General features: G+C 37.5%; 4 protein-coding genes across 5 annotated transcripts; 2 read left to right on the forward strand and 2 right to left on the reverse strand.

Annotated features, from left to right (window-relative positions):
* Positions 1 to 2,393: 2,393 nt before the first annotated feature.
* LOC311095989 (uncharacterized protein) lies at positions 2,394 to 10,345 on the reverse strand. The gene is made up of 7 exons (XM_084134892.1): positions 9,978 to 10,345; positions 7,030 to 7,180; positions 6,567 to 6,698; positions 5,594 to 5,689; positions 5,456 to 5,488; positions 5,160 to 5,301; positions 2,394 to 4,079 (listed from the first exon to the last, which is right to left on the reverse strand). Exons 2-7 carry the CDS (start codon positions 7,166 to 7,168, stop codon positions 3,971 to 3,973), a joined length of 651 nt encoding a protein of 216 aa, XP_083991018.1. The 5' UTR covers positions 7,169 to 7,180; positions 9,978 to 10,345; the 3' UTR covers positions 2,394 to 3,970.
* An 11,162-nt stretch (positions 10,346 to 21,507) lies between these two features.
* On the reverse strand, positions 21,508 to 33,057 carry ubald1a (UBA-like domain containing 1a). Its single transcript, XM_084134680.1, has 3 exons — positions 32,817 to 33,057; positions 32,236 to 32,295; positions 21,508 to 23,161 (listed from the first exon to the last, which is right to left on the reverse strand). The coding sequence occupies exons 1-3, from the start codon at positions 32,922 to 32,924 to the stop codon at positions 22,862 to 22,864; spliced, it is 468 nt and encodes a 155-aa protein (XP_083990806.1). The 5' UTR covers positions 32,925 to 33,057; the 3' UTR covers positions 21,508 to 22,861.
* Positions 33,058 to 34,006: 949 nt separating this feature from the next.
* mgrn1a (mahogunin, ring finger 1a) lies at positions 34,007 to 47,162 on the forward strand. Of its 2 annotated transcripts, XM_084134682.1 has the most exons (17): positions 34,007 to 34,405; positions 34,729 to 34,847; positions 34,936 to 35,024; positions 35,139 to 35,285; positions 35,835 to 35,952; positions 36,113 to 36,179; positions 36,272 to 36,315; positions 37,104 to 37,151; positions 37,477 to 37,545; positions 37,692 to 37,851; positions 38,541 to 38,653; positions 40,599 to 40,810; positions 40,891 to 41,005; positions 41,585 to 41,630; positions 41,830 to 41,946; positions 45,364 to 45,406; positions 46,342 to 47,162. In XM_084134682.1, the coding sequence occupies exons 1-16, from the start codon at positions 34,318 to 34,320 to the stop codon at positions 45,399 to 45,401; spliced, it is 1,590 nt and encodes a 529-aa protein (XP_083990808.1). In that variant the 5' UTR covers positions 34,007 to 34,317; the 3' UTR covers positions 45,402 to 45,406; positions 46,342 to 47,162. The 2 variants fall into 2 exon arrangements, with proteins under 2 accessions (XP_083990808.1, XP_083990807.1); XM_084134681.1 differs by lacking the exon at positions 45,364 to 45,406.
* Positions 47,163 to 48,375: 1,213 nt separating this feature from the next.
* On the forward strand, positions 48,376 to 52,527 carry foxj1b (forkhead box J1b). Its single transcript, XM_084135726.1, has 2 exons — positions 48,376 to 49,048; positions 51,006 to 52,527. Exons 1-2 carry the CDS (start codon positions 48,497 to 48,499, stop codon positions 51,804 to 51,806), a joined length of 1,353 nt encoding a protein of 450 aa, XP_083991852.1. The 5' UTR covers positions 48,376 to 48,496; the 3' UTR covers positions 51,807 to 52,527.
* The last annotated feature ends 15,740 nt before the right edge of the window (positions 52,528 to 68,267 follow it).

The following is a 68,267-nucleotide window of genomic DNA, read 5'->3' on the forward strand; positions in this document are numbered from 1 at the left end:
ATATATATATATATATATATATATATATATATATATATATATATATATATATATACACATCTTTTTGGGATTTAATTTTAAAGACAATCACATTGTTTGAAGGATGATTGACTGCAGACCAGATAAATTGATTCATGATTTATGTAGCTGGAATTGCAGATTTTCCTTGAGCATAAATGGCCAATCTTGGATGAGTTTGCAAAGAGCATTTGGCTTGATATGGATTGAGAATCGCAGTAAGATTAATTTCTTCAGTCCTAGACACATGAAGACTTAATTTGTCATGGATCAGCTCTCAATTTCAGCCAAAAAGAACAAAAAACAACGTCCAATTTTGATTAACAGGCGATGAGTTATATACTGTTATGAAACAGTCTGAAATCAATCAAATTTTATGTAAATAATCTATGAATTATGAACAAATATTTGTATAAAACAAGAAAAGCTGCCACATCTGACTTGTTGGATGTGCAACACCTTATTTGCGTGTATGAATTGTGACGTGTGTCTGTGTGTGATTGTTCGTCACTTCAGTGGAATGTGTGTGTGTTGAACTCAATTGATTTTAGGTGCATCATACTGTAAGGAAGTTCCTGTTTATTTCCCACACTTTTCTCAGTTCGGTTCGCACAGTGGTCACTATGTTTTGCGTTATTTGTTTATTCTTGAAGCCATCGAACAAAGTTCCGTTAGAGAGACTGCTTTTAGAAATGTAAATTAAGCCAACAGAAGTTACATCTGACACTAAATACAATGATCTCACTATTTGTTGTGTATGAACATACTGTTTATTCCTCCTGTACGTGGAGTTTTGAAAATGCAAAGCTCTCTGGGGTTGTTTCACAAGCAAACCAGACAGCTTCAGACTGCATGTTAAATGTCACTGGCAGCTTAATAATTCGTTTGTCGAGGGAGTCTGAGAACGATCCAGATTTGTCTGCTTTCATTGTTCTGAAGTTTTTAGCAGGTTTTGTTTTGTCAGGTTCTTGTAGTAAATATCTGTGTGGTGGGTGCATGTGTTTGTATGCTGGAGTGTCTCTGTCTGTTTTACTGCTTGTTACACTGTTCGAAAATAAGACCATCCAAATGAAATATCTGTGTAAACGAACAACATTATGTATATATGCAAATATCTTGGCAGCATGTGAATAATCAAATTGATTTGATATCTTTCAGAGAAACTTCCTCTTGTTTTTCTTCTGTTTAGCCCTTGTATCTATGCTTTTCTTTGGAAAAAATCTTTTTATTCATATGTATATATCCTGCTCTGACGTGACTCCTTTCCATTCAGCGAGGCAATACGTGTCCACTGGCTTTGAACTCGCCTCTCTCAGATGTGAAGCGAGTTTTTGTTTGATCCAAAGGGGTTTCAGTTATACATGTTATTTGTATATTAGCACTTTCCTGCCGCAGTGATGAACTGCTCAAAAGAAAAAACCTTCAGTTTTACGCGTTGTCTGCTCAGAAGTCGGATGATTATCGATGTCCGTCTGCTTTGTTTTTAAGGCTTTGTACTGTTTGCTCTGCATACTGTCCAAATTGTGGCCTCTCCAGGGACGAAAAAATGCCAAATACTAGTCTCAACTAGTATAATCATTCACTGCTATAGCTATGGGGACAAATGTAGTCCGATAAGGAATAATGCATTTGTCTGACTGTTCGGAGGCGTTTTTGGCATTACTGACTGCTGTTATAATGCAGCCTGATGCAATTTTGATGTACCCTATCATACTATTTTTCTGACAAGCAAGTGAAGGAGAAAGAATAGGATACACTGACCTAGGTTTCCATCATGCGATGCCTCTTGTGTTTTAGAGCTTCTGTGGGATTAAAACTTAACGGTTCGAATGACCAAAGAGGCCAAATATTGTACTATGCCACTTCATGTAGATGAAGTAAGTTTGGGGTCAGTTTTTTTTTATAGAAATGAATACCTTAATTCAGCAAGGATGCATTAAATTGATCAAAAGTTACAGTATAAGACATTTACAATGTTACAAAGTATTTCAAATAAATGCTGTTCTTTTGAACTTTCTGCTCATCAAAGAATCCTGAAAAAATCCTCAAAAATATTCATCAGCACAACTGTTTTTAACTTTGATAATAATGCCAAATCAGCATATTAGATTGATTATCATATCCTGAAGGATCGGTGACAGTGAAGACTTGAGTAATGCCATCATGGGTTATTTAAAGTGATTTAAAATAGTAATATTGTGAAATATTATTACAGTAAAGGCTGATCAAATAAATGCAGCTCCTGTGAGCAGAGGATACCTCTTTGAAAAATCTTACTGATCCCAAACTTTTTTAGGTTATTGTAGGTGGTTTTCTTTTTTTTAATCTGTATTTAATTTAGTTGATTGTAAAAAAGTTAGAGATGAAGTCAATACAAGTGTCCCTTCTTCTGTTTAATAGTGCAGTTGGAGAGTAAAGCAATAACTTGCATTTTATATACAGTGCTGTATTGTATACAGTATATGCAGTAGATGAGATGTCAGAGCATCACTTCAGTTTTACACCATCTATTTGCATGGACGCCTGTTGTGACAGATCTAGTTACCCGTGGCTTGTGTTTTTGCCATTTAGGATGTCAAAGCTCAGCTCCTGTCAAGCTTCATGTAGATTTAGGATTCCTAGTTCCTCATTTTCAACAACGTCTGCTGGACTCATCTAGATGTCATGCTCTTTATCAAATATTAAATGTATATTATGTATCAGTGGTGATGACACTGGGCGATATTTCCCGCCGCCTTTGAACATCCTCCAAAGCGGGAGATCAATCATCATTTGTATGCCATATGTTTTGCACATTGTGTATATATTTTAATGGATGTAATACATATTTTTATACATGTCTGGCGCATCCATGAGCTATATTTTGTGAATCGTTTTAAAGATATGAGTATATACGCCATCACGTGTCAATGAAAATGTATGTATTGTGAAAATACTGTCATAAAGGATGTTTTAGAGTCTCTTAAATATATCAGAGGAATGACATGCAGAAACTGTGTCTGTTATTGTTTATTTGCCACAAGATATGTTTTTCTATTCTGAATATATAGGCTATGACACATCTTTTCAAATTGTAATTGGACTCTTTCAAGGGTCTTCCTTCATGTATTTAGAAAGTTTCATGTACAAAAATAGTGACATTTAATACAATATATTTCCTATAACTGTCCTTATGGCTCATTTAGCTGACTATTACATAAATGAAAACTAGTGATATATTAAGAGAATAACCTGACCATTTCAATTTGAATATAAAAAAAGACATTAGGTTGATAAACATCTAATGTCTCAAGGGCTTGGATTGTTATCCAGATCATTGTTACTGTCCACATTGTTCATGCCTGTATATATTTCAAATATTGGTACTTAGAAGTATTTTCATTTTGGGGAAACTTTTAATGCACTACATTTCAAAAAAATGAAATGAAGAAATAAAGACCCACTCCAAAGCGTGATAGTGATGTTCAGTTGATTAATTAATCTTTTCAACTAGTTAAAGTGATTCACACTAAGTTTAACCCATTCAACTGTATAATAGCAAACAACTCTGTTTCAATCTTTTAGGAATGAGTCTTGAGTGGTTAAAAAAAAACATTGATTTGGTCATACCAGACTCAAAATGAGCCAATATGCTACACGATTTGTGTACTTCTTCCATGACTACTCATGACTGACTATATCACCCTAAAAGCATGTCTATTGGAAGAGGTTAATACAAATGACTGGTGGCCATTAGCACAGTTATTAATTGCTTGACTACGGTTGAATTAATTTGTTTATAGTTTCGCCACATCTCAAAGCCTACATTGACTTCCCAAACAATTCTGTCAATAGAATAGATATAAAAATCCCTTTCTCTGAAAAACAGGCTCAAACAGCCCTGACAGTGTCTTGTGTTCAGGCTCTTCTGATGTCTTTACAGTCTCTGTATCACAGATCAGGAACATAATGCTCAAATCCTATGTACTGCACAGATGTCTTTGTGGCAGGACGGACAAATGTGGGTGACATCTTTGAAGCGATCCATACAGAAGGGGATCAGGCAACATCCGGCCAGACACCTGTGCCAGAAACAAAAAAATGACAATGAAAATGTTGTTTGCTATTCTGGCATTGTAGAAATTTTGTTAAATTGCCTGCTTAGCAGATTCACTAGAGAGGAACTCCTTGAATAATGAAGAACTGTTATTCAATAATGAACAAAACAACATGTACATGTGAGGAATAACAACAAGAGTATTGGTTCTTGAATCATATTCACACAGTTAGTGTTTCGAAGCCAGATCAGTGTTCGGAGCTTGTATCAAACTGCAAAAGTCTAATTACAGTAAACAAGGCTTCCATAGCTTTAGAAACCTCACTATTTTACTTTGTATGACTCTGCTTGTCTGTGTTTGCGTTCCAGACTGACTGTCAGTCTGTCCATCATCAGTGATGGGGATTTTTCATGATTCTTTCTGCTGGTTACATTGATACATAAGTAAGTGGTGACAAATGAGTCTTTGAATCATTCATCAAATCGATTTGTTCAAGAAAAACTGATTCATTCAGCAACAAATTAAAGGGATAGTGAATAAAATGAAAATTCTGTCCTCATTTACTCACCCTCATGTCTTTACAAATCTATTTGAACATCTTCATTCTGTGAAACATTATTCGAAGAAATGTCTGTTTAGTTACCCAGATTTTTAAAAACATTTTTTCTTTTGTTTTCCACAGAAGAAAGTAAGTCACATAGGTTTGAAACAACATGAGGGAATGATGACAGAATTTTCATTTTTGTGTGAAATATTCCAAGTGACTGACTGTCTTTGAGTGAGTCGTTGAATCATCCAATCGATTTGGATGAAAACATTAATTCAGCCTGTTTGTGTTGCTCTGCGTCGACGATGTGATGCACAACGTTTACTTCTGCTGTGTTTTTTTTCCCGTCTAACTATTTCCATTGACGGAGCAAAAATAGACATGAACTGGCAAAACTGAATAAAACGTGAGTTTTTACCCTACATTAAAACTATATTACATTCGCAGTCGTGCTGTTAGTCTGAATATCAACACGACTGTTATTACTTGCTATATTCGGAACAACAGCACTCTTGCTCGGTCAGGGATTGATTCTTCACTGTAGAGTAGATACTCACCCCACCACAGATAAGAGACAGCAAAAGAGGAAGGCATTGCTGCCCACTTTATAGCGAATCTCAGTGGTGACAGTCTTATGGCAAGAAGGGCATTTCACTTTGGCAGGGGACGTGGTGACATCGTCAAGGTTTACTGTGGTCTCTGGGAAGGCGAAACACGTTAATTTTGTTATTTTTTCACCATATGCAAACAAATTCTATGGCCATCTTAATCCAAGACATTTGTCAAGAGGTATTTGCCCTGCAGCGTGTCAGTTGTGAAGATTGTGCAACATAGCCGAAAAGTATTTTCTTACCTGTGTTTTCTTCATTGATAGAGGAAATAGTTTCTGTAGGTGAAATGGTAAGAATGTGGATTGTGGAGCTTTTCCATCTGACATAGTGAGTATATCATACAAAATAATTCATGTTACATTTGCAACATATTATTTTACCTGTTTTTTCCACTTGCAGAGCAATGACAGGAGACATAATTTCTGTTGGAGAAATGGGAAGAATGTAGAGTCCTTGGACTGGAGTCTGAATCGTATCTGTCACAGAGAGTATGCCATACAAGATAACACAAGATAAATAACGTTACATTTGCATACTAATGACTGGAAATGATCCATAAAAGAAATAGTAACATAATGCTTTTTGTGTATCTAGTGTACCTATTTTTTTTTTCTTAAAGGGTTAGTTCACCCAAAACTGAAAATTCTGTCAGTAATTACTCACCCTCATGTTGTTCCAACCCCGTAAGACTTTCGTTCATCTTCGGAACACAAATTAAGATATTTTTGATGAAATCTGAGAGCTGACTCACTCCTCCATAGGCTTCTATGGGATCGAAACTTGCCGGCCCAGAAAAGTTAGTAAAGACATCGTTAAAATAGTCCAAGTGACTACAGTGGCTCAACCATAAGTTTATCAAGTGACGAGAATACTTTTTGTGCGAAAAAAAAAATGTTTATTCAACTATTCGTTTTCTTCTGTGTGGGCCTCAGAGTGAGTTCATGTAGTATAATAGCGCAGCGCTTCTGTGTTGTACGTCAGAACGTAGGCTCACTATTGGCCGACGCTGGTCATGTGTGTGATGCGGGCCAATAGTGAGCCTACGTTCTGACGTACAACAAGTAGCAAGTTTCGATCCCATATCAGCCTATGAAGGAGTGAGCCAAAAATATCTTAATTTGTGTTCTGAAGATGAACGAAAGTCTTACGGGGTTGGAACAACAACATGAGGGTGAGTAATCACTGACAGAATTTTCATTTTTGGGTGAACTAACCCTTTAAAAGCACATTGTTTCATTAAAATGTCCAATGTTCTGAATATGTATATGAATATAAGAAATCATGAGATTTTGCACAAGCCTGTTTCTGCCTTTATGTTTTTAACTTTATTTTGAATCATCTAGAGACACATGCCATTGTCTGTGAACTGTGCTGTGAAACGTTGGCTTTTTTTCCGAACAAGATCCTTCTGTTTTTGCTCCAGTAACTTCAACTCCTCCTCTATTTTGTCCAGTTCTGAAGGGCCCTCTTCGTTTGCAAGGTTTCCTAAAAGCAAAAAAAAAAAAGGTAAAACAACCAAATGATTGTTTTTACTAACTAGTCAAATGTAAGTGAAGATGAATGACAAGGGTGAATTCATTGCAATTTGAATGCTCATTTCCTGGCAAAGGTGTAGCTCCTTTAGTAAGAGAGAACGAGTAATTGCACTCCATTGTTTGCATGTTTTATTGTGCAGGGAAAAAGCCACATGTTGATGTTCCTATTCTGAATACCTCCAGTAATGCTCCCATTGATCAAACTAATCAAGGTCCAATTTATTGTTATTATTTAATGGTCAGTCGTTTCTTCATCATCAGCATTCTTTCTAAAGAGTTACCTTCTATTTTGGAGTTCCTCTTTTGGATCTCCTGTAGAAACTGAAGCCGGTTTTGGAGGTGTTGTCGTCTGAAGAGGATGTTCCACAGGTCTGTGGTTTCTTCATCCTGTTCAGAGCCCTGTGGCAGCACTGTGGTCATATTATTGCCTCCCTGCAGGCCAAATTACATCTGTTTTACAATCTAATTTGTACATTTTTACATAAGAGAACGACCACAGAGTCCAACTGTTCTTCATTTGCAGCCTTCTGTGGATTTGCAGCCGCAATAATAGGTTAGCAAGCCATTTAAAAATGATCTGGATTTCTGCATTGTTTACTCCAAAAAAAAAAAAAAAAAGTGGTCTGATTTTAATTTAAGTCACGCTTGTTGACAAACACAATATGACTATACTATTAACACAATTGTTAAGTAAGTGAACCCTTGAATTTAGGAACTTGAGGATCCTTCTTCAGCAGAAAATCCTCCATCAAACACTTTTTTCCTCTAAAAAAAAGGGTTGTGTATTTTTGCCAAAAAGTTCAGCTTTCATCTCAGAAGTCCAAAGAACATTTTCCCAGAAGCATTATGGAATATCCAGGTGCCAAACTTGAGACACACCTGCTTTAGACTGCAGTGGTTTCCTATGCGTTGTCCTTTCATAAACCATGTTTTGTTCAGTGTTTTTTCTGATGTCGGACACATGAACAATGACTATAGCAGTTTGTAGAGTTTCTGAAGGTCTTTTGCTGTTGTCCTTGGATTCTTTCTCACCTCTTTCAGGATTGTTCATTATGTTCTTAGTGATCTTTTCAGGATTCCCACTCCTGGGGAGAGAAGCAACAGTCCAGAATTTTCCACATTTGTTGACAGGGATTTATGAACTCCCAGGTCTTTAGAAAAGCTTTTGTAGCTTTGTGTTTTAGGGTCCTGTGTTATAGCCAATCTTTCTTGAGAACAGATTTATTAGTAACCTTTTTTTGTGCCTTTATTTAAATGGCAGGGCACCTGCGTGACCAACACTTCCAATCTCATCTCCTTAATTTACTCCAATTTACCTTTTGGAGGTTACTTTTGGTTCACTTATTTTCTCTGAATAATCACCCAATGTCTGTTTGTGTGTATTAGTAAGTCAGATTGCGTTTGTCTTTATGAGTAATTACTAGGGCTGCACGATATTTGAAAAAACTGACATTGCAATTTAGTTTTTCTGCTATATATATATTACGATTTGACCAGATAATTGGAAAAGCTCTATATGGAAAGAATTAATCATTCTAGAATGATTGAGGTGATTTTGTAGGGGAGTGCGTCTGTGTAGAAAATAAAAAAATAAAGTACAACCATGAGATAAATGCAATAGAACAAAGATACAAATGAAATAAACAGTGCTTTAAGTTTTTCAGTAAACAGTCTAACAGTATTCATTGAATAATCAAATGTAAAGACACACTGCATAGTCTTCACTGTATTAATTAAACAATTAATCTTTGTTAACGCAACAAAAGTGATTTTCTCTTTGTATTTTGTTGTTTGATTAACATTAGTGACAGACAGCAGCAGGTTTTTAGGCTGCTGTCACTTTAAGAGCTAAAGCTCTTAATCCATATTGATATGCATCTGTTTTCTTTCTCATTTGTTTACATTCACGTAAGCCATATGTGACTGTGTTTACGAGGATACTTGCTGAGACGGGTATTTTAATGTTATTTTGCGTGTATGCAAGCATAAATAGAGGCGGAAGAATACCGAATTCTGAGTTCCGAAATGAGTTTTCTTTCATGTCTTCTTGCGCTCCAATGGTTTTAAATTGCTTGAATGGACCTAAACCATGTGCAAATGATAAACTTTCACACTATGATGGTTAAACTTTGCAATTAACCCAAGAATCGTGCATTTCCAACCGTGGTGCCTTGTCCGTACAGATCAACTATCCCTATACTTGACATCGCACATAGTGATATAAATCGATTGATCGTGCAGCCCTAATAATCAATGCAGAAATCCACACATTTTCAAACTTTAATATTAATATTAATACTAGTCAACAACATTGTACAACAACAACTTGTAAAATGCCTACAAGACTTTGGAATCTAAAGTGATATTTTATTGAGTGAAAATTTGCTTTTGCCAAACAAATATGCCATAAACATTTCCCGGCCAAATTCCATTGAATTCTTTGCGGTTGTGTGATATAGATCATTTCTGAATTATGCAACTCAGGCATTCTCATTCATCATTGCCTTCACTTCACTGCTGCTCAAGAATGTACAGTAAAGGCCAAAAATATGCAATCAACATTTTGATCTTCTGTGTAATACACTGTTGCTATTTTTAGTCAATTGACCTTCTTTTGATCACAATCATGCTTACCAGAAATGTCAATGTCCCTTTAACCTGCAGCAGACAGACTTTTTTTTAATCTTTGAAGAAATTAGAACATTTTGTGATGAAATTTTTACGAAATCTGTTACTTAAATATTATAAATGCACATTTTTAAATTTGCCAGGACTGTGAAAGTGAATATCTATATTGTTTACATGTTGCACTGAATTTTAAACAAACCAAAAGCATAAAAAAAAATTAAAAAAAATTAGATATTGATGTAGATTTTCACTTTTTTTAAATAAAGCAACAAGGTGTTTGGGCATTTGTGTGCGTCATTACATTGTACAAACAGTATGTGTATATGAAGACTTCAGATGCAAATGCTTGTGGATGCTTATGTCCATCATAAACGGTGCCTGATACACTGAAAACTGAACATGAAATATATAAAGACTTAAGATGCAAAAGCCTCTAAGTGCCATCTGAAATTTTTATCAAGCTTGTATATTTATGTTCAGCTATTTCACTTTAATGCCAATGAAAATGACCTATTAATTGTCATTAAAGTGAAATTACTGAAAAACATTGATCATAAAATGAAAACGGTTTAATATCTAAATGTTGGGCACATCACATTACCTGTAGGCAATAGGATATTGTGTTTGTTTGGCGAGTCAGAGTCCAGCTCCAGTCCTGGAAATGTTGAAGCCGGGTTTTTTTTATTCCTCTCTCAGTCCTTCTTCAGCAGTTCTCCTGATGCTGGAGCATTTTGCAGTCTTTGAATATTTCCCCATAACTCCTTATGCCTTAATCCTCATATTGGTGTGAATGTCAGTGATAATATCAGATGACATAAATAACAAAAATAAAATGAATAATCATAAAATATTGCAGAAAGCTTCACAGTAAATGACATCCAATCGCTCAGATAATATTCACCTATCCTTCACCGTTTCTGTTGTGAGAGCTAAACAAAGAAACGATGCGATTTTCATATTGGTTTGAATGAATTTTCATAATCAAATATGCAGTAAGGGGTGACGTTCTGACTGTAAACTGGTTTGTATGTGTATGGTAAATGGTTACTTGCTTGTAACATGAATAAGCTCTTCCTTGTTTGACTGTATCTGGTTTAAAAGCATTTTTAATTGATGAGGAAACACATGAAAAAGCACGAGCGCATCATTTATTCTTAGGTCATAACATAAATTATTGTTTCATTTCGACAATTTATTTCAGGTGTTTTTTAAGCGACATCTTGTTACCTTTAATTAGGACACACTTCATTGAAAAGTGTTCCAAAAGAAGTTGACTAAAATAAAGAGTTGATTCATTCTTTCCTGTCGGTCACCTGTAGAGGTCAGACTTTCACAGCGACAGAGTAAACGCTGTGGTGAGAGAGCTGTTCTGGACTGCTGATTTCATTTGAATTTGCAAATTTGGTTTTGAATGTGAACTTGAATTATAATTAAAATAAGTGAAATCCATATACAAATAAAATCTGCTTTAGTGGCTATTGATTGTTTTGACAGATTCACTAGACTATCTTAGTTTAGAAAAATGCGTCTAAAGCAGTGTTATTTTTGTCAAGTCAAGTCACCTTTATTTTTATAGTGCTTTTTACAATACAGATTGTTTACAGTGATAACAGGAAAATAACACAACAAAGTTTGTTTCGGCTACAGAAGCTCTAGAAGAAAATAGTGTCATTGTCCAGCTGAAGTCAGTTCAGTGTTGATTCATTTCCATTGTAAAAATCATTAGTTATTAATTTAGTTCATTTATCTGTACATCAACTCTGAAAAATACAATGCTGTCATCGTCCAGCTCAGTTCAGTTCAGTTCTCATACAATGGTGTCAATGCAGTCAGATTAATAATATTATATTAAGTGAATATTATTATTATGATTAGTATCATTGATATACTATTAGTTTTTGTTAATATTTTGGATTTTATTTTTTATATTTTCTGTTTTCATTTTAGTTAAAATTTTACGTAAAGTTTAGATTTATTTAGTTATTTTAGGCCTACTTCAACTTTAAACATGTAAGAAATGTTGCCTGAAATACACAAATACATATTGTTTGTTTGCTTTCTGTACGTTTATTTTATTCCATAATGAAAATGTGTTTGTTTGTGGGGTTTTTTTTGTTTTTTTTTGTATGGTTTTAGTGGTAGTTTTAATAGTTTTAACAATAGTAACCCTGTTGAGGATCTAAACAAAAGTGTTGAGGATATTTCTAGTATAGGCGAATCGATCTGAATTGAAAGGTAGTAATTGATTAAATTCTGTATTCCCAATGTTGGAGTCATTGTGAGCTCTGTTCAGACGGTCGATATATGATGTGTGTCTGTGTGTGTCCAAACATATGTCCATTGGTGCTCATTGAGCATGTCTGTGAAACATCGATATCCACTTCCTGTTTAAGAGGAAGCAGCTGGAGTTGAGCCGTGAGTGGGCATTGGGAATGAAAGACCTGACACATGAGACGGCACTGCAAACCCCTGTATAACCCTTCCTTCTCCCTCCATTATTAACAGTCCAAACCTCCTCCCCACTTCCACCGTTTCTCTTCCTTTTGCTCTATTATCCTCGGATCTATCGTATTATTTCAACTCTCTTTCTCTGTTCTATCTATAGAATTGCATAATATGTCACAGACAGACCCCTGCTGCAGGCACATGTGCTAAACGTGATCTAGGATGATGACATCACCAGGGGTGGGTATGGGGGGTGGTGCTTGAACAGGCAATGGGATGAACTGGGGTGGGAGGGGCAAGGGGGACTAAATCAGTGTGCAAAGGAACAGAAAGAAATGATGCAAATATTGTTGCACTGCTCAAAGTTGCTGCAGTCTTTATTCTGTCTGGCTTCACAAACAGGATTTAGATTAAAGGGTTAGTTCACCCAAAAATGAAAATTCTTTCAGTAATTACTCACCCTCATGTTGTTCCAACCGCGTAAGACCTTCGTTCATCTTCGGAACACAAATTAAGATATTTTTGATGAAATCTGAGAGCTGATCACTTCTCCATAGGCTGCTAGGTGACCGAAACTTGCTGGCCCAGAAAAGTTATTAAAGAGATCGTTAATATAGTCCAAGTGACTACAGTGGCTCAATCTTAAGTATATCAAGCGACGAGAATACTTTTTGTGCGCAAAAACAAACAAAAATAACGACTTTATTCCACTATTCATTTCCTTCTCTCTGGGCCTCGTAGTGTTTTTGCGCTGCGCGTCTGTGTTGCACGTCAACACGCATCACACACATGACCAGCGTCGGCCAATTGTGAGCCTACGTGGTGACGTGTAACAGACGCGCTGCGCAAAAACACTACGTGAACCAACTAGAGGCCCAGAGAGAAGGAAATGAATAGTGGAATAAAGTCGTTATTTTTGTTTGTTTTTGCGCACAAAAAGTATTCTCGTCGCTTGATATACTTAAGATTGAGCCACTGTAGTCACTTGGACTATATTAACGATCTCTTTAATAACTTTTCTGGGCCAGCAAGTTTCGGTCACCTAGCAGCCTATGGAGAAGTGATCAGCTCTCAGATTTCATCAAAAATATCTTAATTTGTGTTCCAAAGATGAACGAAGGTCTTACGCGGTTGGAACAACATGAGGGTGAGTAATTACTGACAGAATTTTCATTTTTGGGTGAACTAACCCTTTAAGGCAGGAGTAGCCCTTAGTTAAAATGAATCTTGAGACAAAACATTGGCACTGACATGTTTTAAGATATGACAGCGAAAGCTGCTTTCAGTTAAAACAGCTACAAAATGCATTTTATTCTGGGATTAGACTTAAAGTTCACTCAGAAATGAAAATTCTTTCAGTAATTACTCACCCTCAAGTCAGTGCAAACCCGTAAGACTTTTGTTCATCTTCAGAACACAAATGAAGATCTTTGATGAAGTTTGAGAGCTTTCTGTCCCTCCGTTGACAGCTACACAACTACCACTTTGATGCTTCAAAAATTCATAAAGAGATCGATTGTAAAACGAATTCATATGAATTGAGTGGTTTAGTCCAAAATTTTCTGAAGAGACACGATCGCTTTATATGATGAACAGACTGAATTTAGGAATTTACTAAATCAAGTACCGCCCTATTTTTTTCTTGTTCGAGAAGCCGTTTCGCCCAATTCGCTGCTGGTCCCTTTGCGCTTTTCCTTTGGAGTTTTATTTATTTATTTATTTGTAAAATAAAGCCTGTGGTAAACATAACTTGACTATACTTTGACGTTTTGTTCTACAATGTAAATTACACAGACCCATAGTGAAAACGTTAATTTTGATGCAGATATGTTCATTTTTGAAAACGTAGCCTAAGACAGCTTGGGGTGTGAGTGTGTGCATTGTACGTTGTAGAACAAAACGTCAAAGTATCGTCAAGCTATGTTTACTAGAGGCTTTATTTCACTTTATTAAACCATAAATTTAGTTTTTCCTCTTTGTCGCCATCTCTGTTCGAAATCTGCAATTGCAGTTATTCACGGAATTATCAACTTTACGTGGGTTGTGCCTCCGCACGGAACAGTGCGGATGAATGAATGTTTTGAGGAGAATGTGCGGCTGTCAGTCACCGCGTCAGTGTGGATAGGCCTACTGTCATTCGCAATCACAGATTCTACTTTTTGGAAGTAAGACCAACATAAGAATTTTGACCGGAAAATGTCATCTGAACAAGTTAGTAACATCCACTTTTGTTCTGACCAACTAAGGGGAAAAAAGCATTGCAGTAAATCGCGCTGATCTAACGATCGCTTATCATATCACGTCAAAACGTGCAAATTATACTTCTCAAATTGTTAATGTTAACAACATCAGCTTTGAGTGACAACATTTAATGTGTATTAGGGCTACCTGTAGTTCAGTTTCCATTTCTGTGCAGTCTAATTTCTAATAGTCATAGCAACAAATAAATGTTCCCGGTTTCTCTTTGAAATACAAACATGCATATCCGTAATCAGATGCATATTTAAAACTGAAATATAATCTAATTTTTACCTTTCAAAAGCCCTTCCGATATGTTTCCTTGTTTTCCAATGGGCCTGTAGCCACTCCGAAGTCCGAAGTCTTTTGCATTTTACAACGGGTGAATCTCCAGTTGTCAAATTGATTGTCCACTCATTTGAACCTTTCTTCGCCATCAAATTGATAAGTTTAATTATATCAAGTGCTGCGAGAAAAGGCTATAAATCTCCACCTCCAACATCCTCACACGCAATATAGCCTACTAGCCGAGACACCTTCTTTATGTGTACAGATGTGACGTAATGACGCAAAGACATGCTCGAATTTCCCGCGGAAATCCACCAGTACCACTGGAATTAAAAACATTATTACAAACTTACCGTTTTGAACACTGGCTGGTTATGTACTTGCTCAAAAATTTATTTTGGATAATTTTGAACCCAAAAAAAGTTACGGACTGCAGCTTTAACTTGTTTTAGTTTCTGTCCTCCATAAAAAAAGCATAATTCTCTAATTATTTGTGAACTCAGTCATTCAAATTTGCATATGATTACAAAACAGCTCATTGGAATGCAATTGATTGGAGTTGAATAGTCTTTGCAGCCTGACGGATGGTAGACAGAATCACTGCAGACAGTGCTGTGAGCGCGTGCTGGTCAGGCAGCTGTGCTCATTTGTCTGTGACATTGTTCTAATCTGCTGCGAGCGAGTGAGTCGGCGCAAACCCTCAGAAGCCAGGAGGGCAGGAGGGAATGGATGTGTGCGTATGAACATGGGGGAGGAAGAGAGCGGACAAATCAGAGACAATAGATCATTACACACATCTGACCAAACACAAACTCATTTGTAGCCTACGCTCAGACGTAGGCTACTGTAAACCGACTGTGTGTTAAGCAAGCAGATGCTCTCTTGAGATTTAATATTATTTTTCCTGTGGCTAAAACAGAGTGGCGCTAGCAAGGTCAGGGTCATGGGTTTGATTTGTGAAAATTGATGAATCACAGGAATACATCATGTTTTGAAATATATGAAAACAGCAAATTGTTACTTTCAGTTGTAAGTATATGTCACAATTTTACTGTTTTTATTGCATTTTGATTAAATAAATGCAGCTTTGGCACGCATAAAGAGACTTCTTTCAAAAGCATTTAAAAATCTCACCGACCCCAAACTTTTTAAAGAGGTATAGTGTAAATTATTTCCAAATGTTCTCTTAAAAATTCTTTCATAAAGCAAATATTCTTGCAAATATATAAAATTGTATCATTCTTTGTGGTGGGCCATGTTTAATGCATGAATTGATTAAAAACAATGTAGGCCTTGAATGCCATGTCAGTTGCTTTGCATTAAAGCTTTTCTGCATAAATGTAATGTAATACTAATTATTATTAATATGTTTTGCATAATGAGAGCGTATACTGCAGATGTTTGTTCTCTTTCAGTCTTTTTCAGCTCTGTCTGACTTTGAGTAGTTAACATGATCCAGTTAGCCGCTGATGGTAGATCAGATGTATTGTGACCACCTTTAAAGGTGCTCTAAGCGATGTCACGCATTTTTTAGGCCAAAACATTTTTTGTCACATCCAGCAAACATCTCCTCACTATCCGCTAGCTGCCTGTCCTCTGAACACACTGTAAAAAAACGCTGTCTCTGTAGACAGCCTAGGCTCCACAAACGGCAAGAAAAACAAACTGGCCCAGCCTGGACCACGAAACATAACAAACAGTGTTCCAGCCAATAACCAACAAGAATAATTTGGGGGTGGGGGGGTTGGGGGGTTAGTGCGCGTGCACATGAAGGGGGGTGTGTGGAGTGGAGGAGAGAGAAGCATGAAGAGGGAAGTTAGCTAGAGGAGAGATGTCCTAACAACGACTAACGTTAAAATTGTATATTCTTGAGAATTTTGATATGGCCGACACACGACCAAAGAGACGACGTTCTGATGAACAAATAACAAAGAATAGGGAAAAGGAGAAGGAAGTCCTGAATTTACATCAGAAAAGCTATCAAAAGGTGGCGAGAACTCCGCCGGCAGAAGGGCTTCCAATCCGACATTCAGGGTGGCTCTGGACAGGTGTGTAAATCCAGTTTGTTTTTTCTAAATGGTTCATGACTATTTCAGGAAGCACGGAAGGGAGGGGGGTGGGTGGTGGGATAAGGAGGAGGAGGGAGGGTCGAGCTATAGCCTCCGTTTTGTTTGACAATACTTTGAGAGTCAACAAGATGTGACGTCACCCAACATCGCTTAGAGCACCTTTAATAAGGATGAGAAATATCACTTGTCAGAATTGTTTACTTGCTCTTTCGGCCCACTTCTGTGTTTACAGTGTCCTTGTTCCATTTAGTTACTGTAGTAATAACATTACCAAACCAAACCTCAATCCTAACCCTAACCCTGTAGACCTCATTCAGAGCAGCGCCATGACTGGTATGAAAGTGAGGCTGTGAGGGATAGACTTAGTGTTTTCAATGGCATCCTCTGTAAAAAGCTGTATAAAGCTCCTAGATCACTTATAGTTTTCCACTGCTCATGATGTCTGGAGTTCTATGTGTACTGAAGTTTTTGGAAAGATATTTTAGCAGTGTTTCGTCAGCAGAACAATCCAAAAGAGATGTATGTCTATCCCTCACAGCCTCGCTTTCATTCCCGTTAAAAATCAAAGATGGCGCTGCTGTGCATAAGGTCGATAAGTACATGTAGTTAATTATTATTACACAGTACCTAAATGCATAATTACACTGTTACACAGACACCTTAAAATAAAGTGTAACCATTTGTACTTGTATTGATCTTTTATTGATCAAATGTTTGGGTGTATTTTCAACATTGGTGTTGCAAATTCAGCAATTTTTTAACCTGCTAAATGTTATGATGTTATCTAGTTTGGCTGACACAGATGAAGTTTAGTTGAAACTGGCTTTATGTGCAGTATGTGTTGTCACATAGAATTCCGGCTCAGGAGTTTGGCTTAAAGGGTAACTCTCGCCAAATTGCAACCTAGGGTATTTTTGTTAATCTACCCGAGACGTTTAAAAGCATAATTAGAATGGAAACTCCACTTTTAAGTTTGACCATATTTTCGTTTTCAGTCAAATTGCCTTTTGAATGGGTGTGCTAGGGGCACGATATGATAGCATCAAAATCGCTATTTTTAAAACACTAAGAAGGCTCGACACAACGTAAAACTGTGCTTGAAGTATCACCAGGGGCTCTACACATGAACTCGAACATCGAGAACATTGTTTGTGTACACAGAGTTTACTAAAAAGAAAGGTTTTGAACAACTGTTGTTGTTTTCAGTCGCCGGGCATTTTGACAGTCAAAAATAGTCGATCTTTGAATGCGAATGAACTGACTCTGAATTTTAGTATTGTTTCTTATATGAGCATCCTTTTTCAAATACAAGGTCAATATTGATTTTCACTAACGACAAAACAACAAATTATCCGTGAATTTATATGGAACTAAGCTTTAGGAGCTTACCATCTTTACTCTCCTCCCTGTTACGTTGCATTCGGAGATCGACTATTTTTGACTGACAAAATGCCGGCGGACGGAAACACTAACTGATAAAGTGAGTCGTACAAAACCTTTCTTTGTAGTAAACTTTGTGTACACAAACAGTGTTCTCAATGCTCGTGTTTATGTGTAGAGCCCCTGGTGATACTTCAAGCACAGTTTCATGTTGTGTCGAGCCTTCTTATTGTTTTAAAAATAGCGATTTTGATGCTATCACTGAAGTGCCCCTAGCACTCCCATTCAAAAGGCATTTTGACCGAAAACGAAAATACAGTCAAACTTAAAAGTGCCGTTTCCATTCTAATTATGCTTTTACGTGAATGTTTGACTCGGGCAGATTAACAAAAATAGCCTAGGTTGCAATTTGGCGAGAGTTACCCTTTAAAAACAAAAGTGCTCAGAACTGACAGCCGTGAGCAAAGATACCAACATGAAGGTCATGGGAAGGAGACATGCTTCCAGTTTCCAGATGGGCCACTGAGCTTTGAGTGTTGTAGGTGTTAATGCAGCTATCAAATCTTTTACCCATAATATCCTGTGCTGACTCATGCCCACTCATTCATTCCAGCCTAAACTCCTGACAGGAGGCACAGGCTCCTGGAGTGGCAGTGTGAGTCATCTGATATCAAACCTTTTCTGATTCATAAGAAGTCGCTTATGCTCACCAAGAATGCATTTCTTTGACCAAAATACTGTAAAAACAGTATTATTTTGAAGTATTATTATCATTTAAAACAAGTGTTTTCTACTTTAATACATTTTTAAAATGTAATTCATTCCTGTGATGGCGAAGCAGAATTTTCAGCAGTCTTCAGCGTCACATGATCCTTCAGAAATCTGATTTGGTGCTCAAGAGACATTTCTTATTATCAATTTTGAAAACAGTTGTGCTGATTCATATATATTTTTAAAACCCTTGGCACATTTTAGCAGGATTCTTTGATGAATAGAAAGTTCAAAAGAACAGCATTTATAAAGAAATATTTTGTAACATTATAAAATGTTATTACTGTCACATTTAATCGATTTAATTCATCCCTAGCATTAGGTAAAAATTAAGTATTAGAAATTAAGTTAAACATCTTTTTTCTTTTCTAAAACCAGAATGCTAAACCTTTTCTGATTCTTAAAGATGCGACCCCTCCCCTACCTCATCGTAACCTTACCACAAACTCCTTTTCAAAATGCAGCACGATGTTCACACTTAGCAGGAAGACATCTGTGCTTTTCCTCTCCCCTGCTATGAAGAACATTGGGCTTTGAACTTCGAGCTGTGCCAGTGATAACATGGGAACAGAACAGAGAATGGGCGACCATTTCAGAGGCCAAAATAAAGAGTGTTTTAGTCAGTGTGATCGGACTTTACATTTGACTATAGATCAAAATCAAGATGGCTGATGGCTCGAAGTTTGAGGGCCTATGCCAAGGTTCATCTGGCAAACCACAGCACCATGCTCGCTAACGCCGGTTTACTTGGCAACGTTTCGGTTTCCAAGTCACGCCCTGAAAAACACAAACACAGAGAACAGTAGCGCCATGCTCTCTCTCTCTCTGATTCAGAGGTGAAACAAGGACATCCAACTTGAGAACCTGCTGACCTCGCCACACTCCTCAAGTGGCCATGAGTTAAGCAGGCGATATTGTCGAAATACATGCTGTAGCTTTATGCTTGGTATATCATATATTTCCATGTAATCCAAATGGCCATATTAATTTTCGTAAACAGTAATTTTTGCTTTTCTTTTTAAAAATGTAAATTTGTATATTTAAACATTTTAAAAATAAGATATGTTTGCTTGTAATTTATTCCTATGATGGCAAAGCTGAATCATCAGCATCATTATTCCAGTCTTCAGTGTCACATGATCCTTCAGAAATCATTCTAATATGCTGATTTATTGTTTCTTATCAATGTTGAAAACATTTTTGTGGAAATTGTGATACTTTTTTCAGGATTTTTTGATGAATGGAAAGTTCAAAAGAACAGAATTTATTTCAAACAGAAATATTTTAATAAATTATAAGTTATAACGGTCACTTTTGATCAATAATGCATGCTTGCTGGCATTAATTCGAAAATTAAGTGCTAGAAATTAAGTATTAATTTCTTTGACCCTTTTGAAACTGTTTAAAGAATAACTGGAAAACCAGAATATAGAATACAAAATACTGATTAAGAAAATTGCTCAGATCCTAATGATCCTATGTAAAGATTTGTAGCCAGTTCATAATGTTGTGATGATTTGACGACCGTTAGAGTAAAGGGAAAATTTTAAATAAAATATTCTTAAAATCCCCACTTCATTCTCACTTTAAGTAATTTGTATCATCTTGTAAGTAGAAAGAATGAGAATTAAATAATAATAATAACAATAACAACAACTTAATAGACTTAAAGGGCACCCATTATGCCCCTTTTCACAAGATTTGTAAAATAAGTCTCTGATGTCCCCAGAGTGTGTATGTGAAGTTCTAGCTCAAAATACCAAGCAGATAATTTTTTACAGCATGTTTAAATTGTCACTTTTTGGGGCTGAGAAAAACGCGCCGTTTTAGTGTGTATCCCTTTAAATGCAAATGAGCTGCTGCTGCCGGCCCAGAGGGCGGAGCCTCACGAGCTCGCGCTCAGTGTCAGGAATATCTCATCTCAGGGAATGATAATATCAAAGCAGAAACTCTCAGTACCGTGTTCATTTCACCCAGAGTCGGACAATAAAGCCCACAGAGCCAGAGAGTATATGCTATATGGAGATGCAGGTATAGTTTAGTTTAATTACAGTTGTAACTTATTTAACATCTGCTTTTATCCACTATTAATACAAGCCTGCTGTTGCGGACCGGTCCGAATGATGGCCAAAACATACTGATGAGTTTAATGAAATTTTTTATACATCACACAAAAGATGAAGCGTTAGTTTTACACCAGAAAATCACTATAAGAGCTGAATAAACACAGTATAAGAAGTGCGCAATAAAGTCTTATCCATAAACTCTTTCTCTCCCTTTCATTATCATCAACAAACACAGTGAATTACACAAAACACTTGTTACAAATAACAGTAAACAAATATATACACACCTTTTCAGTGGGTGCTTAATAAACTGGTAAACTTTTATGTCCGTAAAAAAAAACTCCTATGAACTGTAATAAAGTGCGCGCTCTCCCTTCCATTACTGCCGTGACCAGTATCACACCGGAGACTATAAGCTGGATCACGAACAGTTGGTACAGATCCATCCTCGAGTAACAACGAAGGTAAATGACGACTGTTATGTTCATTCTTACAACTTATAACAAAACTCCGCAATCATTCTTGTCTACCGCTGCTCCGGGGTCGAAACAATGTCGGACTGTGTACAGCTCACTCAGGGCGGGTCTATGCTCAAACTGCAGTGTCAATCAACAGTCCTGGGAGGGACTTGTGCAAAAGTACATCACATTGCCCAGAATCTGAGAACGGGTTGTTCTGAGACACTGCTTATGATTTATGGGGATTAAAAAAAAAAACAGCACTGGGTGCATTTATGTTCAAACACCTTGTAAAAGTGAATTTTGCATAATAGGTGCCCTTTAAGTAATATTTATATTAAACCTTCTTATAAACTGACCTGTACAATCAGAGTATCACAACAACAAACAATGGACAATCAATCCAGGAACAGAAGTCACACTATAGGACATACAATATTTATTCAGGAACACAAACAATGATAAGTTAATTATCAGGTAGTCCACAAATATTGTGGGAATGGTATCAATACAGTCAAACGGGGGAAAACATACATGGAAAACCATTTGGGAACAAGTGACCCCAAAAGAAAAGTTCTTGCAAAAGTTCTTGAAAAGTTCAGAAATTGGTGCAAATGGAAAATAAAACAAATTTTTAAAATAGGTTACTGACTGCTTCTTGATAATGATTTTTCATCCAATAAGAAATTAAACTTTATTTTAGATGTATAATTTTTACATAAATAGAAATACAAAAGAAGATGGGTCCAGGATTACAACTTGAATAGGAGATACTTTTTCTATAACTGTTAAAGAGAAAGAATTCCCGAAAAGCGTTCATGTAGAATTCCCCCAAAAAGCAAGAAACTACAAAATATGATATACATATGAATGCATCATGCAAAGTGGCAAGTCTGCTTACAAACATGTTGTATAGTAGTCTGTTTTAATGTAGCTTTAGCGGCATGGATTTACTCTCCCCAACTAAGAAACAACACACCTAAACCAGCTAACCAGCTCCCCCAAAAACAGATTTAAATAAAACTGTGAACCATGAGTATAAAATATCCAGATCTTTCAGAATAAATTTTCAGACCAATCTTTACAATCTTTGAGGACATCAATGAGTTACTGCATAATGGACAAAGCAAAGCATCATGGAAAATCCGTTTCGAGTTCGAAAAAAGTGTGTTCAACTAGTGAGATTCCCTGATTGGTTGAGTAGAGTCAGATGACCAGTGAGGTACGAAAAAAGTCCCATTATCCAACGGGGAAAGAGAAAATGTAAGTCCGATACACAATGTTTAAGTGTGTAAGTCTCACACACTGTACACATGAACGCTTGCATTACTAGTTAGTTAAAAACCGCAAAAACAGATCGCTAATCCACATGCAACGTCTTGCATAAAGAACATCAGATAAAAGGATAAAAAGTAAAACGTGAGAAAAGTTGCTGCCTCAGATGCTAGACGTCCATCTTTGAGAAAATACCAGAAATAATCCAAGGGCGCAATGATCATAGTCCCATATATGTTAAACTACTTTTTTATTATATAAAAAAAAAAAATTCAGTTGCTTTCTTTCTTAGTAATACAATGTGCGCTTGTTTCTTTATTTCTCTTATTACCTTTGTGTTGGCTTTCGCTCCTCTTCTGTAAATGTCCATGTTGCTTGGTTATTCTTGGTTGCGCTCTCTTCCCCTCCATGTTTGGTGAGTGAGAGAGAAAAACCAGTGCCCCTGACCCTCCCCTGACCCCCGCTCCCCTCCCGTGGGCCGTGTAGTCCAGGCCCTCATCTCTCGGCCTCCATGGCGACGCTGGCCTTCTGTTCGGTCGCCGCTTGCTGGTTGACAGCCGAGGGCCAGCCTGGGGGCGGGTGGGCCTGTTGCGGGGAAGGCCCCTGAGTCCATAAGCCCTGCTGGTTGGGCACGGGTGGGGTCATGCCCCAGCTGACCGGAGGTGGAGGGGGTGAGGTGGCCATGCTGGGACTGCTGCTGCTGTTGAAGCTTTCTGAGGCTTTGAGTCGCGAGAACATGGTGAGGGCGTCTGGGAAGTTTGGTGGCGTTGCGGGTGTGTTGGCAGGAGTACACATCTGAAAACAAACGGATGAAGAAAGAATCACAGATGTGTTCTTTGATAATGCACATAATTAATGCATAAAACTTACACTATTGTTGTAAAGTTTGGGGTCGGCAAGATTGTACGGTAACATTTTATTTGAATGGTCCCTTTTACACATTCTGTTACCTAGAAGTAACGTTGCACCTACATGTCTACTAACTCTTATTAGAGTGTTAGTAGAGTATTAGTAGACTGGTAGTGTTAGGGTTAGAATAAGTTGAAATACCTGCAAAGAAACTTATAGTCAGTAGAATGTCTGTTGGGGGACAATCAAAATAAACAGTTAGCAGATATTAAGCAGACAGTCTATTAATACTCGAATGACTCTAGTTGACTTATAGTCGACAGAATGTTCAAAGGGGACCATCAAAATAAAGTGTTACAGATTGTACAGTAACAGTTTGAATATATTTGAATATATATTTAAAAATATAATTTATTCCTTTGATGCAAAGCTGAATTTTCAGCATCCATTACTCCAGTCTTCAGTCACATGATTCTTCCGAAATCTGATTTGTTGCTCAAGAAACATTTCTAATTATTATCAATAGGGGTGTAACAATATATCGTGTCACAATATATCGCAGTACAAAAATGCAACAATGTGTATCGTGAATAGTGACAATATGTATCGTGAATAGTTCACCCAAAATAAAAATTACTATGTGAGAAAAAATGTAAGTTTTCAGAGTTTTAGCGTCAGTACTACATTAAAATATTATATATAATGTTGAATATAATGTATAATAATGCAATAGGGGAATATCTGTGTAAAAAAGTGGCCTACATTATTTTAAATGTATCTAGTCAGTGACAGAGAAACATATTTGTCTAAAATAACTATTTTCAGCTTCAGAATCATGAATATTTTTATTCTGGTGTCTCTATTGTCCTGTGCATTGGGTTTCCAGAACCAAGTCCAAGTATATTCATTTATACACACAATGTAATATCAAATTTATCAGTTTAATAAACAGTACATTTTTTGTTAACATTTTATCATATGTCTTGGAGTATCACAATAATATCGTATCGTGAGTTCAGTATTGTGATATGTATCGAATCGTGACATGAGGGTATCGTTACACCCCTAATTATCAATGTTAAAAACATTTGTGCTGCTTAACATTTTTGTGATATATTTTGAGATACAAACCTTTTTCATATATATATATATATATATATATATATATATGTTTTTTTTTTTGTTTTTTTTTTACTTCATACACTTTAATCAAATTAAATCAGTTAACTTAAATAAGTTAAATCTTGCTCCATCTCTAAAATGACTTTCCTTTTTGGCTGATGTCACAAACCCGTCATGTGTATATTGATATCACAAAAAGATCGCTTTCCGTGGTCTAATCAATTCCTGATGGATACAATTAGGTCCCATCTTTTACAGATTACAGAAGTAAATTAAGCTGCGAAAGCATTTCATGTTGAACACATTCTAAACTATCTGACAAGCAGCTAAAATATTTTACAGTGGCAAAATTCAATTCTGCTAAGGTGTCCCAGCAGATCATCCCGACATTCCCTCCCTTCCTTCGCATTCTTGCTGCCTGTGCTGATTGGTGCTCTTCGAACAGTTCTACTTCCTGTTTCTCATCTATGCTCAGGCATCACCCGCTCTGCTCTGTGCGATGTTCGGCTACTCCATTACCCCGATGACCTTCCTCTCTAAACTCGCTGTCCTCTGTCCACAACAAAACTCACATTTACAGAGGTACACAATAGGCCTCATGAGAGCACCCCCGCCATCCTGCAATGTTTTTGGCGGGAGAGCAACATCACCAGAATAAACAACATTTCAAAGGCCGCCACAAATGCGCACATGAGCAGTCTGTGGGTTGAATTATGTGGAGCAAATCTAGAGATTTTTGTGAATGAAAGCTAAATGAATGGACAGCGTTTCATTGGGATACTTCCTGATGTGCCCTTGCACAGGTACCGTATGAGAAACATGCCCATATTGTCTTACTGCAGCGATCAAATCCGTATCTGTGTCCCATCCTGTCAGCAACCTTGAATCCTGCCGTCTGCAGATTTTATTGACCCATCAGTAAGGATATCTCGCCAAAAACCACAATCACCCCATTGTGGCTGGTCAAAAGTCTCAAATGGACTTCAGTGTCCCTAGATGGCTTTAATTCACAAAAGTGTTTACAACAGGAAGTCTGAGGGATAAAAAAAAAAAAGCTGTGAAGCTGTTAAACAGGCTTCAAATGGCACTGAGGGGGCGTTTTTGAGAGTCACACAAAATGGCATCTAATAATGCATCAGCCGTCAGGACAGCTGCTGCAGATGTGGAGAAGGTCAGTGGCTTAACACGGCCGTCAAACCGAGAGCAGATGCATCTGCAGATCCTCCATAATTCAGAAACATCGACAAGTGATGCAGTGTACATAACAAACACGCTCTGGTCAACAGCTGGGTTGCTGTGGAAATATTTTGGTTGTGAGGACAGATCTGTTGATGAGAAATGAGGTCAGAGTTGGCGTAGAAAAACAGAACCTGTGGTGCACAGCCCAGTCCACTTTGTTACACTGCATTTTTTGTTTGTTACACTTCATTTACTTGGAAACCTAGTGAATGTTTAACTGTTTTTGTCTGTTTCGGGACACTGTTAGTGTTAAAGCTGTGTGTTACCAACAGAACTGTAAGAAAAACCAGCTTCTAAACACACCCCTTGTCTTTCACTGGTTGGACAAAAAGACAGGCCAGCCCCAAACTCACGCCATTGGATGAGCCGATGTTGCAGTTAGAATTCCGAGGTTGGAATTCTAAGAATGTTTAGATAGAAATAAGATTATTTTATTTTTTTTACAGGCATTTTAAATTGCGCATTGCATTGTGATTTGTTTTAGGGTTAAAAGAAATGTACGTAAACTTAAAGGATTATGTCCTGGCAGAAAATTACCACTACTTTTTCCGGTTTTCAACATATTTTTTTGTACAGACCCACAAGTTTGAGTGGTTTCTTTTTTAAAACAAGACCAATAGAGTGCAACAGTGCCAGCAAATTGTTTTAGCAACCTTGGTTCTGAAAGTATTTTTCCCATAAAGAGTTATAACCATGAACCAAACCAACCAGCTACATGGTGAATCAAAACAATACAAACTTAAAATCGGTGAAAATGACAAAGGTACAACACTGCTTCAGTGACAGAATTAACTACAATCCCATTAAGCATTGTTAGTAACAACTGAATTAAACACGATAGAAAATTATAATCATTTGCTATATCCAGCAAAGTAAACTATAATTTCTGCAAGCTTTTTTCAAGATATATGTGTCTTTCCAAAAAAGGACAATTGGAGACTCCTAATAAACAAATGATATAAGGAGTCCATATAATTCATACATTTCCGCACATTTAGTATATAAGGAGTCCATATAATTCATACATTTATGCACACCAAAGCGCGCACACACACATATACAAAAAAAAAGACCAAAACTTTTCGGAATTTATTGTACAGTATGTATACAGTTCAGAGCTGGTTTAAAGCTTGTTTACATTTCTAGACATGTCAATTTGCGTTACCAAACAGGACCACATGGATATATACCACAGCATATACCATCGATTAACAAACTCGTAGCTTTAGATTTATAAATTATCGTTAAATGAATGGGATTTTTACCTCCTGAACCCAACTGTTAGACTCTATAAGACATTGACAATGATCCAGGTCAAATGTGGGACTTGGAAAAAAACATTGTTTTGAATCAATAATGTTTTGACTCCAAAATGGACATAATCGTGTTGTGTGCCCATTTCCAACATGAACCAATGCAAAAACATGTGTTAAACATTATTAAACAGTGTGTTTGGTATTCCAAGTGCATCCGTAAACATTGCATGGGCATCAGGAAAAATAAATGAAGAGCATCAATTATGTTTCCCTTTCTATTGTTCAAGTAGCCAGACTGTTCCAATCCAGAAACAAGCAGTGTGGGGGGGGGGGATTGGGGGATTTACGGATTTCACGTGAGCTTGAGAAAAACGCTCCTCCATTCCACTGGAATAGCTGAAAATGTTTAACGTAAAACAAAGGAAAGCTTTCAAATTCCTTTGAACTGAACCAGTGAAACTGAATTCACCGCTCCATGCATACACTGTAGCTCAGAGGTTCTCCTACAACCACTGTTTTACATCCTCACGCATGTATACATGACTGGAATTATGGAAAGTGATAACATTGTTAGCAGATGGAGTATGAAATATAATAATAAGGTTTGTAATGAGATAATTGACGGTTCACTGCAGTGTTCCATTGTAACAGAACTGCACTGATACGCATATCTGTGAGTCTCTGAGAGAAAGAGAGAAGCTGGGAGGTGTGGACAATGCCTTCAGGAGCTGCTTGATTTTTAGAACTGTAATTTGTAATCACATACTGCAGAGATGTAGAGGTTTTTCCTGATCTCTGCACTCTATTATCGTGTGTGTGCGTCTGTTCAAGTGTTTGCACATATGTGAGCAAATGATCTCTCCGTTTGAGGCTTGATTATTAACCTGAGTATTGGCACAGTACAGAGGGATTTCAGAGCAAAAATAAATAAATAGACAAATATTGTTTGAAAATGGATGGTTTTTATGGTGAAAACAAGACTTGACACTTACTGTATGCTCAAATCAAGGACATGACTGGCCAATGCTGGCTGCAGTGTTCTCTGCCAAGTTATGTGCATCGTAAAACAGCTAAAGGTGTTCAATCAGAGCAGTTTAAACGGCGTCCGACTGAAAGACATCATGGAGAGTTATGACATTCTTTTTTCAGCACGATGAACAGAAGTAGCGACTGATCTTTTCTTCCGTATTTGGATGTACATCCGAGCGTTTATCAAACAGCTTATTGAAAAAAAAAAATGTAATGGGACTTGGTTCTATGTTAATTGGATTGTGAGATGTGTGTGTGCATAGGGTAACTGTTTGTCCTGGAGTATGTGAACAGAAATACATGAAACAGAAAGGCATGGATGTTTGTACTATAACTATGACAAAATACTCTATACTTTAATGGCCTGTTCACACCAAGAATGTAAAAATAACTATAATGATAACTCCACGTCCACACCAACAACGATAAATTACAGTTAATTTTAAGCTTGCATGTGATGTTATGTCGTCTGTCGCTTTAAACACACATTATCTTTAAAATCAGGTGGATTCTGATTGGTTGTCAATGTTTTTATCATTCATCAGCTAGAAAAAAATTATTTTGAAATTCATTCCAATGATATTATTCTTCTGTCGCTAATGCTATAGCTGTGGGGGTGGAGTTCCGCAGTGATAAGTTTCAAGAGCATGCTAGCATACAAGAAAAAAGAAAAGAAAGGACAAAAGCTAGCATAGCATGTGTTTTTAGAGGTTTTGATTCAGGGGAATGGAATCCTACACAACAATGGCCTCTACCAGCAGGGGTAATTTGGGCCATGGCTTGCTAACCTTCCAAACCTTGATGTCTTGGTTTGACGTGCATGACAAGTTACTTCTTGTTCGCACATTTGCAATGCATGCTGGGAAACAATGCCTGTAAATGTGGTTTATGTGGTTTACTCTTTCTGGCACCCTAATAACACAAAGCATGAAATGCCATATGCTTCAGTTCAAACAGAATCATTGTCTCAGAGTGAAATACTTTGCATACATTGACTTTTGACATTCCAGCATAAAAAAACAAACTAAAAACTTCTTAAATCTTTTCTTTATACTGTTTCACAAGGTCTGATTATCCCACTTCCCCAATTCACAGCCTCCACAAGAGAGAACATCTGCTCTCTTTTATTGGCAACATGACTGTAAGGTCATCAAGATAAGGAGCTTCGCTCCATGATCATTTTAATCAAACTGTCCGTTAACTGCCATAAACTCGTCATTACTCTAACCTTTACTCAACTCTGTCTACACTGCAGATTGTATCTAAACATTTTAATATTGCCTATTCTTTCTTAGGTCACACCCAGGAACAAACCACAGTTAAAGTTACCAGAACTTGTACCCCTCCCTCTCAGCCCCAATGCCAGGAAAAGAGCCTTTTCTAGTCTTTGTGTGTTAAATCCTGTTTTAATTACTTGAGGTGACTGCATGGTCAAAGCTTCACTAACAAAATTCCTTGGGAAAACGTTATTTGTCAAAATGTGGATTTTTACATCCTTTGGTAATGAACCACACATTCTGCTTATGTTTGATTTCAAATATATTTTACTCGATTATAGAAATCAATAGAACAGATCTATATCTTTGTTTAATAATTGATGACCTAAATTAAATTAGAATCTTCAATTGAAAAAAAACACTAAATATTTGGTTAAGTCGCATCCCCTGCAATGGCACTACTGCCCTGCATGCTGTAATAAGAAAAAAATGTATTTAGCAATATAATATGGTAAAAAAAAGACATACATTACAAGTCACTATTAATCATAAGCAATAAATCCTTTTATTCATACTGTTTTTGTCCTTCTTTCTAATAACAGAGTGAATTTTACTGTGAATTACTTTGTTTGTGTTTCAAAACCCAGATTTCATTCAAATTAAATTCATAATTAAGTTTTTCAGTGTGACATCCAAATGTCTTTTTTGAGTATTGTGCTCAGCGTGTCAGTTATGAGTTAACGTGGTCAGCAATTACTGTAGGACTACAGCCGCAGGGTCACTCTAGGAGACAAACATCTAACATTACATCTGTCCAGAGCATGATCTCAGCCCTTGACGACTTGCCCATTCAACAACAATCACTTCCTAATAATTAACGTTTATTAGTAAAATGAATGAACAGCAATGCATTCAGATGTTAAGCTTCAGGGAGGCATGAACATGTGGTCAACTGTGATGTTGTGCTTTAAAATAAACGCTTGAATGAGTAGTTCATGCAAAAAAAAAAAAAAAAAAAAAAAACCTCACTCTCATGTTGAGTAAATGATTTTATGTTAAGACTACAGTCAACATCAGTGATTAATTTACAACAACCAATTCTGAAATCCTGTTTACTTAGGACCCCTCCAAACAAGACTGCAGGACCAAACCAACATAAAAGAACACTCTGTGACGTAAGCACACAAGTATTTTTTAATACACTTATGACTTCACTTTCAATCAAAATTAGTGTGCCAGCGCAAGGGAAATTGTGGCGCAAACTTGATTAGGAGAGCATAACTAATAACATTAGTAAGTGTTGGTAGCCATGCCACAAAAATCACACCTCTGCTGGATCTATTTAAATTATGAGGCAGTGGACAAATCCCACGTTCAGTCTCAAGCAATGATCCATAGGTACTTTTGTATCCCCCATCCCATTTTCACATCAATAAACCTCAAACAAACATGGGGTCAACTGATATCTGAAATATTGCACAACATTGCGTATGTGCACTGATGTGTAATATGTAACTGAACATCAAAGATTGTCAAATTTAATTACATAATAATAATAATAATAATAATAATTATTATTTTTATGAACCAGCCTGACTGCCATTAAAAATAACTGACCCAAAAGAACGATTCACTCACAATTCGAACATTTCTATGACTTGCAAGCATGTTTTGATCTACACAAGAACATTATTTACTAGATGAAATATTTTACAGCAAAGCATAACTAGAAAAATTTATCTTCACTATAGAAATTTGCATCTCTTTTTAAACATTTATTAAGTTCCAAGACATTTCCCGGTCTGAACAACACCATTTAAAAATGTATATATACACCATTAACACTTTATAATAAGGTTACATTTGTTAACATTAGTTAACTACATTAATTAACATGAACAAACAATAAAAAAATTCAATGCATTTATTAATCTAAGGGTAGGTTTACACAAAAACGTTGTACTAAAAACGGAACAGTTTTTCCCTTGCATTTTTGGCGTAGCCCCTATGGACGACAATGTTGTCTCCCCCAAACGATCCCTGTTCACACAGATCCACAAAAACGACTAAACTCGTTGCATTATACATGCCAAGCCAGTAGTTGGCGATGTCACTCTGTAAAGAAACACTTTGCGCATATAGACTGAACACATAATACACATGCGCATGGTGTCATCGTTTTCACAAATACAAGTATTTGTAGTTTAAATGGAGATGATAATGGTAATGGTGTAGTTTTCAAAAACTAGGCTATCACTTTGAATCACATTTCTGAAAAACATAACTTGGACACAGTCATCTCTGATAACAGAACACTCTAAATTGTAATGTAGACATGCATGTTCTGTAAAGCTGCTTTAAAACAATATGTATTGTGAAAAGCACTATACAAATAAATGTGAATTGAATTGAATTGAATCCCATTTTCAAAAGTTTGTGTTTTCAGGCCCCCAAAACACTGTTGTCATGTAAATGAACGGCCAAAGGGCATAAAAAGTTTTCCGTTTTTAGTTTCGTGTAAGCTGCCCCTAAGTTCAAGTTAATTTCATAATTCACTAAAACATTATTCAAATCAAAAGCTGTATATATTAACATTATTTAATGGACACCAGCTAACATGAACAATGAACAGTAAACTAAACATTTACTAATAGGATCTTGTTGTATTAGTGTATTGGGACCTTAGTGTTAATACCTAATATTTCAAGGTTTTTCAGTGACAGTAGGATATTCCAGAACTCCATCATCATGATGCACATATGATATGTTCCCTTTTAATAAAGGAGTTAAACACTAGCCCTAGGCAAGAAGACACTGATTTTTGCTTGACCGATGAAATCCCACATCCGTGATACTTTAACCTTGCGGCCATTATTTCATTTCAGTTATGCTGCAACAAAGAAATACTGCCTACCTCGGCACACTACAGTAATAACAGTGAACACAGCGCCTGTGTGTGTCAGTGTGTGTGTTTATTTCTGGAAGCCCCGTCTCTCCGCAACATGGCCGACACTATGGCTACAGCTTTACATTGTTATTGTTGCAGCCACGATATAAACCGAGCTCGTATATTAGCATAACAAACACGTGCAACAGAAAAAAGTTAAATTCATTGAAGTAAACGCTTATAAACAGAGATGGCGGCTTTCTTACTCACCATTTGATGATGGTGACCGTAGGGTATATTTGTCTCTTGAAAGAAGGCACTAAGGGCTGTCTGTGAGTGAGAGATCATAACACAACATTACTTCACATGCTGTTTAGTAATATTTAAACATTATTCATATCACGCTATAGCCTACTGGGGACCTGATGGGGTTTCACTTATTTTTAGCGAGCTGAAACGAAAGCTCAACATTGATACACTCTGCTGTAGTGTAATCTGTCAGTGGTCATCTTCATTGCATAATAGCAAGGGAAGCTAGTACACTGTGTCATGGGGAAGGATTATAGTATTTAATCTGGAGTAAACTCTAATTGGATAGTAGTCTATCTTTGTTGAGCTTTTCGCAATTGTTATAGCCTACTAAAGGGGTGTATTTAAGTGCCTTTTTATCTAAAAAAATAAAACACATTAATAGATTTGAAATGCCCAAGGATGAAAATAAAACTGGTTTGGGTCATTGTTAATAGTCATTCCTAGAAATGGCAAATAGACGCGCGACAATGTATACAGTGCATCATATATAAACAATGCACTGGCGTAGGCATGCATAGTGTGCTGTCCGTTGCGCTCACCTCAAACTGCCAATGTGCCGCTTGCAAAAGCTGTTTCGCCTGGTCTGCGGCACATCCAGCTGTCAGGACGAACTGGTTTATCATAACTTGATGCTTGAGTTCATCCATATTCGCTGGTGTTTATTTCCGAGCCACGAACAATAGTGCTTTACCCGGGACAGGATTTTTGAGATTTAGTCTCTCCGCTTTTCTCTTTCAGTCGTCCACCATTACAGCCGGTTGAGCAAACACAAATATTTACTGTAGGAGCGCTGGCGTAACGAGCGCCAGATGATTGACAGCGTGAAGCAGCCAATCAGAGAGGGGCGGAGGTCATGGGAATTGTATGCGTAAGGATTCCACGTTTGTTGTGTTTCTGATGATACTGCATTCGTTTGACGTGTGTGTTGAAGCTCTCGAGATAGATGTTTACGATTTTGATTATACAAAGTTAAATCATTCATTGTTAAACAGAAAAAATGCATATATGAACTACACGACCAGGATAATAGTGCGTGTTTAAGTTGCTCTTTAAACACCAAAACTCCATATCCCGGCATGCAACGCTTTGTTTGTTAAGTTCTAGAAGGCTGAATTTATGAATGACGGTCGCTCCCGTCCAATTCCCATTCGAGCTATGCCACTACTTTCCCAAATATGGTAAATAAATCTTCCAACACCAATTAAATCACTAGCATCTTTATAGAAGACCATCTGATGTATTTGGGCACAGTCCTTTGAACTGTTAATAGTAAGCATATGACCACAACTTTTACATGACGTTGCTTTTACTTTTAATAACAGTGCGTGACCGCTTGACAAAATTATATGACTGAGAAAAAAAAAAAAAAAAAAAAACACGCATCTTCAACACAAATACTGAATAAACTAAATATATACAAATTCAATCGTGCTCGCTCCATCCATGAAATAAGTTTAGGTGTTATAAAATAAGATTTTAGACAAAAGGCGAAATTACCATTTGCAGCACTGGCAATTGAATTAAAAAACTATCACGTGAATCAAAAACATAACTCAGTGTATGTACTTAACAGTAAATTAAAAGGGCATTAGTGTCGAATTAATGTTTCTTTTGTAGCGTGCATATATTCTGTTAAGTCAGCTGAGACCAGCCTGGGACTACGATGGACGGTAGACAGGTAACGTACAACATATCCCAATATCCTTTGCTCTCAGGAAAATCCCATCTCGCGAGAATATGGGTTCTTCTAAAGACAGTTTTTTCCTATAGTCTTGTTTTTGTTTTTATTTTGTTCACCGTTGAAACGTCGATAATTTGACGTCTACTTGCGAGTTAACATATTTTACGCAAGTCAGTCTGATTTATCAGAAGAGCTAGAACGTAATACGGAAGTTGATATCTTTTGTTCGCAGCTCTTTTTATCGCCAGAGATGGGAATGTTTCCATAGCGGAGGGAGCAAACGGTTTCCAGCTAACTGTCCAAAATAAACCTTCTTTTATCTTCATATAGCAGTCTTCAACAGCCATTTACACTTAAACATGGGTTCAATACTGAGTCGAAGGATTGCTGGAGTTGAAGACATCGATATTCAAGCCAATTCAGCGTACAGATATCCCCCAAAATCAGGTAAAATGTCACTTAAGTAAAATGTTAACAGACGTTAGCTTCATTACAAAGTGTAATATGGTTTGTATCTTACTATTCTTGTTGTCACTCATAGACCGTTACCTATTCTTTATGTTAAATTTTGTACTTTTACATCTCCAAAATTTGTTTTGTTTTTTTCTGTATGTCTCATGTTTTCTGCTTTTGAAATCTACTTTGGCAGTGTTTGACTATTATCTAATGTGTGTAACGTTAGAGAAAATATACTAATTTAATTTAATGTCAACTCTTTCTAGTGGCCACATCCATCCTAGATAATAATCTCCTTAATGTCTTTATTGCAGGAAATTATTTCACCAGTCATTTTTTCATGGGTGGAGAAAAGTTTGACACACCCCATCCAGAGGGATATCTTTTTGGGGAAAATATGGATTTGAATTTCCTTGGCAACAGACCTGTGCAGGTGACCAAATGAAACCTCCGCCTCAAATCTTTCAAGAGTCCGACACTTTGTCATCCTCACACATAGGTTTTTGTCCTATTTTCCACAGTTTCCCTATGTGACTCCAGCACCACATGAGCCTGTCAAGACGCTGAGGAGTTTGGTGAACATCAGGAAGGATTCTTTACGTCTTGTCAGGTTTATTGTGAATATAGTCTTGACTTGAAGGGGTTGCTGATGACGTCACAATGTAGACTATTTGCTGAAATAAGAGAGCCGTGACAACAAACCTTTGCTTTTCTAATTTTGCAGGTATAAGGATGATTCTGACAGCACACCAGAGGACACAGGCGATCCCAAGGTCCTTTACAGTGTTGAATTCTGCTTTGATACTGATGCCAGAGTGGCTATTACATTATACTGTCAAGCCTTTGAGGAGTTTGCCAATGGGATGGCAATGTAAGTTTCCACTGAGTAGTACATTGTGTAAAGTTTCTGCAGAATGATGCTAAATCAGCGAGTCTGTTGTGCTCACTTTTGTAGCCAAGTGAATTTCTTACAGGGAAAAAAAATTAGATGATTATGTAGAAACTTGAGTGTCTTGTGATTGATAGCCTCAGTTGCTTTAAAGTCCCATTTAAGCCATTTGATCCCAAATAAACATTGCCTAACCCGTTGGCATCTAGACAGCAGCTTTCTTGAAAACAGTGGCACTTGGTCTAAATTCAAAATCGTTTGATCCTTTGACCAATCTTTTTCTCAAAAATTATCCAAACATTTTGGGAAGTAGTACCATGTGTGAGCAAAGTCAGTACATTTTAATTCAATGCGATAACATTAACATTTTCGGGAAAAATAAAATAATCTCCGGGTCTCTCATCTCTGAAAACAACTTAAGGGTTAAGCGTTTTTACATTGGTCACCATGTTTGAAATGTACATTACTAGTACCTGATACCCTCAGTTATGCTCAGACTTGGTGATAATCACTACAATTTTCTTTTTAAAGATACAGCCCCAAGAGCCCTTCAATGGTGTCTGAGACGGTCCATTATAAGAGAGGGATTAATCAGCAATTTTGTCTGCCATCCTTCAAGATTGATTTCACCAAATGGAAGCCTGAAGAGGTGATTGTTTTTGTAGAGACTCATTTGCATCAGTACCATCTCATCAAGGCCTTTCTGCTGTATTGATTTTAAAAGAACTATGTTTTAAAAAACAAAAACAATTGTGAATAGTTAGGTGTGTCATGAATTTTTAGAATTAAACATTCATATTTATCTGTAGCTGAACTTTGATCTGGACAAAGGCGTTTTCCCTTTGGTGATCCAAGCAATAGTGGATGATGGAGATGGTTGGTGAAAAATGTTGATCATAAAATAAAATCAGTTATAATTATGTAATATCATTACTCACTGTTGTCTCTCATTTTATTTTCTGTTACAGATGTTACCGGGCATGCACATGTTCTTTTGGCAGCTTTTGAAAGGGTGTGTATTTCTTGGGATTTGTTTCCTGCTCAAGAATGTCAGCAGGTCTGAAAGCTCGCAAGCATTCGGTCATGTTTTATAATATTGAGTAAGTCATTAACCAGGCAGACTTTTATGGAGTCAGTTTGAGATTCATGAATCTCAACCCTGGACTCATGGAATTTTAAAATTGTGATTCTTCTTCAGGCCTTGAAAAAGTCATGTAAATGTATAAAATCTTGAAAGTCATGGTCAGAAGTTAATTGATCAAAAGGAGTTGTGGAACCCTGGAAAATGCTTTGTAGCCAATATAGAAAATAAAAGTCTGAATCAGCATAATTTACTTAGATTTATTGCATAGAACTAAAGTTCCCATAGTACATCATACAAAGTTTCAGACATTTTTATTAACACAGCATAGTTAGACTAAAATATGAAGAGCTGTTTAAAAGTAGTGCATTAATCTGTCTTCACAGATTTAAGAACTATAAACTTGTAAGAACTATTAACTTCTTTCGAAGAGATTTGATTCAACTTTGCTTAATTTTAATCACGTTGCTGATGTAAATATGATGTTAAATGTTGTCTAAGGTAATAAAACATTTTTTTTCCGAACAGTACTAATATTATTAATGGAAATATGCACAGATTTCTTAATTAGCATTCGCCCAATAAGATAAGATAAAAGGTTAATTTTGATCTCTCACTCTCTTGGTGCACAACTTTTTTTTTTCTTCTTTTTTTTTTCCTTGCCAGCTTGTTCTGTTGTTTTTATTATACTAATACTATATGTATTCCCTCATTTACAGCATGTTGATGGCAGTTTCTCAGTGAAGCCTTTGAAACAGAAGCAAATCGTAAGTATTTTGGCAGCTCATATTTCTAATTATTAAATGTAAGGGTGTGATATTTGTGCCTTGTAGCAACAGAACAATCTCACTTTCCAATATGTCTGTGTTTGTGGCTGTATGATTGTGGTTTTTAATTGGATCCCTCACTAAGCAGACAGATTGAAAGCTTTAATTCATTTACTCATTCATTCTTATCCACGCCACACTTGTGGAAGCAGTAATCAGGCCATGTCACTTCATGAAAAAGATAATGATCATTTTGATCGGTGATGTGGTGTTTCCCCAGCCAGTAATCTGCATTTCACTTGCATATCGCATGCTCATCTTTTAGGTGGACCGTGTGAGCTATCTGCTGCAGGAGATTTACGGCATTGAAAACCGGAACAATCTGGAGACAAAGGTAAATCATGTCTCTACGCCAGAGAATTTAGGGCAAATGAGGTGATGTGCCTGACTGGTTCCTGGTAATACAATATCCATCCTGCCATTTCCTGTGTCTGATTTCATGTACTATTTTACTATGTTTTCTTTTTTTCCTCTCTTCAGTCCACAGAGGATGAGAACAGTGACAACAGCAGTGAGTGTGTGGTTTGTTTATCAGACCTGCGTGACACACTGATTCTCCCTTGCAGGCACCTGTGTCTGTGCAATGCCTGTGCTGACACACTGCGTTACCAGGCCAACAACTGCCCTATCTGCAGACTGCGTAAGTGCTCATTAATCAATGCCTGAGCTTCCTTTATTGTTCCCCCATTATTATTCAGATTTGTTCCACTAAATGAGTCGAACCTTTAAAGTGGGTATGGCCATAAAGATAAAAGGCTGAGTGATTATTTTTTTAATCTGATATGGACTGATTTACCATTGTGCCTTTATTCCCCTTTTTATTGTTCTTTTTAGAGATGAATAGTCAGTCCCTAGAGCATCATTGATCTCGCATGCAGTGCAGATCATGTGACTGTTGAAGAACAGTGCCATCTGCTGGGGTCATGTAATAATGATTATTAGGTTTAGTATTATGGGGCTTTTCTTATGTGAAGTTATAGAGTGAGGAAAAGTTAAAAATAACACATACCCTTGTTATATAATTTAAGCAGAAACATGCTAATAAGAAACTATATATAACAGGACTGCTATGACTTGGCCAAGCTTTTGTGTACTTGTGTAAAGAATGTTGCTGCTCTATAGAACTTCTGCACTGAGAGAATGTGTACTGATTTTGCTTTAACCGTAAGACCAGCTGTGCAAATATTTACCCCCTTTTTGTAGCCAAATGAATCCGGTAACACTTAAGCATGTCTATGTGAAGATGCAGCACCTGTGTTTGTTTATGCACACTGCATTTGTGTCCTTTTTCCCCCCACATGACCTTCCTTTCTGCTGTCACTGCCCCAGCATTCAGAGCCCTGCTCCAGATCCGAGCCGTGAGGAAGAAAACAGCCGCCGCTCTTTCCCCGGTTTCCTTTAGCCCAGTGCTGTCCCAAAGCTCTGACCATACTGAGCATTCGGTAAAATTCACAATCATATTTCATCCTGTACTTGATGGATCCATTTTAACTGCGTTGCTACAGAAGTATTGATTTTGTGCGGTGGAATTTTGCTTCGCATTTGACTCCAGTACACGTGTTTTAGTTTTCAGTGGCACATAAACCAGTATATTGGACAAATTTGGTTTCCCTTTTCTTGGCATATGGCGACACTTAAACCACCGTTTAATTGTTTGGGGTCGGTAAGATTTTGGGGTTGGTAAGATGTTTTTTAAAAGAAGTCTCTTATGTTCACCAGGGGTCTCATTTATAAACGTGGCGTACGCACAAAACGGGGCTGAAAATGTGCGTACGCCACTTCCGACGCATAAGTTGTGATTTATAAAAACAAACTTGATGGGAAAATTTGCGCACCTGCACGCAAACTCTGACCCATGCGTACAAACGTTTTGGAGATGGAGCAGTTTGGTGACACCGATGGTGAGCTGGAGATAAGTGTCTTTTTGGTCACTTTTAGACAGAAAATCTAAAGAAAATTAAACATATACAGAAAGATAATACAAATATACTTTCACTCACCAAGCCTGTCACTTGAAGCAAATATCCATCCCTTCTTAAATGTCCGCGCCAGCGAGCGCGTTGGGCCGTTTAGTGAAACTAACGCAAATAACAGTTTAAATAAATAAAATAATGATTTAAACTATGTTTTACTTCTGATATAAACATTTAGATTAAATATGCCATTCAAATGAATGGAGTTAAACACTTAAACATTAAATCATTACTGAGAAGTTACAACATTTTTTTTATATTCAAATTCAATCAATAGAAATATTTGTTGTGGATGCGATGTTTTTGAACACTTATCCTCTGGCATGCTGTGTTTTAATGTTTTAACCACAGAGATAATTGCTTATCATGATAATACCAGATTGTCTGAGAAAATAGTTTCGTGCAAATAATGCCCAAGGCCTATCTGTTTCCATTAAAAATATAAATCAATTAAAAATACAATTCGGCCAGTGGAAAAGATTGAGAAAAACTTTCTCTGAAATGTATTTTACACTATTTGATTTATGTATTCAAAAACAAGGCAAGGATAGGCAACTACTTGATTTTTATTAATGTAATGTGTCTTGTACCGTTAAACGTTATCACATGGATGAATAATCATATGCAAATGATATGCAGATGAGGATCTGCATAGTAAAACTAGGCGTTGTAAGCTCCATATATGGTTATTTCGGGGAGGAGACGCATGTGCGCACAATCTTCCACTGACTGGGATTTATAAAGTGAATTCTGCGCAGGTTCTGGCGTACGAACGGTTTTATAAGTCTGAATATTTTTTTGCGTACGCCATTTTTGGCTTTCAGGCGCACGTACACTTTTAGTAAGGTTCCTACGCAGAGTTTTATAAATGAGACCCCAGGTCTGCATTTATTTGATCAGAAATACAGGAAAAACAGTTATATTGTGAAATGTTATTATAATTTAAAATAACTGTTTACTGTTTTAATATATTTTTAAAATGTAATATATTACTGATGGCAACGCTGAATTTTCAGCATAATCACTCCAGTCTTCAGTCACATGATCCTTCAGAAATCATTCTAATATGCTGATTTGCTGCTCAAAAACACTTATCAATGTTGGAAACATTTGTGCTGCTTAATATTTGTGTGCTTTTTCAGGATTCTTTGATTAATAGAAAGTACAACAGCATTAATTTGAAATAAAAATAAAATAAAATAAAATTGTCTTTACTATTGATCAACTTATTTAATGTACAATTTATATAATAAAAGTATTCATTTCTTAAATAAAATAAAAACTTACTGACCCCAAGCTGGTAGGTGAGGTGTATGTGGCCAGACAAACTTCACTCTTAGAAAAATGAAAGCACTAAATCATTTTAATTATGTATGGAAATAAGTCTGAAGTTCACTTTCTTATTGAATCTCAGAATGCCGACAACATCCCTCCCGGCTATGAGCCCATCTCCCTGCTTGAAGCCCTGAATGGGGTGCAACCCATGTCCCCTTCAATCCCATCAGCGCCTCTCTATGAGGAGATCCAGTTTTCGGGGGAGATGGGAGATCCCCTCAACCTGACTGGGCGGCAGCAAAACGCAGATCCCGCATCAATGAAGGGCAAAGGTAGCAAGTCACCAGATGGGTAAGTCACTATTGTGAAAATACTCTCTGAAAATGCTCAAGTAATTTTTTCTAGTGATACTATATGTGTGATGTTTCCAGGTCTACACGTTCTCCCTCGTCCCCCATACAGGAGGAGGAAGATGAGGAGAGAATGTCAGAACTCTCTGATACCCAGCCTCAGTCTGTTCTGCCTTGCAGTCTCAGTCCCACTGAGGTCAGACACTATCACTTCCTTACCTGCATTTGTTAAATGATGCCCTCTGACAAGCCAGTAAATGGTAACACTTTATTTTAAGGTGACGTACAGTAGTTACGCGTTACATGAACTAACGTATAGTAAGCAACTAACCCTAAACCAAGCCCTAACCCTACAGTAAGTACATGTCATGTAGTTAAGTAATATTACTCAGTGCTTTGTAATTACACTATAACAACATCACCTTAAAATAAAGTGTAAGCCATTGAGCTAATGGCTCTTATTCAATAGGAATGGCAAAGATGAACTACTATATTTTACGAACATAGTTTTCATACTCTTGGTATTAAAATGACCTGTCTGAGGGTCTGTGACATAAACACTGTACAATGGTTTCTTCAAAAATGTATTTCCTGCAAACATTTGTTGCGTATGTGTGTGACTTCAATGAGCTGATCATGGATTAGTTTTGCATAGATCTCTTGGTTTTATTTAACTGGTGACATCTGACTTATAAAGAAATGCAAACTAGTGTTGTGTTAGTATATCATTTCCCATAAACTATACAAACTGCTCATTTATTTTATTTCCTAAAAGGCCACAGCAGAGGGTGTGTCCACCAATCCTGGTTTCCCAAATTCAGGTAAGCAAACACCATGTGCAAATCTGTATTAAAATGAAGCATTTCATGTCAGTACTGCAAGCGCTCAAATAACATGGGCAACGGTAATGCGACAATACAAATAAAATATATAATATATACTGTATGATATAAAATATATAATATGAACATTCTGACTGAGGCTTGTCAGGCTTTGGTGTTAATCATGTCATGCTGGCAGGTTCAGACAGCAGATCACTGGGGGTGTCTGTGAGTGAAATTCTACAGGACTGCCACAGTGAGCGCAGCAGCCTGAGCCGGACAGAAAGTGACCCCTCAGCAGATCTGGCTCTGCCTGGTGAGCCAATAACACACACTCCGTACTCCACAATCCTCATTGACACTCTGAGTTAGTCTGCCAAAACTCATATTATAGGAATAGTTCCTTGAGTCCACTTTCATGCTCTGATAAACCCTTGTAGTGTTGACTTTGTGAAAATGCAAAAGAGCAAAGTTGGAGAAGCAGGTTTTTTTAGCATGCTTGGCAGAACTAATGCTGTGCTGTGTGAACCTTCTCTATTATTGCTGCTGCTTTGCCCAGCAATTTTTACCCAGTAAAGCATCTCTTGAAATGCATTTTTACTGTTCTCTTACAGGATCAGTTCATCATATTATCATAATAAACATCATGTACATAATTCACCTGCTATATTGCTTAATCTACCCGATTTTGTCATATTAACAGAAAAATATACCGGGATAACCTGGCTTCTCTTAAGACTCCCCTGCTTCAGAGCGGTCATAGTTAATGATATGCTAAAGCCTTTCCGCACATTGACGTGAGAGGTTACAAGGTAGATTGTGACGTCAGAAACACCAGCGATTTCAAACCGTGTTTTTACAGTGGAGGAAATAATTATTTGATCCCCTGCTGATTTTGTAAGTTCGCCCACTTTCAAAGAAATGAAGGGTCTATAATTTTTATGGTAGGTTTATTTTCATGGATAGAGACAGAATATCAACCAAAAAATCCAGAAAACACATTATATAAAGGTTATAAATTGATTTGAATTTCAGTGAGTGAAATAAGTATTTGATCCCCAAGCAAAACATGCCTTAGTACTTGTGGAGTACCACTCCTCTTTACAGATGCTCTCTAAATCCTTAAGTTTTCTTGGCTGTCTTCCTGTACCCTTAGCAGAGAAACAGCCTCAGAGCATAATGTTTCCACTTCCGTGCTTGACTGTAAGGATGGTGTTCTTGGGGTCATAGTCAGCATTTCTCTTCCTTCAAACATGACGAGTTGAGTTGATGCCATAGAGCTTGTTTTTGGTCTCATCTGACCACAGCACTTTCTCCCAAGCCTTCTCTGAATCATTAGATGTTCATTGGCAAACTTCAGACAGGCTTGTACATGTGCAGGGGGACCAGCATTAACAAGCTCTTCCCGTGTAGTTCTGGGCTGATCTCTCACCTTTCTCATGATAATCCTTACCTCATGAGGTGAGATCTTGCATGGAGCTACAGACGCTATGAGGGCGATTGATTTTTCATTTAGTATTTTCTCCATTTCTGAATAATCACACCAACAAGTCTCCTTCTCTCCAAGCTTCTTGCTTGTCTTGTAGCTCATTCCAGCCTCGTGAAGATCTACAATCTGGTCCCTGATGTCCTTTGACAGCTCTTTGGTGTTGAACATGGTGGTGGAGAGGTTGGAATGGAAGATACAGATTCTGTGGACAGGTGTCCACTGACATTAGGACATTAGGAGTACTTTCTTAAAGTGACGGGGCTAATATGTGTTCCACATGGGTACATAACCAATCTGTGGGAGGCAGAATTCTTGCTGGTTGCTTGGGGATCAAATACTTATTTCACTCAATCAAATGCTAATCAATTTACAACCTTTATATAATGTGTTTGGTTGATTATTCTGTCTCTATCCATTAAAATAAACCTACCATAAAAATTATAGACCCTTAATTTCTTTGTAAGTGGGCGAACTTACAAAATCAGCAAGGGATCAAATAATTATTTCCCCCACTGTAGATCACTGCAGTTTTAAAGAGAAAATACTCCGAATTAAAAACACCACATAGACGTATAAAAAACATTAAAAACTTGATTTTCGCCACAGGGGGATTTTAAGATGTACTCAATATGGTTGTAAATATTTCCTCTGACTATTTGTGATTCTTGATGTAAAATCATGAAATCTGAAATGTTATCAGTTAAATTATTTTTTAATTTAAAATAAATTGTTTAAAAATATGTTTCATACACAAATGTAACTGGAGGGGTAATTAACCACATAATGGAATATTATTTGTAACATAGAACGCAGTGTTTGCATTTTCAATAAGAATGAATCATTTTTGATTATTATTTTAGTATTTGAATTTAATTGTAGTCCTTTAAACCACATTAAGTTAGCTTTGAAATTTTCTTCTTAAAGGGTTAGTTCACCCAAAAATAAAAATTCTGTCAGTAATTACTCACCCTCATGTTGTTCCAACCCCATAAGATTTTCGTTCATCTTCGGAACACAAATTAAGATATTTTTGATGAAATCTGAGAGCTGGCTCACTCCTCCATAGGCTTCTATGTAATTTCATTCTGCCGGCCCAGAAAAGTTAGTAAAGACATTGTTAAAATAGTCCAAGTGACTACGGTGGCTCAACCTTAAGTTTATCAAGTGACGAAAATACTTTTTGTGCGCAAATAACAACTTTATTCAACTATTCATTTTCTTCTGTGTGGGCCTCTGAGTGAGTTCACGAGAGCGCCACGACGCATGCGCGAGAACTGAGAAGATGGCGCTCACGATCATTTGATGGGAAAGTGTGAAAGGTAAGCCATTCATTTTGTGGCACTGGTAAGGCACTTTTACGTTTTCTCGTTGTTTTCTCACGATTCGGACATCCAGGAAATGCACACTTTAGAACCATTTTAAACACTACATTGAGACCCATCTGTGTCATCTACTCAGTTCTCGCGCAAAGTATTCTCGTCGCTTGATAAACTTAAGGTTGAGCCACTGTAGTCACTTGGACTATTTTAACAATGTCTTTACTAACATTTCTGGGATGGCAGATATCAATTACCCAGCAGCCTATGAAGGAGTGAGCCAGCTCTCAGATTTCATCAAAAATATCTTAATTTGTGTTGTGAAGATGAACGAAAGTCTTACGGGGTTGGAACAACATGAGGTTGGGTAATTACTGACAGAATTTTCATGTTTGGGTGAACTAACCCTTTAAGGCATCACTTTTCATGATACCCCTAGTAATTTTACATGTAATGAAGAAGAATATCTCTGGTGCTATGGAAGTCCATTTTTACCACATAAGGAAAAAGCACCTTTAGTAAATCATAACTATAACATAAACAGTCATAATTATGAAATAAAATATCTAAATCATGAAATTCTAAGTCATCATTATGAGAAGTTAAAATTAAGTTATGATATAATGGAAATTATTACTGAAGTTGAAAGGTAAATTGACAGTCAATTATGACAAAAAATTGTCATCGTTGACTTTTTATATCATTAATTTAGACTTTCTATCTCAAAAATCTCACAATTACTTAATATCTCATAATTTAGACTTTTCATGTCATAATTATGATTTACCAAAGCATGATTTCTTTACCCCTTTATGTGGCATAAACGGGCTTCCGTACTTATACTGTGTGTCTGCATGTCTAATGCTGTGCTGTCTCTTAACTCTCTCTCTTTCTTACTCTAACTCGGCTTTGCTCTTAACGCACATAGCGTCTGAGTCATGGTCCACTGCTGTAGAGGAATGTTGACTCTGGTAGGTCATCAATGAATAATTCACTGTTGTTTTCCTTTTTTTTTCTTCTGCCAGTCACTTTGTAAGAGTCAGTTCATAAGCTATTCATAAGTCACATTTAGAAAAGTTTGGACACACCTTTCATACTTTACTTTTGCACATTTTAGAATAATAGTAGACTCAATAAAACCATGAAATAGCACATGGATCTATGTAGACATGGTTTTGTAAGGGTGTGTTTACACTTGCCGCAATTGTTCTGTTAGTGCGGTTCATTTGACCCCTGAAAAGATGGGTCTCAGTCCAGTTTCAAACAAACTCTAGAGCGGTTCGACTGAAATATGAACAGAACACGGACCAAAGACAGAATGCTCGAGCACACACCTGTTTTTTGTCATTATAGTCACAATGTTGCCCATCACAGTTCAGTACAGGCATCAGAACCACGTCTCCTCGCTCCAGATCTTCTTGCAGGAAATCCTACCGCTGGTTTGACCTCTTTATGTTTTCTAAGCTCTTCGTGAGTCCTCAGCTGGTAAAAATACCATCATATGTACGCACATTCATTAACGCACACAGCACACAGCATTGTCTTGGATGTACGTTAAGTTCTGTCGCAAAATATCATAAAGCCATTTTATTTTTGTTCATTTGTTTTGTATCTTAAGGTTCGGTTAGGTTTCTTTTTTGTTCCGGATCAAGAGAACCGAACTACAAGTGTGAACACACCCTAAGTGTCTATCTATTAAACACACTTCTACACAATCTGGCCCAACTCATCCCTTTTAAATCAGTTGTAATTAAAGTTGTAAAGAACTCATTTGTACCTATAAAACTAATTTCAACCGTAAGCACTTTTAAAATCAAAAGGTTTTCATGAGAAAAATAAATGTAATCAAGTGTTTCCAAAAGATGCTCTGCTCATTCTCACGCCTCCTGTCTTCACCCTTCCTCAGGGTCATCAGAGTCCATAGAAAGCCTGAAGAGTCAGAGCACCAGCAGCTCCAGTCAGCCTCTGCTCTGCCTCCCCAGCACCCTCCGCATGGAAGATGAGCGTCTCGCTTCATAAACACCCCTGCTGTGCCAGTTTCATCAACCCGCTGTCTCTATCTCCTCTACGCTATTCAATCTGTTCCCAATCCAACACCAATTCAGACGATTACTTCTTATCACTATCAAAGTCTTATGTTGAAGAGTCCAAGACATTTCTCTGTGAAGTAGAAACATTACACAGGAGTTTAACGCACTAGCTTCTAGAAAACTTTATAAAGAAAAGACGTTTATAGGGCCGTCATAGCTTTTGCTGTGAGAGTACAACACTTTTGAATGGTTCAATTTCCTTTAATGGATACCGAGCTTTCTTGAAGTATGCAGCTTCATGGTGTTTTATGATTGTGTACTTGATACGTTTTTATTGTTTTCTGTAATCAGCAAATGAACACTAAGTGCATCAGATTGCAGTCTGATACTGACGCATAGTATGATCAGTTAACCCAGTTGAAGTAATCATCTATGTCTGTATCTTATATATTTGTTTTGTGCCTTACAGTACTGTGTTGGCTGTCCCTTCGTCCTCCCGTTGAAACATACAAGTGGGCAGCTGTAGCACTTTTTGAAGCTTTAATGAGTAGTTTATAGAGGGATCTGCCATCATTTACAGTGACATATCTGATGCTTTTTAGTGAATTCACTGCTGCTTATCTATGTGAGGCACCTTTAAAAGATATGTATATTTGTATGTAGTCAAATCGTTTTATCATAAAGTGTTGTGCATTAATACGAGTCACTGTGGTTATTTTAAGGTATAAATTATGATTTTTTTCATGATCCTGCTGTTCTGGCACAAACCCTAATTCCAGTAGCTACATCCAAGAAATATTAAAAATGAAGCAAAGCTTAATTACTAATTAGGCAGTTAGATAGATGGATGGATAGATAGATGAATAGCTAAGCTTGTTGTATTGTAGAGACCATGTTTAGCCAGATGATGGCAGTGTATTCACTATTAGTAATACACTCGCTCATTTAATCAGGCGAAACGGCATTTAGTGTAGTTTCTCCTGACACCTAAAGTTTTTTAGGTGTATTTATACCCAAATACAGCGCCCAACTTTGTGTAGGCGTGCTGAGAAAACGGTTCTATGACAATGTGGTATGTAAGCTGGACTTTGTGAAGAGAGGGCAGGTCTCAGGCGGGATGAGTGGCGCGCTCCTTTCGTTGCGCGTCACTGTTTTCATCTGTGCGCCTTTCTACTACTCTTGGCGCGCGCGTATATAATATAACCAACGACTTTTTAACGACTTTAACCCTGGCATGGAGAAATGTTAAGAGGAAAATTGAGTTCGCGATAAAACAAACAGATTAAAAAAAGAATAAAGGCGATAATAGTAGATAGAATGCAAAAACAGTTATAAATGTACCAGTTCAGACTGAGGCTACATTTTAATCGAGAGACATTTAGCAATTCACAAGGTTTAAAATCACAATGATTTAATAAATTATCACCTGTCAAAACAAAAAAAAAAAAAAAAAATCAATAAATGATCACCTGTCACATTTCGCGCGGATCTGTGGTTGAATACACTCCTCGCGCAGGAACAATGACATGTTCAACTCTGGAGGTCTCAGCCAATCAGAGGGCGTCAACATTTAAAGGGCTATTAAGAATCAGGCAAAACGGCGGAGTGCAAAGCCCGCATCTCATTTCTATCGTATTCATTCGCTTACGAGACACTAAATTTGATCCTACATGGCTTTTTCTCAGACAGGATTGAAATGCTGCTTTTCGCAGTAGATATCAGGACATGTAGCAGCTACGATTTTGTGGATGCGTTCGTTTATCTGCTGCACTTGTTGCTCTAAGTCTAAGGCAAACAGGCGGAATCTAACGGACTGAGAGATAGGCTATTCATTCACCGTTACAGACCGACGAAGTCTACGTGTTTTCATTTCGCAGGTAGGCATTTCATTTGAGGGATTTAATTGGCCTAACCCTGTGGTGGATTATACCGTTATAAAAAAATACACTTTTTTCTGTTACATTTTTATCAGCCGTTATTTTTGAATTCTCAAGCAACGTCTTCGAAACACCAAATAAAGTCGCGTCCACTATGCCAGTGTTAATGAGTCCTGAGATGGCGAATAAATTCAAAGAGAGATGGATGATGCTTCATCCGGAGGACCAGGACAATGTCAGCGGCTCTGTTCACTTTGACGACAGTCTCACCAGTCTGCACTGGCTGCAGAACTTCTCCATCCTCAGTGCCAACTTCGAGAGGACTCCCAGCTCCGGCTGCCACCCGCAACACCTCTGCTACCACAAAAACCAGCTGGGGGGCACCGACTCGCCCTCCAGCCCTCCTGCAGGAGATACCGCCGCCACAGGGATGCCTCAAACACCTGGGAATCCCACAACGTCCTGCAGCAGTTTGGCGAATTCATACACGCACCAGCAAGCGGGACACTACATAACGGCGCAAACAAATCCTTCGGAGGAGATCGACTACAAAACAAACCGCCACGTGAAGCCACCTTATTCATATGCCACTCTGATTTGCATGGCAATGCAAGCTAGTAACAAAACCAAAATCACCCTGTCAGCCATTTACAGCTGGATCACTGAGAATTTCTGCTACTACAGATACGCGGAGCCAAGTTGGCAGGTAATTTCACCGATCGTTCATTTATCTTTGAGAATCACTTGATGTTTTTTTTCTGCATTGAAATTCAGTATCTTTAGATTTTCACAGGAGAGATAGAAAATGGTCTCTTTTTTTGTGCAAACAGGTGCACCTCTTACATTCAGGGGGGTGGGGGGGATACTATTGAAGTCAGTGGGGTCCATCAACTCTTTGGTTACTGACATTCTTCAAAATATCTCCCTTTTGTGTTCAGCAGAGGAAAGAAATTCATACAGGTTTGGAACAACTTGAGGCTGAGTAAAGGATGACTGAATTTTCATTTTTGGGTGAACGGTCCCTTTAACGGTCCCATAACGATTATTTTAGTAGCCTATGAGTGCCATTCTTTGTATTAAAATCTGAAATAATCTTTTTCAGACTATTGTTAAATAAGATTTTCAGATTTTAACAGACAACAAATCAGAAAGTAATTGAATAGCTCCTCTTTAAAGAAGTGTTTACTTTTTAAACTTTTTTGGAATCAAACAAAACGGTTCAGTGAGGGAGTCGAATTAATCCACTATAACCGCTCTGACCAATTCATTCAATTTCAAGGTTTTTGATTCATTAAAAAGTAACGACTCATAAGAGTCATTTGTTAGGGAATGAGAATACACTCAGCTCTGTAGCCTATTTTTCTGATTCTCACTAAAAAGAACAAGCTCACAAAAGTCATTCTTTTGGTAATCGTCCCTCACATGCTGTGTCTAATACACCCAAAAGGACCAATTCATAAGAGTCATTCGTTCGAGAATCAAATTAACATTATTAGCTGGTGTCTGTCAACCATAGTCTGTCAATACAGCACTATCAAAACATTAAACCAAATAGCAAATAGCCAGACCTGTGCACTCATCTGAGATGTGTTAAGGAAGGGTGACTAATGATGAAAGCTGAGACCACTGTACCCAAAAGCATAGGTTTCCTGAGGCCTTCTTCCATAATGAGGGATCCTTAAGGGAGCCACTGATCATGTGAATCTAGGCGTGCTGCATTACTAGAGAGCCTTATTCACAGCATTTCTTCTCCTGTACACACAATATTCCCCTCCCCCCTTTGTCTCTGTCACATACACACACACACACACACACACACACACAGTGAGCCAATGAAACAGGACACCTCTACCTGTTGCACAATGGGATTTTATAGGAGCCTTTTTTTACGCGTTGTCTTCTTCTGCCTCTGGAAGTTATTGCATTTATGTTCTACATTCTAATCTAAACCATAATGTTGCTCTATATTCAAACAGCTTAATTTAATTTGCATAAAAATAATGTTTTATAGTGCACATGAAATAATTACCAAAGGATAAACTAAGAATAATTATTTATACGTAGCAAGTCACTTATGTCACGATTCGTTTCAAATCACAGTACTGATCTCACAATGCAATATTCTCTCAAAACTTTTAACAAAAGAGTTAAAACGGTCGTTTTTTAAAATTATTACTTCTGAGATGATAAACAGTTAACAAAAAGCTAAAATTTAATTTGGTATTACATCAGGAATGGACTTGAATAAGTTGGTGCTTGCATTTTTGATGTTCCATTACCAAATCTGATGCTAAATTAAATGTCTAAAATTTATTTTTGGGCGAACATACGCAATTGATATGATTGCCATCCATGATACACATTGGTTATGAAAAAAAAAACATGGTTATTATAGTTAAACTGTGGTAACCACAAATTAACCATGGTTTTGCTGATCTTACCATAGTTTAACCATGGTATTTGTGGTAAAACTGTGGTTATACAAATGGTAATCAATTAGCCAAAAACAAAACAAAACATGGTTACTACTTTTATAATAAAGCCATGATTAATTTTCACAAGGGATTGTTGCAATTCTTTTATTGTGATATATTGTGACGTGATATATTGTTAAACCTATAAATAAATATTAAAAACTTGCTGATTTTTCTCCTTTCTTTCAGAATTCAATCCGCCATAACTTGTCCCTAAACAAGTGCTTCATGAAAGTGCCCAGGCAGAAAGACGAGCCAGGAAAAGGAGGCTTTTGGCAAATCGACCCGCAGTACGCTGACATGTTTGTCAATGGCGTTTTCAAACGGCGGCGAATGCCTGCCACAAACTTCAATACCCAGAGACAGAGCAAAATGTTATCCTCTCCCAGCTCCTCGTACGGCTCTCAGTGCAACCAGACTGGCCAACAAATGGGAATGGGCCACTTCCAAGGACCTGTCCCGGGAAACAAACGCAAGCAAGTCTTCTCCAAACGAGGCAGCAAGCTGGCCAGAGTCTCCAAAAGCCCTCTGTTAACCACCGACATCAAAACCTCAGACATACTGAGAGGAGATTTTGACCTGGCGTCTGTTTTCGACGATGTGCTTAGTGGGAACGACAGCACGTTTGAAGATTTGGATATCAACACAGCGCTGAGCTCTCTGGGGTGCGAGATGGAGCTATCTTCACAGAACCAGCACGGGTCTGTTTACAGCAATGAGGACGAGCAGGCCTGTGCTTACCTAGAGGCGAACGGCATGATGGGATGCAACATGGAGGACTTTCACCAACAGCACCAGCAGCAAGTACAGGTCCATCCGCAATATTACGAGGGAATGTTCTCAGATCAGGTTCACCAGCATCAGCAGCACCCCTGGGAGATTAAAGAGGAAGTCCAAGTCATCCCAATTTCCCTGGATCATGGCTATGGGCTTTGTGAGGGATTCTTCTCTGAGATGCAGCTCTGGGAAAGAGCAGAGTCATATCTGTGAACATGTCTTTGCTGGTCTGAAGACCTACTGACTTTTGTTTTGCTACATTAGCATAATGAAATACCGAGGATGTGGAAGGTTATATGTAATTGTTTCTTTGTACTTCTTTTGCATTTTTAAGAACCTATTCTGATTCATTTATAATTACCCTTGATCTTTGAATTCTTTTTTTTTTTTTTTTTTTTTTTTGATGATTAAATATTGCTGTGGGACAAATAGTTATTTAGGATAGTGGCATTTTGTTCCTGTATTGATTAATCAATCTAATATATTCATTTTAGTTTACTTGATATTTTAGGCAATGTTATGCTTTATATTAGTCTAACAGAAAATACAAATACATATAAATCACATATTTGTGGGAAAAGGGATGCAACCAGCCAAAGTGCTTCGCAAAATCATTTCAAGAGAGGAAAAAAAAGGCACAAGCACTTTGAAACATTAGCTCAGTCTGTTGCCCAGTGACTTAGCCTCATAATTTATTTTCTCTCTTTTATGCTGATATTCTACAAAAGTACAAATTGTCCCACAAAAGCTCTTCAATGTTTCAGAATGTAATGTAATTAGTCTAAGATTTACTATGGATTGTGGGTGGCAATCTCACGAGGCAATGACTGTTCTAGAAGTGTACTTGTATCGATTCTTTGAGAAATGGACTAAAACATGCAACATGAAACAAAATATATTCTGTTCTTGAATAAAAAGATCAATCTGTACAACTTTTTTTCAGGCTATTGCTATTGATTTGTATATGTTGAATTATTCATATACAATTAATAATACATGCACATTGTTTCTTTAGCATTCATGTTTGCATTTTTCAAATTAGAATAACTATTTCATTAAACATTCCATATAGGCTACAAATAAGTTACTGATCAACAGTATAAAGCCATTTATGAAAACAATAAGCATTCTCTATGTTCAAACTTATTTCCAGTCATTGAAAATTCTACCTTAGTATTGATCTATAAATTGATCAATTTCTCAGAATTATTTGATAAATATAACTGCTAAAGTTTTTAGTTTACATTTAGTACTAAAACACACAGTGTTTGTGTTCTCTATGATTTAGCCGATCCATTTCAAAGTAAAGATTTCCTAATGATTTCCCATTGACTTCGCTCGCTGGATATTATTGTAGTCAGACTGTATTTTGATTCTGGTTTTTACTCATATTTTCCTAAAAATGTCTAATTAAAAACTGCTTTCACACCACATACACTTAAACAGGCATCAATCTTATCCATGACCCTTTTCATGTGGCTATTTGTGATTTATTGTCAGAGTGGTTTGATTATTGACAGGAAAATACAGTAAAACATGCCCAGACTGGCCTGCATTTCTCAAATTGAAGTCCGTTTCACTTAAACAAATAACTGTAATACTGTTTAGCTTCACAACAGATGTTTGCCAACTGATCTTTACTCTCCAAATTTACCTTTACTACATCAGCATGAGGTGTGAAAGAACGTCAAGCATTGAACAACATCTGAATTGACAATCAGTGGTATATTACCATGTGTACGTATGTCTATATCTATACATATATTGACAAATGTTGACAATGGTTTAGTATAGTTTATAGTATAGATTATAGTTTGTATTTGCATTGTCCCTTGTTTTAAAGGAGTTTCGATCGTGCTCAGATGGAGCAGTCAGAGAAGGACAGGAACTTATTCAGCACAAAAACATTATTTATACATTGTTCATGGGAGGCTTTTTTTCTGAAACATTTTAGCTGGACATTCATCTGACATTTTTTAAATGATATGTTTCAGATTGTTCAAAGAACACTCAGAAGTAACGTTCATATAACGTTTGCAAAATTATCAAATGGAATGTTTCATTAACATTCGCACAACCAAGAAAAGAACATATTTTGTTAGCTGAGTTTTAATCAGTAGTGTTTTACTTTCTTTCGAGTTAATTTCCTTGCTGTGCCTCCCACCTTGAAAAATCCAGCTGACTTGAATATCTGTGAAAATCCACTGCATTTGAGGAAAAAAAAATAATACTTTCACACTTAAAATCTCTTTTTAATGAAAAAGAAAAAAGGAAAGGGAGGATTAGTCAATTTCATCGGCTCTGCCTCCTTCTGTTGGAGGTCATATCCAGAGACCCTTCTGAATCAGTGGAGTAAATCACATTCCTTGAGCATCAGGGAGAAGCAGGGATGGTAATCCTAAAGAACTGTGACCCACTATGCCAAGGACACATATTCATACAGACTCACATACATCAAGCGACCAGTAAGTCACGAGTTCTGTTCTCCTGTGTCCCTGTGGACAAGACAGAGGTGAGTTAGTGCTGTGGTTGCAGTGTAGGCAGGGTGAGAGGGGAGGTGCGGGGGCGAGGAGCTGTGTGCTTCTCAGGGAATGGGTTTTTGTGGAGGAGGGATGGGAGAACTCCTTGACGCTGGAGATAACACTATCTCCCCCGAGGCAGAGACTCCTGCCTGTATTTACACGGGTGCTGTCGCCGCTTTGGCCCCTCATGCGGACCTGTCAGCGGGAACAAGGATGGCTGTCACGGCGGGGCATTGCCACGCTGCTTTATGTCCCCCCGGGCACTGCTGGCAGACCCTGATTACAGGTGTTATGTGGGCATGTCAGCCAGATCACAGAGAGATGTGTCAGCCATTCTGCTGGAAAAGTCAGCAAAACACTAGCATCAGCACTCATTCAATGTGTGTATTTTTCACACTGAAACCTACTAGAAAATCATTTGGTGGGACTATGTCAAATTTATATTTGGGTCGATAACATAATGCACATTTTTGGTTTGTTTGTTTGATCTATTCATTTATTTTTAAAAAAATCATTAAATTATAAATTAAAATGACTTAAGTAGGCCTACAACTCTTCTGGTTTTCATTTTTTACAATAAAATTCAATTAGATTTTTTTGGTCCAAAAAAGACAGGGTGATACAACTGTCCTGAAAACATCATTAAGGAAAAAAAAAAAAACTCAGTTCACCCAAAAATGAAAATTCTGTATACCTATATACAGTTCTTTGTTCCGGTGAGCACAAAAGAAGATATTTTGAAGAAAGTTTGTAACCAGGCCGCTTTGGGCCACCATTGACTTCCATGGTAGGAATAAAAATGCTATGGAAGTCAATAGTGCCCTAGAAAAGCTCAGTTTCACACACTCTTCTAAATATCTTCTTTTGTGTTCAATAAGAACAAATAAATTAATACAGGTTTGGAACAACATGAGGGCGAGTAAATGATGACAGAATTTTCTTTTTTGGGTGAACTATCCCTTTAAAGAGGCTTTGTAGAATTCAGAAACCCTTGTTATTAGCGACACCGGTGGCCGCTAAGTGAACTGCGGACAGCAACTCATTGCTCGTGCACTCATAGTCTAACTAGAGACACTGAACGTGATTCAATAGCACGATAAACTCACAGCGAAATTCTTTTTCATTCTTTGCTTAGAAGTAAAAGTAAGGTGGAAATACCTTTGCAGTGATATAGGCTACTGTTAACGAACATTGACTCCACGCTGCTGAGAGTGATGTTTAGATGAAACAAAAATAACAGCAGTGAGAAAGTTGTTGAGAAAGCCTCTGATCATTGCGATGTGGACATGTTTGCACAAGCTCTGCAATTCACCGGCATCATGTCGACAGATGAGGTAATTAAAATTACACTGGTATGATAGTTTGATTATAAAGTATATTAGAGACAATATATAGATCTGGCTATATGTTTAAATTAACCCCTTTTCTTTGCATGACACATTGACATTATATAGCACAGACTTGCTCTTTCAGCATGTCATTTTGCTCACCCTCACGTCGTTCCAAACCCGTAAGACTTTCGTTCATCTTCAGAACACAAAGATATTTTTTATGAAATCTGAGTGCTTTCTGAGCTTTCTGCTTTCAAGGCCCAGAAAGGTAGTAAAGACATCGTTAAACATAGTCCATGTGACTAAAGTGGTTCAACCTTAATTTTACAAAGCGAAGAGAATACTTTTTGTGCACAAAATAACCCCACAATTTCCTCTTTTCTGTGTCAGTCTCTGACCATGTTCACCTGAGCACCACAACATATGCGTGTGATGCTGACACAGGAGCTGGCCAATACTGAGCCGCGTTCTGACGTAAAACCCGGAAGCCTAGGGGACTTACACGGAATAGAAGAAATTGTTGAATAAAGTCGTTATTTTTGTTTTTTCTTTCAGAAAGTGCTCGGATATCATCAAAAATATCTTCAATTGTGTTCCGAGATGAACAAAGGACTTACGGGTTTGGAACGACATGAGGGTGAGTAGGCCTAACTAATGACAGAATTTAAATTTTTGGGTGAACTAACCCTTTTAATATCTTTCTTTTGATTTTCCTGGCAAAAACCTCACATAAAAATCAGATTACAGCAGAGGTTCTGAATCCTGTTCCTGGAGATCCACCTTCCTGCAAAGTTCTGCTCCAACCCTGAACCCTTTTCTAAGTTTCATTTATAAGCTGTTCACACATTGGCAATAAAAAAGCGATTATTACATGCAATGCTGCAATTCTTACATATAGCCCCTTTAAAAGAATGAAATTCTTGAAAAGCAAGCTTTTGCGAGATTAAGTTTGTCATAATCTTAGAAAAAAATATTTGAACAAAACTGCCTCACTGCTTATTAATATTTGAAAAACGTTTGACTACCAAATCAAAGTTGCGTGGTTAAATGAATATACTCAAATAATCAAATATAAATAAAATCATAATGTAATAGTACTTCTTGATTTGATTAAATGTAGTGGGAGAGAGTCATTTATTTTATTTTGTCTATACCTTTCAGATGAGGCACACATGACCTAACATCCTACCAAATTTCTTACATTGAAGGCTCTTTATAAAGTTGGACATATAAGTTTAACTTTATCTGCATACATGCAGCATACTCGCGGTCGCAGAGGGTGATATTAATTATTATAGCTTATCACAACTGCTTGTATCGCCACAAAATGTGGACTATATTATCGCCCAGCTCTAATCTGCTAAATGCGACTAGAAAGCATGAGGATATTAAGATTTTATAGACATTAACATCATGATTTTCTATTAAGCTGCTTTAAAAGGATGTATATTGTGATATATTGTAATTCATTTGACTCATTTCATGGGCTTCTTTATAAATTCCTTTCATTCATTAAAAGGACATTTCTTTCTCTGTTAATATCGTTGGCTGTCACAGATGTAGCCAGTGAACAATTGAAATACACAGAGCCCCATAGAGATTGTGAGTCGTTATGCCTAAATCTTATTTAAAGCTTTACTTAACCAAACAAACCCTTTCATTCCAGGCTGGATTGGATTGGTCACCAACAGAACAAGGTTAAAGGGCAAAGGTAATAAAATTACTCTTATCTCACAGAACTACAGAGCAGTGGGATGATATTTTCTGACGGATCTGTGTTAGTGAGAATGTGCCAATTCAGTGTGCCTTTTTGTGTGCTTGAACATCATAAAAACAAACATAACATTGCTATGAGTGTAAAACATTTTCATAGAGCATTTAATACTATTTTGAATCAGAATTAGAAACTATTGATTGTAGTTACAAGATTAGAAGTGAAATATGGTTCTTAACAAATACTAATTTTTAAGTATTGCTAAAAGCCTTAATAAATATATATATTTTGATGCTAATCATTTTTCTTATTGATTGGCTTATGCAGTTCATGTAAATCAGGGGTGCCAAACTCACCTCCAGGAGGGCCACAGTCCTGCCGAGTTTAGCTTCAACCCTAATTAAATGCATCTGATCCAGCTAATCAAAGTCCTTGAAAATGATTTGAAAACTACAGGTATGCGTGTTTCTGTGTAACTGTAGCAGTTTTGGGACTAAACTCTGCAGGACTGTGGCCCTCCAGGAGCTGAGTTTGGCACCCCTAATTTACAGTACATGCACCGCTGATGTAAATATCAGTTTAGTTTAGTTCACACAAAATTGATAATTCTATCATCATTTACTCACCAAAAACAAAAAGACTTTTGTTCATCTTCGGAAAACACAAATAAAGATCTTTTGAATGAAATCTGAGAGCTTTGTGTCTCTTCAGAAAATTTGGACTAAACCGATCAATTCATATGGATTAGTTTGACGATCTCTTTATGAACTTTTTGAAGTGTCAAATTGGTAGTTGCTTAGCTGTCAACGGAGGGACAGAAAAGAAAAAAAAGGTTTTCTAGAAAACAGAACAACAAGTGAACGAACTTTCGCTTCCAGTTTAAACCGCTAGTTTGTGTCTCTGTACAGACTTAAAAGGGATCCCATCATCAGAAACAAGTGGATGTTTTATTTTAATGGCGTCCTGGATCATGTCAGAGGACTATTCGCAAAGAAACTTTTGTTGAAAGATGAAGCAGCCGACTGTGTTGGATCTGACAGCAGCTGCATCACAAACCGTAAGTAAATTATTTCATAATGCTTTGTCTGTAAATTATGGTTTTGGGGATATAAACTTACTCATGTGCAATACTGAGTGTCCGTTGATACTGTTTCCTATGCAATGACGTTAGCCAATCATAACAGTTTGCTGTTTAATGACAAGCCTTAACAGGCTGACAGGCCTCTTAAAAACAGATCATTTCAGACAGAGGCCAGAGGGTCAGAATGAAGGTTGAAAATAATAATTTTTCTGCATATATATATGTATAAGTACACAGTATATGTTTTTTTGTGTGTGTGTATGTGTGCAAAAAACTTTATTAACATTATAAGTGAACCTCAAGGAACATATTAAAATAAAAATAAAAAATCCATGTCATAACCCTTTTAAAGTAGCGATGAAACTGACGTAGCAAGAGATCTTATGGATTATCATTTTAAAAGAAAAATGTAAGGCAGGGACTTGGTTTAAGCATCGGTTGTTGATTGGATTGTAAGATGTGTTATGACGTTGCACTCAAAAGTGGAGACAGATGAATGTGAGCTTGCAGGTGTGAAGTTTAAGCGGATTATTAGATTGGAGAAGTACATCACCAGAGAGAAGTCTGTCATTTTCACTTGAAATTGTGTGACATTTTTATTAAATATTACGAGGTCAAAAAATAAAAATGAAATACAGGTATTTGCACGGATGACTTGTTCACAATAAGATTTCATAATATGAATTTAGAAAATAGATTTCATTTTATGCCGACTTTAAGAATCACTGATCTAGCCAATGTTAAAATCTCATTTACATTATACATTCAGTTGTACTTTCACTTGTAATTTCATTCTATACAGGCCAAATTTGTTACATCTCTGCTACAATTGGCAGCTTTATTTTGTGCTCCTTGATGTGCTAATTTTAGTGATTGTGTGGAAACCCGCAAATAGGCACATGTCGCAATAAACTGTGCTACGCTGCGCTGTTCACGTCTCTTTTGGATGAGGTAATTTCACTGATGTCTGAACGAATGGAGATGCTATTAGGGGACACTTCAGATGGATGAAGAGCCCATTCAGAGGCCGTCTTGCAGGCAGACGTCGAATAGCCTCTTTTTGTCTCCTAAATATGTCACTGTAGATTTACCTCGCTCACCTCAGAGTAATAACACCTGATCAATTTCTTATGCATAATGATTTGATTGCATTACGAAGACATAATGTCGTATTTTCCTTTAATATGTTGTGGTGAGATTTCAGGTTATTGGCTGCGGAGGTCATATGAAAAAAATTATCGTATTCATTTATCTTAACTGTGCTGAAATTCACGCAGCGGAAAGAAAGAGCATTTCACAAATGCAGCGTACCGAAAATATGGCTCTCTGGGTACGAGCCACAGCCGTGATTGGAATGCAGAATTAGTCAACACAGTCCTCCTAAATGTCACTCCTGCCTGCTCCTTTCATTTCTTCTCCATGTCCTTTGTGGGTTGCTATAAAGCATGGTGCAGGCCCAGGACGGGTTGGCAGGGTGGCTGGTGAAAAGCATTCCTCAGGGGTTTCTTAGATCTCTGTGGCTGAACGAGAGAGAGCAGCCAGAGGGCAGAGTGTCGGGACGCCCAGAACCAGAGGCAGTGCCCTGGAGCCCCGCCACACACTCTGCCTCATGCCAGCGAGCAAAGAGAGAAAACAAATGCAGTGCCATTCTCTGAATCCACTACCAGCTAACCAGCTCGTTCAGACTCCATTTATACTGGGGAGATATTTTGTGTCTCTAGTTTGAGGATATAGATCTGTTAATTATTTGGGTATCACTCAAACACCGTAAGAATCTGACATTTCTGTGTCCTATTAAAGGGATAGTTCACCCAAAAATTCTAATTACTTGTTCCAAACCCATATGACATCCTTTTTTTCCATGGAAGACAAAAGGAGACATTTTGAAGAATGTTTGCACTGCTCTTTTCCATAAAATGAAATTGGTCCATATACTCGTGCACTATATTACATTAAATTGTAAGTCGTGTGACAAACGACACTTAAAATATTGGTTGAAAAATTAAAACAAAAGTATCAGGGAGTCGCAACATGACATTTTACAGCCTTGCCTTGTCGTAAAAAAATATTTTATGACTTTTATGTCATGAGGGTCTGCAGGGGGTCCTCTCTATGATATCATTTCCTGTTTTATGTTTTTTTCTATCTAAAAATCATATTCTCCTTTTGAATAAGTAATTACAACTGTTAAAAAAAGTATGTTCTACTGTATACAGTCTGAATCGGTGTAGCATGAATATTATCTGGACGTACTACATTCATCATGTTGTCATTCACCTATACCAGCATCAGTTGTGTAGCTTCCATGCCATCCACAAATCCTCTCCCGTGTCCTCATGGGATAGTTAAGTGTGGATGTGCACTTGTGTAAGTAGTAGTTGGTCATCTGGGTACTTTTCGCCTAGTGTTTTATAAATTCTGACAATACTGCTCTTTTCTTTCTCCTACTACTAGAGAGGTATGCAATTTTGCATGCAACCCATGCAACCTAAGTTGGGGGGGAGGGTGATGATGTGATGTGATTTATCTGTGTCTTATATAATTAGCTGAGCTTTGTCTTGTGCGTGATCACATTTAGCACTTTTTAAACTGCGCTTATCCCTTTCTCATTAAAGACAGCTGTATGTCATTGCCTCTCCTTAATCACATACTGCAAGGATCTTAGCTCCTATCACCTGCCTGCTGGTTCGGCCCTGTTCAAACTCTCTCCTCCTACACTGTCTGGGCGAGTGGGCTGGGAGCAAATCTCATTTGCTTTAGCACTCACACTAAATCAGTGAGAGAAATAGCACCTGATTGCATAAGCATGACTCCACATGGGGAAATGTGAGCCTCGGTCTTCGACACCTCCGTCGAACGTGTCGCTCCTCTCCTTCATAATTGATGACCGACCCGCACGTTGCGTGTACGGGCTCCGTGCCGAGATGAGGTGTCCAGAAGCTTAAATGAGCTTGAACTTGACACTTGGCTCAGAACAGAAGCCCACAATGTATTGTGTCCCCTTCAAGTCCAGCTAATTGAGTGAAGTCATTGTGTAGGTTTTTGACCGGGAATGGGTGTAATGCTTTAAGCTTTAAACGTCTGCAATTAGGTTTTGTTTTAGCTATTTGTCTCAAACTTTAATAGAAAGTTCAAACATGTATATACTACAAATTCAAGTTGTTTTGAATTCTACAACTTTTTCCCAAACTGTGAATTAATGTAGAGTATCGAGTACTTTTGGTACAACCTTCCCCTTATTACAGTGAGTTGTAGTGAATCTATTTACAAAATTGTCAAATTATTACTATTTGTTATTGTAATTCCCCAACTACACACCATTTTATTTTAAGCATTTGCATTTTAAAGGTGCTCTAAGCGATGTCACACCTTTTTTAGGCCGAAACATTTTTTGTCACATACAGCGAACATCTCCTCACTATCCACCAAGCTGCCTGTCCCCTAAGCTGCCTGTCCCCTGAACACACTGTAAAAAAACGTGGTCTCTGTAGACAGCCCAGGCTCCACAAACGGCAAGAAAAACAAACTGGCCCAGCCTGGACTACGAAACATAACAAACAGTGTTCCAGCCAATAACCGACAAGAATGATTTGGGGTTGGGGTTAAAATGTTAAAATGTTAGAATTTTAATATTTTCAGATGAATAAATAACAAAGAAAAGGAGAAGGAACGCGCAAAGTCCCGAATTTACATCGGAAAAGCATTCAAAAGGTGGCGAGAACTCCGGCAGAAGGGCTTCCAATCCGACATTCAGGTGGCTGTGTTTTTGCTGGACAGGTGGGTAAATCCAGTTCGTTTTTTTTAAATGGTTCATGACTGTTTCAGGAAGCACGGAAGGGAGGGGGGTGGGGGACGGGATGAGGAGGAGGGAGGGTCGAGCTATAGCCTCAGTTTTGTTTGACAACGTCAACAAGAAGTGATGTCACCCAACATCGCTTAGAGCACCTTTAATTAAAAAAAAAAAGTAAAACAGAATACATTTTATTCAAAATAATTAATTGGTTTGAGTAGGGTAAACTTAAATTAAACAAATTAGTTCAGTCAAATTAACAATTTTAGTTGAATTGAATTGAATTTTTTATTAAACTTACTTTCTTTTTTCACAAAGTTGTTCATAGAAACTGACACATTTGAAGTAATCTGAATTGTTTTATTGTTTTGAGATTCATGAACTAGTTTAATCTGGTTGCAAATCACATTATAACAGAACTCAATATTGTATTTATACTGTAAATTCTTTATATTTGTAAACAGAGATACATAGTTGTTAGTGATTTCACCCTTGTGGTGATGGTCTGACATTTGTCATTGAGCTACGGGTGTTTTCTGTTTGTCAAAAAGAAAGATTTCTTCTTTAGAGGCACATAAAAGCTCTCTGGAGATGCATCATTTGCATACATGCTACACCCCTGTGGCTGTAAGAATGCTATGGGAGTCGGTGCTTTTGGGAAAAGAACCGTGTTATGTCATTTAGAATGTAAAAACATCAGTTCAGAACATTTGTTCTCTTTCCGTGACAATTGAGAGCTTATAATGACAATGTGTGTGTGAATTATTAAACAAAGAACATTAATCACTCTATTCATGACGTTCTTGTCCGTTTGCTCGCTGAACTGAGCCTCGGGTGTGAGCAGTGCACAGCTGATATGTAAATGCTCTGTAAATTAGATTATAAAACTGCTAGCGCTCAGAGCTGAATCAGAGAGGTGGTGCAGTGCAGATATACTTGCTGATACCTGAGAGAGGGGTAGAGCAAACATCAGCCTATTCCTGTAGAGCAAACACTACCACCAGGGCTTCATTAAAACTGATTGGACCCACAGGGACCACACCTGTTCCGGGCAGGTTGGGATCCACACACGCATACACACACATGCTCCGTGGCTTCAGCTTTCAGGGGAACTGGGTTAATACACTGCAAATACGCAATCAGGAGAACACGAGTACTCTGGATTCTCAGAAGCAGTGGCAATCTCTGGAAAGTGCACTGCATGGATATTCCCCGCACTTCCATGTTTCCCGCAATTCACACTCGTCCGGCTTGCTGTAATCAAGCTGACAGCAGGTGGATTAGGGTTCACTGGTCACATGACACCCTTACATAGTATTGATGCATTCAAGTCATGTTGGAAAGATCGTATTTACGAAGAGAACGCACACAAACACCACCACAATGTCATAATTACGAGTGGGAACTTTCTTTGATCCCAGAGTTTCTGATTTGAGGGCGTCAGTGAGAAAATATGGGGTACGCACTACTCAATAGATTTTGTTGAAGTGAATAACATTTTTGCTTGTATGAATTATAACAGTATTGTAAAATGACAGTGGAATATTTAAAGATTCAATTTAAATTGTATAAAAGCACAAAGCAAAGATGCAAAAACACAGTAAATGTACATTCTTTATTCATCATTTCATAGAAGTAGTTCTGTCGTGACAACTCTCGGAGTGATTGGCATGGGAAATGGGTATGACAATGTTGTACGTTTGGTCTTGGTGGAATAGATCTGCTACGCTGCTGCTGCTGTATCTTATTGCTGCTGCTGCGGCAGAGCAAGTACAGGACTTGCTACTGCCAGTACATACACGACACACTGCTGTGAGCAAGTAAGACTTGCTGCTGCTGTACAATATAGTGTACATGAATTACCCGTAGCAGATCTATACAGGTGGAGCTGGGGAAGGGGTTTCTGAAGCATGGTGCAAATGCTACCCAAGTATTTGAAGGTTGAGCAGCGAGCTCATTGGCTACTGATACGGCAGGAACCAATCAGCTGCGCCCTATAGATAACGATGTGATTATGAACAGGTGAGTAAAAGGACCTATTACCCTGCACCATCTAGAGTTTCATGCCAGAACTTTGTATTTAAAAAAATGCTGAATTTTTAGTCTTGCTCAGACCGAAGTGACTTGAATGCATCTGATGTGGTAATTACTACTGAACTCTTAAATACGAACTTCAGGAGGAATACGAACTTCATACCTGGAGAACGCACTATAAGTTAAGTGTGCTACAGTAAAAAAATACACCTAAAGGATTATTAGGAACACCTGTTCAATTTCTCATTAATGCAATTATCTAATCAACCAATCACATGGCAGTTGCTTCAATGCATTTAGGGGTGTGGTCCTGGTCAAGACAATCTCCTGAACTCCAAACTGAATGTCAGAATGGGAAAGAAAGGTGATTTAAGCAATTTTGAGCGTGGCATGGTTGTTGGTGCCAGACGGGCCGGTCTGAGTATTTCACAATCTGCTCAGTTACTGGGATTTTCACGCACAACCATTTCTAGGGTTTACAAAGAATGGTGTGAAAAGGGAAAAACATCCAGTATGCGGCAGTCCTGTGGGCGAAAATGCCTTGTTGATGCTAGAGGTCAGAGGAGAATGGGCCGACTGATTCAAGCTGATAGAAGAGCAACTTTGACTGAAATAACCACTCGTTACAACCGAGGTATGCAGCAAAGCATTTGTGAAGCCACAACACGCACAACCTTGAGGCGGATGGGCTACAAGAGCAGAGGACCCCACCGGGTACCACTCATCTCCACTACAAATAGGAAAAAGAGGCTACAATTTGCACAAGCTCACCAAAATTGGACAGTTGAAGACTGGAAAAATGTTGCCTGGTCTGATGAGTCTCGATTTCTGTTGAGACATTCAGATGGTAGAGTCAGAATTTGGCGTAAACAGAATGAGAACATGGATCCATCATGCCTTGTTACCACTGTGCAGGCTGGTGGTGGTGGTGTAATGGTGTGGGGAAGTTTTCTTGGCACACTTTAGGCCCCTTAGTGCCAATTGGGCATCGTTTAAATGCCACGGCCTACCTGAGCATTGTTTCTGACCATGTCCATCCCTTTATGACCACCATGTACCCATCCTCTGATGGCTACTTCCAGCAGGATAATGCACCATGTCACAAAGCTCGAATCATTTCAAATTGGTTTCTTGAACATGACAATGAGTTCACTGTACTAAAATGGCCCCCACAGTCACCAGATCTCAACCCAATAGAGCATCTTTGGGATGTGGTGGAACGGGAGCTTCGTGCCCTGGATGTGCATCCCACAAATCTCCATCAACTGCAAGATGCTATCCTATCAATATGGGCCAACATTTCTAAAGAATGCTTTCAGCACCTTGTTGAATCAATGCCACGTAGAATTAAGGCAGTTCTGAAGGCGAAAGGGGGTCAAACACACTATTAGTATGGTGTTCCTAATAATCCTTTAGGTGAGTGTATATATATATATTGGGAATTTTCCATATGCTGTTTAGGAAGGCACACAAATCTTCAAACACTGAATGTATTTGTTATGACTCCTTTTTAAAAGCTATGTTTGTGTATCTAAAGGCTAGTTCACAATAAACAAAGACAAAAAGTGGTTTTGTTGGATCCTGTTGTGTTAGCCCTGTTGATCATAGTTGCGTCATCATCATTTGTCATCATTTACTACCCTCATGTTGTTCCAAACCTGTACACTTCCTTTCCTCTGTGGAAAACAAAATAATATATTTTGAAAAAGGGCTCAGTAAGTAAGAAAGTCATAGGTTCAGAACAAAATGAAGGTGAATAAATGACAGAATTTCCCCTTAATTCAAGCTTTAAACACACATATAGATACACATGGATTCACATGTACAGTCATAAACACAGTCAACGCACAGTCAGTACAATAGGACAGTAGGGTAGAAGTGAACACCTCTGACGACTCAGAGGCTCGTAATTGGGCCCAGGAGGACTGAGGTGGATAATAGTTCTCCTGCGGGACAGAGATGAGAAGTAGAGGGGGAGAAAGATGGGGAATCTGAAGCAAGGAAATATATGTGATTTGTGTGTACCAGTGTGTTAAGTACTGCACTGTTTATAATTAAATACATGTTGTTTGACAACACATCACACTGGCAAGAAACAGAAATGCTACTGTATAGTCATTTGAGAGGAAACAAACACCGGGTTAAAATGTTAACTTAACTGGCTAACCACTATGCCAACTTGTATTTTGTTTATTTTGATATATCTGTTATCTTTTAGCTTGACTGGTAGAGCATGAAGGGTTTGATTCCCAGGGAACTCGCACACTGATAAAATGTATGCCCCGAAGGTTGCAATGCTTAACAATGTCTGCCAAATAAAAAAAGAATTATATAGCGTTTGGCTCACATGATTGGCACATATTACAAGGAATTATTGGCTCATGGATACCCACGTTTCAAGCTACTCTGGGTCTTGTCCCATTCCCTCTACACTTGCATGCTTGTTCTATACTGTGCAATATATTAAAGGTAAAATAAATTATACTTTTAAGAAGAATATTTGTATTTTTTTTTCCAGTAAATGTATCTAAATATCTTTAAAACATGATACATGATAGGTAATTCAATATTGAAACATACTTTCAAGGAATATATAGTGAATGTATATAAGAATGTAAGTAAAAAAAGGTGAAAAAATCAGCCATATGACAGGACAAAATACATGCACTCAGTACACATTCTCTGAAAACATAACTAAATATTCTTAGATATCTTGTTTTAAGGATGTTTGTTTATGGAGACAAAGATTTTTTTATTTATTATTTGAAACAGCAATATGTAATGTGGCGTATAAACATATGAACAATATACAAAATGTTTACATTGCAAAAATGTTCTTGTTTTACAGTAAGAATATCTAAACAGCTTTGTACTTACCACAAGGTTAAGGTCAAGGTTAGGGTTTGATTTAGGGTTAGTTGATTGTAATTATGATGCTTTATGGTGATTATTACTGCATACATTATTATTATTATTTTTTTTTAAAGACAGTTTGTTTGAAAGGGATTTATCCAAAAATAATATTTTGTCATCATTTATTCACTCTCATGTTTTTTTTCTTTCTGTGGAACAAAAAATATATATTTTGAGAAATGTTTTTGTTGTTGTTCATACAGAGGAAGTCAATGGGCTGTATTATATTACCTTTGCATCAAATTACAATTGCAAAAAAATTGTGTTTCTAATACAGTGGCTATGACTGTAAAATTGACTTCTTTCTCTCTTCTGTCAACCATTATCAGTCTCTCTATTTTTTCCTCTTTTTGAAAGTTGTGAAAACACTATCATGAAGTTTTTCTTTTGCTATTTGAGCAAATGGGAACACAAAAAATATATATATCTAATGTAGTCTCTCATTCACTGCTATTAAATTTTATGCAACCATGACGACTTCCGCTTCCGGGTGGGCTTTAGCATATGGTGCTTTTCCACTGCATGTTTGCTCAGTACGGCTCACTTTTTTGGGGGGTTTTCAACTCAGTTGAGGTTCCAAGCGAGCCGTACCAATACTAAAATGTGACATTTTTAAAATAGCAATACATTCCCTGCAGTGAAACTTACAGCAGACAAGAACAAAGGTGCTCTAACAATCTCTCTACCTGACATGTTCGAATCGTTCAGGGCAGTCAACCCACGAAAAGCACCAGGCCCTGATGGGGTTCAGGGCCGTGTCCTCAAAGCCTGTGCCAGCCAACTAGCTGAGGTTTTTACAGATATTTTTAATCTCTCTCTTAAACTGTCTGTGATCCCTTCATGTTTTAAGAAGTCCACCATTGTCCCTGTCCCTAAGAAGCCTGTTGTCAGCTGCCTGAATGACTACTGCCCCGTAGCGCTGACCTCTACCATCATGAAGTGCTTTGAGCGACTTGTCAAAAACCACATCTGCTCTTCCCTGCCGGACACCTTGGACCCTCTCCAATTTGCATACCGGAAAGTCAGATCGGCAGATGATGGCATCAGTCTTGCGATGCACAAAGCTCTCACACACATGGACAAGAAAAACACCTATGTGAGAATGCTGTTCATCGATTACAGCTCTGCATTTAACACAATCATCCTGGCCAAACTTATTGTAAAGCTTGAAGACTTAGGAACAGACAACTATGCGACTGTATTTTGGATTTTCTGACGAACAGACCCCAAGTGGTGAGAATTGGTAACTGGCTCTCTTCCACGCTGACTCTGAGCACGGGTGCTCCACA

The sequence above is a fragment of the Abramis brama genome (genome assembly GCF_963993115.1).
Source record: "Abramis brama genome assembly, chromosome: 14".
NCBI lineage: Eukaryota > Metazoa > Chordata > Actinopteri > Cypriniformes > Leuciscidae > Abramis > Abramis brama.

What these genes read in the sequence shown, in the direction of transcription:
- LOC311095989 (XM_084134892.1), bottom strand. Translation starts at nt 7,168, where the DNA reads ATGACCACAGTGCTGCCACAGGGCTCTGAACAGGATGAAGAAACCACA. An exon ending in TCTGCAAGTGGAAAAAACAG is followed by an intron (nt 5,489 to 5,593) that starts GTAAAATAATAT and finishes TTTCACCTACAG; the next exon opens with AAACTATTTCCTCTATCAAT. An exon ending in TGTCTCTTATCTGTGGTGGG is followed by an intron (nt 4,080 to 5,159) that starts GTGAGTATCTAC and finishes TTTCTGGCACAG; the next exon opens with GTGTCTGGCCGGATGTTGCC.
- ubald1a (XM_084134680.1), bottom strand. Translation starts at nt 32,924, where the DNA reads ATGGATGAACTCAAGCATCAAGTTATGATAAACCAGTTCGTCCTGACA. An exon ending in CGGCACATTGGCAGTTTGAG is followed by an intron (nt 32,296 to 32,816) that starts GTGAGCGCAACG and finishes TCTCACTCACAG; the next exon opens with ACAGCCCTTAGTGCCTTCTT. An exon ending in ACGGTCACCATCATCAAATG is followed by an intron (nt 23,162 to 32,235) that starts GTGAGTAAGAAA and finishes GTTTGTTTTCAG; the next exon opens with ATGTGTACTCCTGCCAACAC.
- mgrn1a (XM_084134681.1), top strand. Translation starts at nt 34,318, where the DNA reads ATGGGTTCAATACTGAGTCGAAGGATTGCTGGAGTTGAAGACATCGAT. An exon ending in CTTTGAAACAGAAGCAAATC is followed by an intron (nt 37,152 to 37,476) that starts GTAAGTATTTTG and finishes CTCATCTTTTAG; the next exon opens with GTGGACCGTGTGAGCTATCT. An exon ending in CTGACCATACTGAGCATTCG is followed by an intron (nt 38,654 to 40,598) that starts GTAAAATTCACA and finishes ATTGAATCTCAG; the next exon opens with AATGCCGACAACATCCCTCC.
- foxj1b (XM_084135726.1), top strand. Translation starts at nt 48,497, where the DNA reads ATGCCAGTGTTAATGAGTCCTGAGATGGCGAATAAATTCAAAGAGAGA. An exon ending in ACGCGGAGCCAAGTTGGCAG is followed by an intron (nt 49,049 to 51,005) that starts GTAATTTCACCG and finishes CCTTTCTTTCAG; the next exon opens with AATTCAATCCGCCATAACTT.